This window comes from Adelges cooleyi, unplaced genomic scaffold (genome assembly GCF_023614345.1).
Source record: "Adelges cooleyi isolate 19-005CV unplaced genomic scaffold, UGA_ACOO_1.1 ACOO_flye_CR_arks_rails_tigmint_CR_PRNA_575, whole genome shotgun sequence".
In the NCBI taxonomy this organism is placed as follows: domain Eukaryota; kingdom Metazoa; phylum Arthropoda; class Insecta; order Hemiptera; family Adelgidae; genus Adelges; species Adelges cooleyi.
In genome coordinates, this window is record NW_026096269.1 from 691,911 (window position 1) to 763,320 (window position 71,410).

A 71,410-nucleotide genomic window follows, 5' to 3' on the forward strand; every position below is an offset into this window, starting at 1 on the left:
TAATTAAATACAAGTATTGTACTCAGAACTACAACTGAAACCTCAACTCATTGGTTTTGGTATTTAAATCAAGTTTTTCACGCCCTTTGATTTTCTAAAAATTATTTTCAGGCCTACTATATTAACAATTGCGACTATATCAAACAATTCTATCAGCCTATTTTATAATTTTTAATTTCAAACATGATTTTTTTTCAGAGTTTTATTTAAAATCAGGGAATTTGTAGTGTTCGATTGTAAACTTTTTACTTTACTTCGTCTTTTTAAAAGAAGAATAATTGTATTTTACCATGTTAAATGGTAAACTAATTTTACAATTTCAGACACATAAAAGGTACATTTATAATCTATACTGTAATACAAGCAAAATAATTATGGAAGTTATTATGCAAGAACACTCCGAAAAAATGTATCAATTCTATAAGTGATTCATTAATTGATTAGTATTGTACAAGTATTATTTATTACCAATTAATGTTTGTATTTTTAAGTGACCTTTTATTAATATAGCGGAGTCCTGGTGTGTAGGTAATACAGGGTGGAGCGGAGCTGACTGACGAGTTTTGGGGGGCTATCAATTACGAACATTAATTAGAGACAACCGGTTTGTTTTATTTAAATTATTAACAATTTCAGTTTCTCAAGTTAAGTTTAGAAAATTATATTACCAAGATGGCTGGCGTCATTAGCAATACATTGTTGTAAGCAATTTTTGCAAGTTTTGGTATGATCTTCGGCACGTTTCGATGGGTATGACCGGGATTTCTTCAGTGATTCTCTCTTTCAGGTCTTCTAAGGTATAGGGACAATGTTTGAAAACTTTATCCTTAAGGAAGCTTTAGAAGAAAAAAACGCACGTGCTCAAATCAGGGGAGCGAGCCGGCTAGCCCACGTCACACTTTTGAGAGACTAACCACCCAGGAAACATTTGGAAGAAAAAAAAACTAGCAAATTTCGAGCTGTGTGCTCTGAAGCTCCATTTAGTTGAAACAATACATCCCCCAAGTCATATTCTTCATCAATTTCTTCCAACCTGTGCTGCAGTTTCCAACATCAAAACATATCGCGCCGAAGTGACAGTAACAGTCCTGTTGTGCTCTTTAAAAAAATACCGGCTAATCACCCCAAATTTGGGATACAGCACACAATATTGACACTTTAGTTGAGTAGAATGGTCTTTCATGAAGTTCCCGTGGGTTATTTTCAGCCCAGTATCAAAAAATTCTGTTTATTGACAGATCCAGAGATCGATGAGTAAACTCCAAATATCGGCTACAGCAAAAGATTGCTACTAACGGCCGCCATCTTGTAGATATATATTTAAAAAGATAACTTAAATAAAATCAGCCATTTTTCAGCTGAGTCTGCAACCACGATAGAACATTTTCATGTCTCGTTGAAGTACCGAATAAATTTAGATTAGTTGTGGAATTATTATTAAAAAAAATATATATATATATTTCTATGTGCTTCTATTTTTAGGCCTTCATCAGTAACTAAGGTAACATCACAAAATTCTTTGTTTCTAAAAGAATGTATCCGTATTAATGTATTCATTTTCATTAGTAGTCATAAATTACTATAAGATTTAATTATTAAAAAACATTTTCTGAAAAGCAATATCAGAATATGCTATACAAATAATGGAATACAACTTTTTTTTTAGATTATATTACCTTAATTAATGTTTCTCAAAAATATATTTTATTGATAATTATAAGAATTAAATAAATATTAATGTTAATAATTAAAAAACCTTTTCTTTTCTTGTTTTTAGTAGTGTAAACCAAAAAAAAAAAAAAAATTAGACAAAGCTCTTGAAATACAGGGTGGGAAGGAGCCAACTGACGAGTTTTGAGGGTCTATAAATAATGATTAGTAGAACTTAGAAATAGAACTAAAAAGTTTTTCAGCCGAGTCTGCAACCACGAAAGAGCATTTTCATGTCTCGTTGAAGTACCAAATAAATTTAGATTAGTTGTGGAATTATAATTTAAAAAAAAAAATACATGGAGCTTCCAGTTACAGCATAAAGCCAAGGAGATTAAAAAATTATGTACAATCAAGTTTCTGGTTAAAATTGTAGTGTTTATTATCTGGCCAAAAGTAACTTAACATAGAGAATTAAACTATTTTGAATTTATTATTAAGTTCTAATTTGAACGCTGAACGTGCAACATATCTCTTATCTCATATCAGATAACAGCGTAACAGATTAACATTCGAAATGGATCCGAAATGGTCTTTCCGATAATTGTCTTTCGTCGTCGCTTCGTAGTTAACATAACGAATGATTTTCAAATTAGAACTAAATAATAAATTCAAAATAGTTTAATTCTCTATGTTAAGTTACTTTTGGCCATTTTAAATCTAGGTTTTTACATTTTATAGGTACATAATAATTGTACAAGTTATGTGCTTGTATTACCTGACATTTGTATATACGTGTATTCAGATTATTTTTGCAATTACTGGTCATTCGAAAAGTGGCGGTTCCAGTGTAAAGTATACGGATATTAGAAACGATAATGATCTAAAATGGAAACCGAGCGATCATATATTCTTTTTACCTCCCCGTAAAGACACAACGATGGTTGTCTCTAAAAATGGGATAATACTTGCCATTGGTGGTGTAAATGAGTCTGGCAATACATTTGTAACACTTGTAGATGAGCTTGATCTTAGTCAAAGTCAAAACAATGGGTTTCTACAAGGCCATTGAATCAACCACGAACACACTTTGCTGTTTGTACTTACAAACAGTACATATATGTCGCACGTATTAATTTGTTTGTAGTTAACATAATGAATACACATTTTTTATACTTAGGTTGGAGGCTATAATGAATCAAATACAAATCGTTTAAATTCTATCGAATACTATGATACAAATTCAAAAGTATGGACCGAAATTGAACCAATGCCCACTGCTCGATACAGGTGCAGTGCTGTCGTAGTTAGTAATAAATTATATGTTGTAAGTAAACACAATTTAACGATAAATACCATGCTTAACGACTAAATATGTTTATACTTATATTTTATTATTTGTATTACAAAATAATTGTAAAATATTTATTTAACAAGCTATTATAGTTTGTTAGCATTTGAATTAATTTTTATTGTTTTGTGTAGTTTGGTGGATATAATGATAGGTCTCTGGCAATTGTAGAGTACTATGATTTTAAAAAGAAACACTGGAAACAATTAGAAATGCCGATTTGTAATCATACCATGGGTTTGTCAAGAATAGATAACGTCATTTATCTCATTGGTGGTTCACTCGCACTTCGACAAGTTTTTAAATTCGATTTACAACATTTCAAATGGGATCAAATGCCTGACATGAACATGGATTGTAATATATACTGCTCAAGTCTGTATACATTTAATCAAGTATATAAGTCATTATTTTACTCATAATTATTTTTAAATGCAGGTGTTGTTATCATGAAAAACGACTTATTCGTGTTTGTGAATAATAGAGGAAAACTTCATTGTGAAAGATATGACAGACAAAAAAATCAATGGCAATTGGTTAACATGACAGGAACAGAGTTATCCTTAAAAAGTCATATCATTACTTTCAATGATATTACTCTTAAATCCTATGGTATTCAAATATAGTACTAATTTTTTTTAATAACACCTTTTTTGAATTCAGTTTAGTCGTAAAATTATTTACACATTTTTTTGTTGATGGTTTATTTGTATTTGTTAATACTTTGGGAGAACATTAATGTAAAAGTTATTACACAACGAAAACATCTGGTTGTTAGAACAGAAGAGACATCAAACGGGTTTGTTGTGGTATTCACTTAAATATTACTTTTTAATAATTAAATCCTCTTAGTAAAAGTTAGTCCTAAATTTATAATTTTTTTCTTTGGCCTTTAATTTCGATTACAAAGTATGTGTTATTTATGTAACGTTAGAGGTTGCAATATGTTGGAACAGGTGGAGGGGAATCCCTTGGTTAGCTTCTGCTGTGTAGTACCTCTAATTTATTATTCAGTTTTAATTATAAATTTACTAGAAGATACAAAGAAAATTATACTTGTGCAATCGTGGCCTAAAATTAAATTGTATCCGTCGACAAAAGTCTGAATTACTTGTTATATCTTAAATACATTTATTAGAACTAAAAAGATGATAAAGTCTTTATTACAGGTAATGTTTTTGTTTATTGTCTATTTGGAAAATATAAATTCGTGTATAAGCTTAAAAAATTAAATTCATGTTAATCTGTGATAGGACAAATGTTTCTAGAATGAAAATTTGAGACAAAATTATGAGAAATATGTTGAGACACTTTTTGTTTGTTAGAAAACGACTTCTTACATACATCACATACATAAGAATGTATTTCGTCGAAATCGTAGTTTTTCGTTGGCATATCAAAAAGATAATTTTTATCAAATTGTAAGACAGATTCAAAACAATTTCCATCCACATTATCTACTTCAACTTTGACTACCATTTCGTTGCTCGTTCGCCTGTCCCTAAAAACAAAAAAATATAAGTTTTAATGATCTTACAAGGAATTAAAAATATCTGCTAAGAGTAAAGTAGCATTTGTAACATGATCAAAAACGAATTTATTAACGATAAAAAAAACGTAACCTTTCCTCATTACAAAGTAAAACTTATATTAAAGATAATCTTACAAGTATACTTTCCAAAAAAATCTTTTAGAGGAGTTTTTTAAGACTATTGCTACTTTAACTATAGCGACCACACATACTCTTTTTCGTAGGATAGTACTCATTTTTGATACATTGTCCTATGCCCTTAACATAGTAGTGTTAAGTACATCAAATTCTACTCTTATTTTTTTTAATTTTAATATTACGGGCTAATACATATTTATGACTATTTACAATTTGATTTTATTATCATTTATATGTTATGGTTCGACCTAATGCATATTAATACAATATGCATATATAATATTTGGCCACTTAAGTATGAACATTATTATTTAAAATAATTAGTTTTTATAGTTGCTAATAGAAATAGAAATAATAGAATAATTTGTTAAAAAAAACAATTTATATACATGGAGATGACATATGGGTAAAATAATATACACTAGAGATTAGTCCGGTCCCGGGCTAACCCAAACCGGACCACAAAAGCCCGGACTGTTTCCCGGGTTAATCCGGTCCAGTCACTAGCTACAGTTTTTTTAATTGATCCGGTTAGGTCCGGGTTAGTCCAGTTAAATTTAAAGGGTGCGGTCCGGTCTAGTCAAAATATGGCAATGGTCTGATCCGGGCTTGACAATTTTTTTTAGTAAAATCAATAATACAAATATATTATTAAGACCAGTCCGGTTTGGTTTTGTCCTAACCCGGGTTTCTTAATACATAATGATTAATGGTCAAAGTTAGACTATTTAAAACTATGGATCATGAATAACAGAAATCCTAAAAATATATTAGTAACTCACTCTGTAAGTCTATACGTCTAAATGATTGTACACTAACCATTTGAATTGTTTATAAAATCCATATTAAACCCGTAAACTGTAGATTACTTATTAATTTATTAAGACAAATAACACTATAAAATGATAATATTAAAACAAATTGTTTTATGAATTGTTTTCAAGATAATATGAAATTTTTAAAAATCACAAGGTAGGCTCACAATTTAATAAATATCTCGAGTTGGAATCTCCTATCTGTTAGTCGCACAAGCTATCAAATGCAAGTAATTGAATTACCAATGATGTTTATCACAATGATGTCAATCGGTTCAGTAGTTTAAGTGCAATCGAGTAAAACATGGGAATGAAATTATGACACAATAAAAAACTAATTTCTTAAAAACCAATTTATAGAAAAATATTTTAATGTTTACATAAGAAAAGGATCATGGCATCTACTACACCGGATGGGTGTAAACTAGCGTTTTCATCCCTACGGCTATTGATGGCGCACCTCAGTTTATAAGTCTGAGTATAAGACCGAGTTCTCAGTTTGTCGTTAGCGGTGAAGATGACAACATTGTTGCCAATATACGCTAAGAGTATATCATTTTTACAGTCGAGGGTTTTTAATATTATTTTATTACTGTAATCTGTAGTTAATTATTAAAATAAATAAAACTGGTGTAAATTGTAATAGATGAAAATGTTAATATCGGTACCTCATCACTGTTTTACCCCACCATCAAAATATAATTCAATTTTTCTCTTAACAATGTGGTAATATTGTGTTTAATTATTGATATTGTATATATATAAATATATATATTATTCTTCCCTTCCGATACGGCGACCCGTGCCGTCTTTGATAAACAATATTGGAATTTACCCAGCCGTCAGTCGCGTCGACGTCATTCTCGGGTTACCGCGAGACCTTTTTAATTGTAATATTGGTCAATTACTTACAATAAAGTTTAACGTGTTTTTTTTTAACAACTGTGTTTAAACATTAACCTAATTTCTCTCTGCCACATTTACCCGCTTGCCTACCGCTCAGACCTACAACAATTATACATTTAAAATATTTATTATTTCTGTTGACCGTAGATTATATTTGTTAAGAAAATAAATTTACTAGTAAGCATATAAAAAATGACAACTCGATATAAATTATTATATCACAATGCTGATTTAGTAAAAAAGGAATTACATTTTTAGCATGGACATGCTTTAGCCTTAGCCCCCCCAGCCCGAAAACGACACTAACTTGCGGTACTTAAGTAGTGCGCCTACTTTAAATATATAATCACATCTTATTTCCATCGAAATAATAACGAGTCGTCGTCGTCATGCAAATAATTGGCCAGAACATATGCTGCTAACTAGCAGTCGTAACAATTGGTGTACAATATTCTTATGAATTATATAAGCCTAATGAATTGTCTAGATTGGTAACAAGATATCAAAATGTAGAAAGCTTTTAGAGGAACTATAGAACAATTGAACAGTATATCAATAATAAATTATTATTACTAATTGTAATTATTAGAAGTCTCAATTAACAAAATTATTACTTTTGTGGTGTTTTACAATTTATCAATTTTCATTTTAAATGTTTTTTTTTAAGTTCAGCAAGTCAGTTTACATTAAAATAAAGTAGAGAAATCTGTTCCCTAATATAACAGTAAACTAGTGTTTCAAAAATCCTTATTAAACCAGTAAACTCTGTACTTTATTATCAAAATAAATAAAACTGGTGTAAATTGTTATAGATGAAAATGTTAATATCGGTACTTACGTTTACAGAGCTACTTCGAGACGGCACAGCGCTGATCTAGAATGTTATTTGGTAAAAACGCACAGTGAATAATAACTTTTTTCACAAAACCTCAAGTGACGTTGTCTTATTATAAAGTATATAAATATATTATACTGCGTAACTCATAATAAACGATACACATGCATACAAACAGGACTGCACTATCACAGAATAGTCTACAACATGTGATAACAGCGGGGACTGCGGTACGCGGTGGTCGGCTGGAGGTAGAACGCAGTGAAGGTAAATATTGAAGCGCGCGGGGCTTGAACAAATATACTATCGATATTGACCCTCGGATATCCCTCTCTGCAATCCCTACTATCGATCCATTTTTTTTCATTGTTTATGGCACACACCAGTCACCAGCGGTGTTTTACAAAATCGTCAACAAACGCGGAAACACTTTATAAACCTTTGATGATACTATGTTTTAATGCTATTTGTCTCAGTATATTGTAACAATTTAGTAACGGTGTTATAAGTGTCAAACTGTCCAAGGGAAACGTCAAACGGATGAATATTGGAATTTCGAGTCGGTGATAGGTGTACGTTTTGAACAAAATACTGCCGTTCGGATTGGAACTAGTGACGAAGAGTGGTTAACTTCCAAAAGATTGAAATATTCATCGCATAACAATATGATCTCTTCGTCCCGAAAAAATCCCCAAAGAAAAGTCGCCGGGAAAAAACTCGGGTGAGAAATACTTTCAATAATTACACATTTTTATTAATTTATAAGTTGTCATAACTTCACATCACTACATTCCAGACAGAAGTTCTGGTTGAAATATTCTTGAATAATTAAATACAAAATATCTAGTTTTACCTAAATGTAACTGTAAAAGTAACACTGATATTATAAATTACCGTCCGATTTCTGGGTTACCTCTTATTGGTAAGCTTTTTGAACTCCTGGTTCTAAAGAAAATTGAAAGGCAATTTAGATCAATACTATCCGAAGATCAACACGGTTTTATACCTGGTCGATCCACGGTTACTAATATGATCGACTTCTCCACCTATGTTTTAGATGCATTTGAACTGCACCAACTAGTTGATGTTATATATACAGATTTTTTGAAAGCATTCGACACAGTGGAGCATAATACATTAATCCTTATTTTGGGTAAGCTGGGTGTGGGAAATCCATTATTATCATGGATTCAATCATACCTCAGTGACAGATTTCAATTTGTTGATTTACTTAATAATAAATCGGAACACGTTAAAGTAACATCAGGTGTACCTCAAGGTGGACACTTGTCACCGCTTTTATTTAACCTTTTTTATCAATACTATATCGAAGATTATTTCGCCTTGTAGAATACTTTTATTTGCAGATGATGCTAAAATTTTTCATAAAATAAAAACTCCAGATGACTTTATTGTACTGCAAAATTCGATAGATAAACTAGTTGATTGGTGTAAAATGTTTGGAGTTTCTTTAAACATTGATAAATGCAGGGTAATGTCATTTTTCAGAACGCATAATAAATTACATTTTGATTACTCAATTTTAAATAAATGTCTGCCTCGAGTATATCAGGTAGAAGATTTAGGATTTACATTAGTGCCTTCTTTATCTTTCAGTACTCATGTTGAGCTCATTACTTGTAAAGCACTACGTATTTTTGGTTTTATTCGTCGAAATGCGTCAAACTTTGACCAAGCTAATTGCCTCATAACGTTATACTCATCATTAGTACGGTCAATTTTAGAATTCGGATCTGTTATATGGTCTCCTTATACCCAGAAAGACATTAAAAAAATTGAAAGGGTTCAAAATCGTTTTTTATCATTCGCTGGTTATGTTTTAAACATTTCTCATCCCCCTCATAATTACACAGCAGTACAGCTGAATTCTTGAACTTATCTAGCCTTGTAGCGAGAAGAAAATTGTTAGACATTCGATTTATTAATAATTTAGTGCATGGTAAGATCGATGCTATCCGTTTACTTAATAGAGTCACATTTCATGTACCTAGGCTTGGGTACCGTAATAAACAGGTTTTCGAAATCAGCACTCGGAAAACAAACTATTTATGTAATGACCCTATCCAAAGAACCATGAATATAATTAACTCGGACCCCAGTCTCCTAGACTTTTAGTCCTAGTAAAGTATAAATTAAATCTTAGACTCGGCCCACAGAATGTTTTATTTTGTTACTATGTTTATTTTTACTTTCATTTGCATGCGTTTCACTATTTTTAACCGTATACTATTATTAATAATTGTAATTTATATAATTTAATTTTTATCTTTATTATTTACCAACATGTAAGTATTTTCTTGTAAATTGCCGTCAGACGTAAAATAAATAAAATAAATAAATAAAAGTAATTATATTGTGGGTAAAATTAGAAATTAACTTAACTAATGAATAAAAAAAAACATTTTGCGGTTTTTTACTCTTAGAGATAAAGATATCATCAACGGGACTAATGTTAAACACGAATTTGATGAAATGGAAAATCATTGCTACGAATCATTGATACAAGTTGAAGAAACGACATCTGTAGACATGCGAGCAACGAACAACTTGGCAGACGAAAAATGCGAATTGTGTTTAGAATCGTTTACATCCGGAAAGCAATTGAAACATCATATTACAACATCACATCATGATATTTTTAAGATCAATGAAATTCAAATTAAAGACGAAGTCGATACTGGTTTCGAGTAAGTCGATATTAAATCTCAAAATACCATAATAGTCTTTTCCTAACTTGTTTTGAATTTTTACTAAAATTTTATCTACTCTTCGATGGAGCTATGAGGTAGAGAACATAATTGGTTTTTTAACTGTCATACACTAGCCCACATTTTACTCTTTTGTCTTCATCAGTAATAATAATAATTAATCACTAACTTCACATCCAAACATACTTGAAATTTATGTTTAGTGTGTGAATTTAAAATTTAACATCTATATAACATTATTTTATTATCTGAACATTTTAAATAATATATAAATATTGGATAAAAACAAGATTTTACTTAAACATTTTTTTGTATTAACCAAAACTATTACTATGTAAAAAATAAATTATTTTTATAAAATATATAAAAAAATTATAACATATATTGTTTTTTACTCGTAGAGATAACGATATGATCAACGAAACTAACATTGAACAAGAGAATGATAAAATGGAAAAACATTGCTATAAATCTTTGATAAAAATCCAAGAAACTAAGGCTTTGGGCATGCTAGCAACACACAGCTTGGTGGAGGAAATATGTGACTTGTGTCTGCAGTCATTTACATCTCAAAAGCAATTGAAACATCATATAACAAAATCGCACAGTGGCATTCCTATGATTGATGAATGTGCAGTTACAACAGATGTCGAAAACGAATTCAAGTAAGGCACTGTTTAATCTCAAACCCTTTTTTGTAATAAAGTAATAGTTACATATTTAGTATGAAACGACTATGTAAATATACTTTCTTTGAAACTATAGACTTTGCCAACTAATCCTTTTATTTTGGTTTTATGTGTTTCGGTATTGTTAAAAGTCTCTTTTTGCCTGTATATGTTTTATTTATTCAAAATCAATGTTTCTTGAGTTATTCATCGATAAATAGGTGATAAGCGTTTGGTTCAGTTTACATAGGCGACATTTATTATGTCTTCGCTCACAGAGTTAAACAACTTTTTGATGTATATATTTCAGTTATTTAAAACTTTTAAAAAAATACAATTTTTACACTAACCTAAAATTTTGTATATTCAGTACATTTACTTTATTTCAAATTAGATTTACAATTGTGAAAAAAGATGTATATATTATCAAAACGTTGTAATTTATTGTTCGATAATGTTTTGTTTTAGTGACCATCGTACGAGAAATGAAGTGAACAAAAAAACTGACGGTTGTTATTTCGAATCGAGGATTGAAACAGATAACAATAAAAAATCAGCAACAAAGTATAACAATGAAGATATACCCAAACGACGGTTTTTCCAATGTCATTTATGTCAAAAAATATTTGACACCAAAAAACAAATAACTTTACATATATTAAAATCCCACCAAAGTTTAACGGATTTTACTCGTAGAGATAACGATATGATCAACGAAACTAACATTGAACAAGAGAATGATAAAATGGAAAAACATTGCTATAAATCTTTGATAAAAATCCAAGAAACTAAGGCTTTGGGCATGCTAGCAACACACAGCTTGGTGGAGGAAATATGTGACTTGTGTCTGCAGTCATTTACATCTCAAAAGCAATTGAAACATCATATAACAAAATCGCACAGTGGCATTCCTATGATTGATGAACGTGCAGTTACAACAGATGTCGAAAACGAATTCAAGTAAGGCACTGTTTAATCTCAAACCCTTTTTTGTAATAAAGTAATAGTTACATATTTAGTATGAAACGACTATGTAAATAACTTTCTTTGAAACTATAGACTTTGCCAACTAATCCTTTTATTTTGGTTTTATGTGTTTCGGTATTGTTAAAAGTCTCTTTTTGCCTGTATATGTTTTATTTATTCAAAATCAATGTTTCTTGAGTTATTCATCGATAAATAGGTGATAAGCGTTTGGTTCAGTTTACATAGGCGACATTTATTATGTCTTCGTTCACAGAGTTAAACAACTTTTTGATGTATATATTTCAGTTGTTTAAAACTTTTAAAAAAATACAATTTTTACACTAACCTAAAATGTTGTATATTCAGTACATTTACTTTATTTCAAATTAGATTTACAATTGTGAAAAAAGATATATATATTATCAAAACGTTGTAATTTATTGTTCGATAATGTTTTGTTTTAGTGACCATCGTACGAGAAATGAAGTGAACAAAAAAACTGACGGTTGTTATTTCGAATCGAGGATTGAAACAGATAACAATAAAAAATCAGCAACAAAGTATAACAATGAAGATATACCCAAACGACGGTTTTTCCAATGTCATTTATGTCAAAAAATATTTGACACCAAAAAACAAATAACTTTACATATATTAAAATCCCACCAAAGTTTAACGGATTTTACTAACACATACTCGAACATCAGCCGAGCCTATAAATGTGACGTCTGCCTTAAGCCTTTTTCTACAAGTTCTAACCTCACAATACACAAACGCGTGCACACTGGGGAAAAACCTTACAAATGTAATTTGTGCTCCAAGTTATTTACTCAAAAATCTAACCTCACACTACACAAACGAGTGCACACTGGGGAAAAGCTTTTCAAATGTAATTTGTGCTCTAAGTTATTTACTCATAATTTCAGCCTCACACGTCACAAACTAGTGCACTCTGGGGAAAAGCCTTTCAAATGTAATTTGTGCTCCAAGTTATTTACTCAAAAATCCAACCTCGCACTACACAAACGATTGCACTCTGGGGAAAAGTCCTTTAAATGTAACGTGTGCTCAATGACTTTTTCTCAATTACCCAACCTTACACGTCACAAACGAGTGCACTCCGGGGAAAAGCCCTTTAAATGTAACGTGTGCTCAAAAACTTTTTCTCATACTCCCAGCCTCACAATACACAAACGAGTGCACTCCGGGGAAAAGCCCTTTAAATGTAATGTGTGCTCAAAAACTTTTTCTGATAAATCCAACCTCATACGACACCACAAACGCGTGCACACTGGGAAAAAGAATTTAAAATTTATCTAGTGCTCTAAACCATTTACTCAAAAACCTCACCTCACAAAACACAAATAACGTGCACCATCTGTGTAATGTCTGTCAATGATTTATATAAAACCCAACAAAATATTATTCAAATGTTTTATATAAAAGTGATTTATCCCACTTTAATCTGCAGCCTTTTTTTTAGCATTTGACATGTTTTATTTATATTTGTATTATTACTATTGGATGCATTGTTGTGTTAAATGCACTTTTTTAAAAATTTTAATACATATTTTGTTAATTTGGTCAATGTTTATAATTAAAATTGGTATCGTGTTAAAGTGATATTGTCCACATTGTCATATATTTTAAAGCTAAAACTAGTCAAATTTTGATGATTTTAATTAATAAATAACTTGTTAGAGACTCGCGACATTTATTGTCTAGATTTAATTTTAATTTTTAACGTAACATTAAACATAAAATACTGACTGCAAAAGCTTGTAATTTTGGAGAGAAAAAAAATGATTTTACTTAAAAGAGTTATTAAACTTTGTATTTAGCTTTAAATAGAAATTCTGCAATTGCAACTTTTTATGCTAGGACTACAACTGTGTTAAATTTGTAATTTTTTACATTTTAGTTGTACTATCTTAAGAGGGCGCCGCACCGGTGATTTTCAGTGGTAAAAACATGTTTACGCCAATTGAAAATTACTCGCTTAATTTTGGTTTTAGAGTAAAAGCACCCATTATAAAATTAAAAGAAAACAATATTTCGGAGGACAAGACGGTGCGTTTTAAAAAAAAAAAATCATTTTGTGAAAAGTTACGTTATTTCTAAACTATGGATTGAGCTTTATATTTGGAATAATGAAAAAAACGCACCGTCTTGCCCTTGGGAATATTGTTCTCTTTTAATTTTATAATGGGTGATTTTACTCTAACCAAAATTAAGCGAGTAATTTTCATTCTGCTTAAACATGTAGAGATGAAAAAACATTTTTAAATCGCTTTCAAGGATGCTGTGATATTCCAATAAATAAATTAACTACAAAAATAGAGTCCTAGTTATTGAACTAATAATTACACATCACAGTTTAACCTTTAAATTAAGATTTTGTGAAAAATTGACCATACTTTACTCGTTAAAATCGCAATATTTCTTGACAATTTTTTTAACCTAAACATAGCTTTGTCAATGCAGTTAGCTCATTTAATGTCTTAATCAAAAGTTTATGTCTTTTTTAAATGGAATGGATTTACTTGTTGCGTTTATTGTAGTAAAAGATTTTACATGTAGCAGTAACCTATATATTATTATTTATGTTTAAAATGATAGGTATCTGAGCTCTTTTAAACCTCTCAAAAGACTATATTAATAGATATTCGGACTACGTGACCATGTTTTTTTTTATGTGTGTACAACACACATTAAAATTAGTCGAAATCCTTCAAAATGTTGAGAAGTGCAATTTATATATATATATATATATATATATATAGATCATTAAAAAAACAAACCAAACATTTTTACCCATTCATTTCCACGAAGATCCATAATTATAATTATTTGAATATTAAATATTTAAACTCAATCTAAATTATTAAGATTACACGTGTCAGAAAATCTATAAAAGTAAACAATTATTAGATAGTTAATTAAATTATCAGGAATTTTATAACCAATCACACTGTAATTACAGTATTAAGGTTAAAACTATAAAACATTTAAGCATGCTTAAAATAAATTAACTCGGTGGTCAATAGACAATTGCTTGGCAGTCTCAAATGTGTTTTAGGTGAATTTATTATTTTACAATTCGTACCTTATTATTAACAGAGTACACATAAGTTCCAGATATTACAATATACATTATAAAGAAAACGGTTAATCAATAGTATTTACATTTAATTATCATTAAATAATAATTCATTATATACAAATCACTTTTCGTTACACCTAAGTATATATTTAACTTTTAATCGTACATCCATTTATTTAGATAGAGGGGAAATGATGACCGTGTTGGCCTGTTCTTGTCATACAAATGCGATTAATACATACAATTATGTAATATGTTATTCTATAAAAAAATATATGTTATCCCCAAAAATTGTACAGATCACCAAACATGTTCCGTAAGTAAAAACAAATATCTCTATCAATATTATTTAAGCATAATTTTGCAATGGTATGATTTTCCTGGGGTCCAGGACTTTGCGACACAACGGACAAAATTTATTAGTTTGCAACCATTCGTGTATGCAATTCCAGCAGAACAAATGACCACAAACGGCCAGCGAAGTATGAGTTCTCATTTCCAAGCAAAGTGAACATTTGTTACTGTCTGACGTTGGTTCAGTTACTACATCGTCGTCTGTGGTTTCGGTATCATTACTTTTTGACAAAGAAACTAACATAAGTGTGCTGATATGAATAGCCGAGACTATGCTGAGTATTTTAAATACGTGCAAAGATTGTGAAGGACGATACCACGGAACAGCAAATATCTATGGGAAAATGTAAATATTACAATGTAATTTTATATATTTTATATGTCATTTTCATCATAATGAGATCGAAACTTACGTATCGGATGTTGAAAAAGCGTTTTGACCATGTGTAAAAAGAAGCGTTCCAATAGAACAACACTCGGTTAAAACTTTGAACGATCGGCAGTATGGATTTAACTATTTTCAAAGTGTGAATTATTTGATGTTTCGCAGTTTCGGTTATGGATTCATTGGCTTGTATATAATCGGCGATATAGTCTATGCAACGTAGTATGAGTTGATCTCCAATAATAAACATCGAAAGCATTCCAATAGTTTGCTGCGAATAATTTAACAAGAATTACAGTTTTAGTATCGCAAAGATCGCAGTAACATTTAATGCTGATATTATATTCGATTACCATAAATCCTGGAATGTGTCTGCCGGTTTTTCCAACTTGTACAATCCTGGTGTATTCCTCTCCCAATGTCTGTAATCTAGACAGAGTGGTGAGCCCATAGTAAAGCATTTGTGACGCACATAATATGGTTTTCCTGTTTTTATTAATGAAAATATGACCTGCACATTTTAAAATAAACAATACAAATAAATATATATATATATATATATTTGGAACACAAAACGAATCGTAATGTTTCGAGACTTACCTTTAAGTTTTAATAAAAATTCAGATAATTGTCTGTTGATTTTTTCACATTGTTCTTCATCTTTTTGTTCGGCTCTTAATATCTCTGCGGGTCCGCTGAAATTAAACGCTGGCATTGTGGTAAAAACGTTAGTTGTTTAGTCTGTGAGGTCAAACTAAGTGCTGTTAACTAAACACTAAAGGATTACAGATTTGAGTTGTTATAATGAAAAAAAAATATTCAAAAATCAAATTAATCAACTCTTTAAAATCGATAATTTAGCATCGTAAAACCGTTCATGAATAACTGAATTTTAGTTATTTTCACTACCGAATTCGTCGATTTAACAGAATATTTTTAAAATAGTATTATTGAGTAGCGGACTAGACTAAATTCAATCTATTCTGTGCTTATGCTTTCGTCTATCCCGTGTTCTTATCTCCCGGAGTCGTTATCAAACAGAATAGATAAAATCAGAAGAGTCACTTTAGATGTAAATAAAAAAAGTGACGACCATGTTGTAAAGATCTTTTCAGTGTTATGTGTTACATCTGTATCTCACCTTAACAAGATGGCCGCCGCGTTTTTGTGTGATAAGAATCTTTCCCATGTTAATTTTTATCAGTGTCCGGGGCCTGCCGATGGTATCACTACTAATCATTAATTTATGTTTACTAAACATTACTTATTATTTATTACGAACTTGGACGCCGTGTTGTTTGTATAGCTAGTATAGTAAAATAAACTACAATGTTTTCGACTAAATGTAAAAGTTTCAACGAAAACAAAGTCGACCTAAAAGAAAAGACCCTTGGCCAGCTCCAAGAGTTACTGGAACGACAGAGTAAAATCTTAAAAAACATGTAATGTACTTTTATATATTATTATTATTTTTTTTTATTATTAAAGCCTCGACACCTCCTGAACTATAGTTATTTTTACAATATATTAGACAATATTACAGGATTGTTTAAATTAAAGTGTACAGCATTGCTTTTTTGAGGAATTGTAGGATGTTTCTTTCGGATTGTTTGTTGGTGTGTAGAGTTGCCTGTAGCTGTTCTGGCATGTTATATTCCGTTTGGTAGTTTTTGTATTTCCTACATTTGGTGAATATGTGTTTTACTGTCACTGCATTATTACACATCTCGCATAGCTGAACTTCTTTTTTTCTTCATAAGATGATTGTGGGTTAACCGTGTGTGTCCGATTCGGAGCCTTGTTAAGACCACCGATTCTTTACGGTTTAGTTGAGAGTTGTCTGTCCAATTGTTGGTGGTAAGTTTTATCTCTCTTAGTTTGTTAACTCTTATTCTGTGCCATTCATTTAGATTGTGTTTATTAATTGCTCTTTTAATTTGTTCATGGATGTCCTGCGTTGTAGTGATTTCCAATACCTCTAGATTAATATCTGTTGCATCTACAACTATAATGTTAGAACAATAATTATTTAACTAATTACAATGTTCTTCTCCTTCGCTATCATCCCAACTGTCATTTTCCATTTGGCATCCACCACCTTTTTTTTTTTGTTTCGGTCTTCTTCTTTCTTTCTACGTTTATTTTCATTACCATTCTTACTGCTCTCTTCTCATAATATCGCCAAACCGTTTCGGTCTATTTTCTCTCATTTTGTCTGTTATGGAACCATGTTTATGCTATATCCAACGTATTTGTTCTTTATCATATCGTCTCATCATTTCACCCATCTGCCTAAGCGTTCACATCTCTGCTACATTCGTTATTTATTCTATTTTCCTATATACCGCTTGACATTCCGATCCATATAACATAGTCGGTCTCACCATACTCTTGTAGAAATTGCCTCGTCCCATAAAACACCCAACGTTTTTCTCCGACTTAACAAACTGATAACAAAATTGTGCATTTATTGAACAACAAAACCAAACTGTAACAGTATATTGTCATTAGTATTTGTAATAAAATATCTGTGTTGAAAGGTCCATTGAAAATGTTTAAAATATTTACAATTTTTGCTTTATAATTTACTTAACAAACAATTTAAACCTGCAGATTATTATATAAAAGCGTAACTAAATTAAAAATTATCTCTGTTTGACCTATGGCCATTGATTTGTGTAATATTTAAGGAAAAAAACTACCAAACAAATCTAAATAAATAAAAATAGTATATGTCTTATTTATACTTTGTTTTTAGTTTCGTTAAAGGTTTTTTTATTTACAATACATTTTTCAGCAAAATTTGTTTTTAAATTTAGATGCATATTATCATTAAATCTTATCCTAAGTAGAGTATTTTCCGCTTGTTTAGATTTGTTTGGTAAATTTTCTAATCTAAAAATCATACATATTCAGGGCCACATTAAGAGCTAATACTGCCGTGGAGTAAACAATTATTGCTGCTCCCCTTCCCCTCCAAAAAAAAATTGACAAGACAGTTTTATAGTTTAGTTTTTAAATTATAATGTTATGGTTACTTTAAAAAAAAAATAAAAAATATTGTTCTGTATTTAAATATGTTTTTTTCTACATTTTGTTTGTGCAAATTTTTGTATAAGGTCTTCTCATTTTATTTCCTTAACAAAATCTGATACGATACATAATATGGATTAATTTGATAATTTTTCATGGATTAATAATGATCTTAAATTGTGCCATTAACACTGAAAAAGACATTTACATTAATAAATTGAAAAAGGTAAAGTACTAATAATGCTTTAGATTATTTCTATATTCGGGAACGAAAAATTTTTCGACTACTTAACGACCGCATTTTAAGTAAAAAAAAGTTGTATAAATAATATTACTCCAATTTTTTTTTTGGGATAATTTTAATTTTGATGCCCCTCAAAATTTGGCGCTGGGAACATTTGCCCCTTTTGCACTAACGTTAATGTGGCCCTGTTCATATTGATTTTTTTACCAATGTATAGTACAATAATTATGATGTCACCTTTTATTTAGACGTTTTTTGGATACGTTACCCGACAAAGGTGAGAAGGTGAAGAATTTTTTAAACCTGGTAGAAATCGAAATAGAAAAACGTCGTGAACACGATAAGCTATGTGAAGATTTGGCTGTGCTGAATATTGGTAAAGACCAGCTGGACACACTCGAATGGTCTGGTAAACATGCAACGTACGACCAACAATCTAGCTGTGAGCAAATTCTCGAAGACGACACAAATGTTCTTAAGATGATCGCGTCACATTCTGGAGTTAATCAAGCCAAAATAATTATCAAGTAAGTACGCAAAGAATAATAATTTTGTTTTATAATGTTTAACTTGTTTATAAACCGAGTTTTATTATTTTTTTTTTTTTTGTTTGTTTAGAGAAGAACAACCCGTAGGAGAACCATTGATAAAACCTTCAGATTTAATGGAAGTCGAAAGCTCTACGAAAGGAAATCCAAACAAGGAAGAGTCTCAGGAATTCAAGACGATCGAACGGTTTGCTAAAAATTTATGCGGGCGCATCGATTTACATTCACCAGGAAAAACGCGTTTTGTACCTAATAAACCGATAAAAAAACCAATAGATAACAATAGAAAAATTGCACCAATAAGTCTTAGAGAATCGGTCACATTGCAGATCGTTCAAGAAAATAAAATAAAGGTGAGTTAAAAAAAAAAAAAAACAGCAAATTTCTTGTGTGTAGGGTGTATTATATTTTTATTTTTCGTTAAGGAAATAAAATCGGAACAACCGGCGAGAAGAGTCGTAGCGCCCTACAATTTCAACACGAGTAGTTGGCGCCAACCCAAAGCGGCAGACTTTGTTGATGTTCTCGAAGATGATGATGATGATGATGACGATGACATTGCCGATGCTGTTGATAACGAAGACGATAATGATTGAATGTAATTATTTTTCTACGGTAGTTTAAAAGTGTCTACATATTTTTTTGATGACAAACAAAAATTTGCCATTTCAGGCTTAACCAGCGTCAATACGATTCTTTCATGTTGAACATGCCTACAGTCAAGACTTAACTGAATCAAATGGTTTGGATAATACTACATCTTCACATCGTCTATTTTTTTCCTAATTGTAAATTATCAATAGATTTAAATTTTTATATTTATTTTAATAAAACTTCATAATATTATACTTAAACATTATACTGGTTCGGTATAAAGTAAACATTACTGGTTGAACTTGTCCATTACTATGAGCCGGAAAAGAAAATGAGTAACTTCTAAACCATTCATAGAAGTATTTGTAATGCATTTTTCTAACATATAACAATATGTACCCTGTATGGTATCTGATCTTAAGAAAGAAAATCTCGTAAAGTAAATAAAAACGCCTCAATGCATTTTACGAGAAAATATAAATACACACTCCTCCAATGGTTTTTTTTACCTATTTTATATATATTTATTATTTAGTGAAAACATTTGCTTTTGACATCCAATTGGTACTCTCTTCCGCAGTTATCCTGATTACATTACATACAGTTTCATTCTGTCGTAGAACTGGATTTGTCATTTAGTTTAATGTTGTCAACAAAATGGACGTCGAGACTAACAGCTGTGATCACAGTCTAGATAATAAAAATTGTTGAAAAATATCAAATATATTACCACTAATAATATTATACACCACTTACGAAACCAAAAAAAATAATGTATACCAACGACAGATTTTATAATTTTTTAACCAAAAAAAAAAAAAATAAATAAAGAGGTTCTTATTTAATTGTTGTCACACAGATATATTCTATTTTATCATGTTAACAATTACAAACATAAACTATACATACATAAATTATAATTAAAGTTATCTTTTACGGTTAAACTAAAAGACTAGAGTTAGTTGATGCTAATTCCAGCCGCATGCTTTCTTAATTCTTAATAATATACAAAACAGTTGCCAAACTCAACTATGTAAATTTACCACAACAGAATAATATATCATTGTACAATTTTTTTTTTTTTTAGGTTTATTAAATTTATTTTTCGAATACATCTCAATAACAAAAAAAAAAAAAATAGAAGTACGATTACCGATTAAAAAATAATTCTAATTATAGCTAACAGTTTATCAATGAAAATCTACAAAAAGCTATTGTTTTTTAATTAGTGTTTTTAGGAGGATTTTTCAGTAAAAACTGCTGCTGATGCTGTAGTTGCTGCTTTTGATCGGGCCAATTTTCGTTGATTTCATTTTCCAGTCGCTTGTACGCCTAGAAATTTAATATAATAATAATAATTATAATAAAAATAAAAACCTTTAAGACATAACGGAGTCATTAATTCTTCTTTAATAAACAAAAGTCACATATTTTGTCGTCTTTATTTCGTCACACTTGACGGTGCCTTTTTGTTCATTCAAACTATCTTTATCATAAGGAAATTCTCTCTCCGTAATTCCCTTGTGACATCCAATCAACACTACCTTTCCGAAATTGTCCCAAAAATATTGACTACCATTTCATTCTGTCATAGAGCTTAATTCTTAATTTCAGAACACAGAACCCAAATTATTTATTTAGGTTAGAGTTATTCGAGGTTAAATATATTTAATTGCCAAATTTTCTAACTTTTAAAAATTAAACTCACATATTTAACTCTGGATATCGACCAGTAAAAAAATTAGTATCCAATAAATGTTCCGCAACAGATTTGTGTACCTAAACCCAACGTTTTGTTTTGTCCGACCTACATAGCATTTATCACATTGTATTTTATAAATCTCCGATTTTTTCTCTTCCCTATTTTATCTTTGGTACTACCTTGTTGACATTTTATGTTATTACTTTTTGATGCAACTAGAGTTGTACCGTAATTTTTAAAAATGGTTGTTAACCCCCTTAAAATAAACCACACCCGATCTAATCATTTTTTCTTTGTCCCTCCTACTAAGCGTGCTGGCTGTTCTAACTTCCTTTGACTATTTATGCTTTTTAACTAATCTAAAAATCATATTTGCATCATACCCGTAATCGGTCTCAGTCCGTTGTTAACGCTGAAGATGACAGCTTTGTTTCCGTAATACGTATACGAATGTATTATTTTATGGTTGAAGGTTTTTAAATATTCTTTAATATATATGAGTTATAACTATAATTTGCTAAGTTTTTTTCTAGTATACACCTTCTCGTTTGGATTTTGAAAGTTGATAAAAACCCAAAATATAATATTAACAAAAACCTATTAAATTGCAATTGTTTTCTGACCAAAAATACCACTACCACTTTCAGTTGATCACTCTGTGCCTAGGTATAATATTATATTATTTGTATAAAGAACAATTGACCGAACACTTACGTCCTTAAGCTCCTTTTCGTGAGACGCGTTCAAGGCTTTATTCAAAGTACTGTTACGTTGTAGATTATACCATCCGTAATGCATGACACCGAATCCGACCAGAAACATGAGCACTTCTTTGTTGTCGACGACGAACCTTTTAAAACCCTTTGCTGCCATCATGTTTCACAGCTTTTTGTATGTACTCACGGGCAAGTATAAAAAAAAATTGTACTGGTACAAAATGAAAACCGCTTAATCGAACGCTATTTCAAAACGCGTTTCCACTATTGACTGTAAAAAAAAAAAACAAACAAACACGAGGGATGTCCGCCGAAAAACGATTTGGAAAATAAAAAAAAACAATCTCACAAGTTTAGAAAGACAATGTTGTAATGATGTTTGGATGATTATTCGACACTGTAATATAATTGATTTACAATACAAACGACGAAAGGCTTATACTTAGAATACGGTTTGCGTTTAATTGAATTAGTTGGGATATTTTTGCATTAAAACGTAAAATATTAGGATTTAGACGCAGATTTCACCGACTCTGGAATCGATTATCAAATATTGATCACTAATAACAATAGATAACAACATTTTCAGAATATTCCATTCTGTTATCATTACATTACAGCTATTATGTGATAACATTCAAGTAGTATACCAGGGTATTGTTTGTTATCAGCTGATCCTTGAACTTTAAGCACACAATGTTTTGATAGTAAAAATGCAAATTCCATTTTTCTTTCAATACTATGCAAATCAACGACGAAGTGTAAAAACGACTATACCATTGTTTTTTTAATCATATTATTAATTTTATTGAACTTAACACGACCTAATCTATTTATTAGATCATACTAATCGCAATAGAGCGGCTACTGTATTGTAACTATGTTGTGATTTTTAATTGCTATTGTTGTTCAATGTTCATACGGCGCATATTGTGTGTGTGTGTGTGTTGATCTAAGAACCCATCGATTGTCGTCGACATAATCAAATGAAGTAAAACAAAACTGTCAAATCAAAATTAATAAAATTCATTAATGTCGCTATCCGTGTAATCATCGTTGTTGCATTCGTATCCGACAGCATTCGTGTTCGTTATCAAAAGGTAATCATTATGTTAATTAAATATAATAATATTGCTACAATAGGTATTTGAAATAATTGTGGTTTTTTTTTTTGTCAAAAGGTAGTATTAATTTTATTTTTATTTTAATACTCATTTTTTTTTTTTTTTTATAGCTATTCGATTTTCTGTAATAAATAAAAATGTAGTTATTATTTTTAATATAAATAGTAATATGGGACGTGTACAATAAATATAACAATGACGGTAAAATTATGAATAATAAAAGAAAAAAAAAACATTGAACAAAAAGGCTCAATTGTAAAATATTGATTATAACTTAACAAAAACAACATTTGTATCAAAAATATTGCGGACACACCAATAATAATAATATTATAAAATTGTACTAAAATTAACCTTAACAAAATATCAGTAATAAATAAATTAACAAATAACTAAAATGTAAGTATTTTAAATAAATTTCCTATACCTAGAATTTTAGTTAAATTTTCACGTAGCAAAAATTGTTCGTTGACATGTTATGCCTCTGTTCATTATTATTGTTTAAATTATCGACCGGGCATGAAGTGATAAGTAACATGGCTTTAAATGCATATAATACGCGTTCGGCCGCAACCTGAACTGCATCGTCGGCCGTAGCAGCACGTCCTACAGTAACGGTTACAGGTACTGTGCTTACTTGAACTAGAACTGCATACTCTTCAGTTTGATTTTCGATTTCTGTAATATATTTCACCAAAGCCCAACAAAATTTGATTTTATTATTCTGCTTATTCTGCTCGACACTATTTTATAGAAATTATTTTTAAATACATCACCTTTTTGATTGGTATTATTCGATATTAAATCATTTACACGAACGTAAACGGCTCGAAAACCCAATTGCTGACACAATGTTTGTAGCTGATCGGCGGCATTCATATTTGTGGGTTGTTGTACGATCGACTGTTCGATTACCATATGAAATTGTTCTTGTTTGAGTTTTTGTTGATCCTCTTGTAATTTTAGGGTATTATTATTCTGAAAAGATTAAAATTTTATTAAAATTTCAGTAATAATAATATTGATGCGTATTATTACTACTCACATCGAATAATGCGTGTGACGGAGATAAATCCAGAGGAACATTCATCGATGCAGCTGCAGCAGTTGCTGCAGCGGTAAAATAAAAACGAAAACTATGCGCTGTAGTCCATTCTTGTACGACTTCATCGTCTTGTTGTTTTTCTAGTACTTCTTCCTCTGCGTGTACCTAAACATTAAAACCCATGTCATTACTGTCATTTCATTTTTATCAATATGTTTGCACAATTTTGTGGCCATTGTTTTGTATTTTACAATATTTACTATTTACGCAATAATAATCAGAGGTTTGTCCGACTGAAAGTGATAAAATTACTATCAATAAAATGCTTCAACCTATTCTGTAGTTTGTAAACGTATCAAATATCAATAAAAACCACGACAAAGACAATATTGATTTTATAAAAAAATTGGTAATTCAGAAATCATAATTATCTGTAATAATATATGAATTCTTTCATAGCAATAATTAGATGTTATTATTTTATTATACGTATTAGAATAACCTACAAAACATAGTATTTAATGTATAATTACAAGTTTTTAACACTTAATAATAGTTATTTGTTTTTTTATTTATTGAGAGTTACAGAGAAGATAATATTTAATTTTTAATTTATTAGAATTGTATTTTTCTTCTAAATATTTAATCATTTAAAGGTTTGTAAACATTTGGATTATTCTTGTATAAATATATGTTTAAAATTAAATTTAAAAAATGAAAACGTACTCAATAAATATATTGCTGTCCGTTAATTGTTATATCTAGTAAAAACATGAATTAGCATGTGTATAAATTATTTTATCTGGGGATGTTATAACTTGTTAATGAAATAAATATTATTGTATAATGTGACAAAAATTAAAATATTGTGAATACCTGGTTGGATGTTTTAGTTTTTGATTGAACTAATTTTTGTTCATTTAACTTGTCTACACCAATATCGTGTATCTGCTGGAACATAAGGCGAGCAGCATCTCTTTTAGCCGTTCTTTTTGTATGAGCAGTACCTATAATATTTAAAAGAGAGTTATTAGTTCATGAATTGAAACAACGGAGTTAAAAAAAAAAAAAATCACTATTTAATAAAAAAAATAAATATCTCATTATAATAAATTCACCTGTTGATTCCAAATGGAAAATTCGACAAGTCACCTTATATGTAATGCCTCTATTTCGACCTTGAGACTTTTTTTTTTCGCCAGAACATATTTTTTCAAAATTATAAAAAGGGGCTGCCCATCTCTGAGTCGTACACAACTCTTGTAAAGTCCCTATGGGGTTCATGTTACAGTGTGCGATTTGTACCGACTCATAGTTTGAAAGTTTCCTTTAAATATATAAAATACTAATAGTATTACCTACTTTAAAAAATATATTTATTTATATGTAAGTGTAATTTTTTATTGGTTTGCTTACATGTTCACATCAGTTAGGTCTGTTTTATTTTCTGTTTCTGCAAATTGTTGCTCCGGTTCGGCAGTCGACGAGCTTTCCGAGCAATGCTTTTTCAAAGCAACACTATCTGTTAACGTAGTGGATGTGATAATTCTATCGCTATCGGTAGAAGATCCACCGGCAAGCAGTTTTTCTAACAAACTAGACGCTGCACTTTGTTTTGCTTCTTTCTTCGACCGCCCATCACCTGTCGCTGTAATCATGAGTTTTATTAAGTTTTTTTTTTAACATTTGAACATTTTCTTAAAAATTAAGGAGGATTTTTTTTTAGTATAATAATACATAATATGAGATATTTATAATGTTCAAAAATTAATTAAACTAAATCGTTTCGTGCAAAAAAGACATCACATTATACTTTAAAAATGGAAATTGTTTTATTTTAATTCATCCGCTGTAACAAAGTTACAGTATTGTACTATTGTTATTTAATAAACTATAAAATTATATTTACAAAACTGAATGGCTGTAATTATTAAAAATTCAATTCAATTAGCTGTTTTTAAATTAAAATTCCTCATATTATGTATGTTAAAAATTGAACTATATTTGTAAAAAAAAAAAATGATTTTTTCATTACTTTTTCAATAGATAATTATGAAGTAACGCATGATTAAAATTAACGTTATCGTACCTGTTTTGTTACATGCAGTGCACAAGTATGTAAATATTGGCTTATGTGCATGTCCTGTAACAGCGACAAGTTCGTAGGTAACGGCCTTTTTGTTTTCATCAATTCTATCGCCGACACGCATGGCTAATTCGTTCAACAGCGAGATAGGCGTTTTTTTTTGCCGTTCACAAGTATTGGCCATTTGTTCGAGTTTATTAACTACGCCAGCCGTTTCTTCCGAATGGAATGGTATTTTTTCTGATCGCTCTTCACCCTTTTTGTACGAATATTCAGATGAATGTTTTGCGTGATCGGTGCTGTTTTGGCTGTTATTTCTGTAATAAAGTTTGCGATAGTGGTCATGACGACGTCTATACTGCGGTGGGTTTCCATTCGATTGCAACGTGTAATTTTTTTGGTAATGTTGCTGTGTCCATTTTGGATGCCAATTGCGATACTTTTCATAAAAACAAATCACAATACAAATATGATATTACAGTTCTAGGTCTAGGTGAAGAATAATAAAAAAAAATTAAGCTGTTATTATTACTCTTCGTCCAGATCCCTCTGCGTTTGACCCTAGAGGATTATGCTCGTCTTGATATCTATTTTTCTTGTACTGATATTTTTTGTAAGATCCGTTTACTCTTTGCTCGTTGTAATAGTAATTTTCGTAGCCAAAATTTCTATCGTACTCGTAGTCTTGACTATCGCTTGTCGACACCATCGTACCTGTTTGGACGTAAAGACGATATTAAGTTAATCGATAAATGCCTTTCAGACAAACGACTTTTTTTTTTTTTTTTTATCACACAACAAAATATGCTTACTTATTTTTGACTCCTCAATCTACGTTGAAATCACCCGAAGAGCATAGGCGAAAAAACATGTGACATGTGTGTACATTAACAAAATACAATGTGTAATATTATCTTGTTTAAATTAATATTTTCATCATTTGAATTCACCGAATATTAACGTCGACAGTAATTATATTATTCAAGGGACCGAGTTCCACCGGTGCTCTTGTCGCCTCTAGTCGTGATAATATAACACAATATATTATTATTACACACCGTAGAGGGAAATTAAAATAAACCTGTACAACCATCCCGTGCGTGGTGTATACAGGAAGGGTGCTGTGACTCGTGCCTAGTACACTAGTACCTATTTTGCAAAAATATTTCATTGATTTTCATCTCGGTTGTCCGTGGGTTGATTTTACAACACTGTAAAAAAAAAAAATATCTCCAAACCATCATAATATTGGTCGTCCCTGCGTTTTAATCGTCGTCGACAATGGCCGCGTTTGAATGAGTTGAAAAAACGATATTGGCCGAATTTCTCTAAAGTCCAATGGTCACGTCGACCACGGTGTATATCGAAACACGGCTATTTTAAAGTTCGTGCAGTTATCGAAACCGTCGCGGTGGTGTTGATCGTGGATCGTTATCGAGTCGGGTGAAAAGGGGGAATTACGAATTATTATGTCACCGATTTGTATTGTTAATATTATTATTGTAAACGTTTCCTAATATTCCGATAATAACGCACAGTTTGCGAACACCGGCGCAATACTATGTCGTCCATACTATGATTGTTGTGCATAGGTATCATTCCTAAAATGAAAATCTATTTTGAAAAACCCCACGGTGTTAACATTGTCTAATAACTTATGCGGTATCCATCATCATCCGTTCAGCAGCTGCTGCTGTACACGACGGTCCTTGCTCGTAAGTAGGTGTACAATAACAATTGAAATATAATTTTTTTTTTCCAGCTTATTGGTTTTAGAGAACGGTGTGTTTTTATGTTATTTTATTTTTTTTTTTTTGTGGACCCGCGATATCTCCTAAGCAGAGCCGGATTATAAGTAATTTGGGGGCCGTAAGCGAATAGCTATTCAGATAGGTATGCCTAATTGATTGAACCAAATAAATAATAGAACACCGATAAAATATAATATTATGATTCTTGTGTTGAAGACTGTTTCCAGTGTTGGGAGAGAAGGGTGTGTAGACTAAAAATTGCTACAAATTAAAAATATCACGTTGCATAATTTTATTTATGAATATAAATAATATTTATTATACATAACCGTGTCAAATTGAAACAACATTAATCAGTTTAAAATAATGATTAAATTATATGTGAATATACATATATACAAATTAGTTATAAAATCCATACATAATTATTTTTGTCTAGATTTTTTATTTGCAAAAGGTCTGGTAACATCTTTAAATTCTACATATTTTACAAATTCACTCTCGGTGCTAAAAAATTTAAGAATTTGCAGATTATTTTCTGATATTATTATTTATTTAACAGGCACAAGTGCCCAAAACGAAATTTACAGTTATATTTGTATTTATATTTATTTACAAAAAGTTCAGGACATTAAATATCTTAATACGTTTTTTAATCACTTTAATAGGGAAAAGGTCTTTCACCAGTACAATTGGTACACACAAGAGAAATATATAAACGCAATAAACTTTCAACATTTGGTAAACTTTCATTTATATTTAAATCAACTCTCAATTAAACACACCGAGCAAAATATTCTTATTCTTATTTTCGTTTGCTTCTAAGTCGCCGAACCGATCTCTTCGTGTAGCAAATATAGTCTATATAGAACAGAAATCGTACACAAAAGTATAATAATAAATAATATACTTTGTTGGGTCAAAAATTTAAGAAATTCACCTCTTCTTTTTCAAAAAACGTGAAAAACGACCAAAAAGTTTACAAATTTTCGACTTAAAATTATTAAAACTTATAAAAAGTTTTTTATTAAAAAAAAAAACCAAAAAAGAAAGGGGAAAAATTACACTCTGACCGTAATCAGTTTTTAGGTTGCTATGTGTGAGTGAATCAACAGTCGACAGGTTTTGAAAAAAATGTATTATTTTATTATTGGCTGACGATCAACCCTAATCGTATCCACTCTAATACTAAAAATACCATTTTAAGCACATAATTGACAATGATTTTTTATAAATCTACGGATACACATCAAAGCATTTATTTTATCACTTACAGTTTAAAAAATTCTAATAAAATCTACTAAAATTTTTTAAACACAAATCGTATAAACTAGGGATAAGACTGACATCCGAAGTATTCCAACAACCAGGTGTTTTTATTGATAAACAATATGGATTTTTGGATTTAATTATACGTTTAATTTAAGTTTAAAAATGAAAACATAAAATTGTTTATTTCGAACGATAATTTGATTATTTTATTTAGATAAAAAATTTAATCTGATTATCTGGATAATTGTCAAACCGAGAATTAATTAAATTTAGTTTGCGAAAAATTTAATGACAAATACAAATTAAAATTTTAAAAAATTGCTAGTTTTATGCTTTATATATCTAACGTACGTGTGAGGAGTCTTAAAGATGAATTATTAAATAATTGTTGTGGCTTATAAAATAACACTTAATTGAAAATATAGGAAGTTTTATAAAAAAGAAAAGTTAAGTCTAAAAGAAAGAAAAACAAATTATATAGCCCACATTCTTGAAAAAAAAAAAGAATATATACCTACTTATTTCTATAATATACTCATATTTGTTAAGTGGACTGCACCTTAAAATAAAGCATGCCCCAATTCAGTTTAATTATTTTTCTCCATAAAAATAATAGGATAAATATTCCCATCTATATAATGTGTTACAAAATTTTCAAACCGGAAACCCTCAATAAAAATGTTCCAGTGTACAAATTTATTAATTTTTTTACTTATTTCTCATCAACATCCTAATAGCGGTTCCATCCAGTTTAAACCACATTCAAAATATTTTCGAATCACACCAATGTGATTTAATTAAATGTAATTAAAAATTGTATTTAACTATTTGTTCGATCTTTGAAATATAATAAAAGTACTAACTAATTGAAAATACACGGCCAAACCATATGTTTAATTTTTTTTTTTGTAAGGTTTTTATATATTTCTAGAACATGTTTTATACAGTAACTTTTGATTTTATGAGTGTCTTAGATATTGGTGTAAGTGTTGCCAAGCTATTAATCATATAGTTATTTTTTTCCTATTAACGGGGCATTGGTCTCATGTAATACATCTTAATAATATTCATATTTTTCATACATACAACCCATATGTTATTCGTGTATAGCCTTCTAACGTTTATGGTTTAAAACTGTACTTGTATTTTTAGAAATTTTTATTCATATTGATATGATTTCTTCTTAATTTTTTATTTCGCATGTTCCCAAATAAATTATTTTTGCTAGTTTTATTTTATTATTATTTATATCACTGTACTTTATTCACAAATGGTCTTGTCTGCAAATTCATCAAAAAGTAAATAATCTTGCATGAAAGATTTTTTAGAAAATCAAATATTAGTTACTTACATTAAAAAAAAATATATAATCTAAATATCAAAAAAAGTAATTGAAATATGTGTTTTTTTGTGCTAATTTTGTACAAAATTTGTATTAGTAAAATGTTCACGTCCTCGTTTTTGAATTTTTGGGTTTTTTTAAGTCGTGGGTACTTAAAAATATTTTTTGGTCTACTCGAAAATCCGTTGAAGAACAATTCTTAACCTGAAAAAGTAGGTAATGTTACAAAATTATTCAAAATGTTATTATTTTTTTTCATTTAATACTAAATAAACTGACTTACTATAAATTGCCGAATTTTAATAAAAAAAAAAATAATAATAATTTAGCTAAACCTTAAACTAAAATGTTTTTATTTTTAGACATATCCTTATAAATATCATCATCATTGATTATCGCCATTATACATTACTCCAATACGTTGACAATGTTTAGCATATTTTTATATTTAATACTTTGTAAAATAAACTGAACAGTTTTAAACATTTTCTATTATTAAATAATTATTTAGTCTTTTTTTTTGCTAAATGTTGTTGTATGTTTTTATTGTGAGGTAAATATACAGTGTGATCAAGTTTTTCTGTTTGGAGACACTTTATTTTGTGTTGCTAGACAATAGTCAAATTTTTATCGTTTGAGCTCTATCAACTTTTAAAACTAAAATTTCAACGTATATATATATATAATATATATTATATATTATTTGTTATTTAGAATAATTTTGAATGGTCGATAACCAGTTTTGTATAATTACTTTCAACATAATTAAAGTTTAAAATTTAGGACGAAGGGAGGAGTGTGGTGGAGTATTGCTGCGCTCAGATAAAAATAATACTACACTCCACCCTTCCACCGCCTAAATTTTAAACTTAAATTATTTTAAATGTGATTATCCAAAACTGGTTATGGTCCAGTCAACATTTTCAGAAAATTATTCTCAATCTAAAAAGTTAATTATGTATATATGCGTTACCATCAAGTTTCAAAAGTCCTTAGAGCTCGGGAAAATACCAAAAAAAGGTAATCATTTAGTAGGTAATGTTATAACAACAATGTTTTCAAAAAGAACAAACGCAATTATTTTCCGAGCAAATGAATATCTTACGTTAAACGGATCGCTCTATTCAGCAACTTGTATTTGGATATAGTGTTTGGATAGTTTTAGAAAAATTATCAAAATGCTTTAATCGTTTCTTGAGTTATCTATTTTGTCAAGGTGAAAAGCGAGAGGTATAATATTTTATTTGGCGCTCCAGAAATTCACACCGCCTCGGATAATTTGTCTTAATCCCTCCTCCCCCACCAATCGGTCTCTTTGAGGCATTTGATACAGCGACATTTCTATTTAAATATACACAATATTATAATTTCGACATGCCCAAAAAACTCTATTCCGATTATTTAACGGATTTATTATGTGTTGAGTGTTATCTACACAGCGGACGGTTCGCCGCACATCACAGGTCATTCAGACGGCTCGTGTGTTGCCTGCCGCTTATGTTCATCATATTACAACAGCCACGTTTCGTTATCTAAGAAACATCTCCACCGCGAAAGTAAACATTTTACAAGTGCAGCACATTAGTGTTCTGTATATTTTGTAATTGATTGAACGTATACGAGAATTAATAATAATCTTCTCGACGTCGTGTCAAGTATGCGTTTGTCGTTAGCTTGTGCGTGGTCGCAATAAAAAAAAAAAAAAAACATTTTATGATTACTATTTATGTAAAATATCGTTTCTTTGCCAATGAAAATCCGGCGTCGAATCTAACGTTCTTATAATATATATATATATATATATATATATCGTACAGACGTAACCGTAATAATATATATTTAAAAAAAAATTAAATTTTCTTTCTACAGGAAACCGAAAACGAATTAGTCGCAGCGGCGTTCTGTTGCTATTGCGATGTCACTGTTAAGTGCACCCAACAAATCGGAAGTCCCTGCCAATGCATTGGGCGGGGAAGATGAAGTTTCCATCTTGTCTGCGGCCACCAAAAACTTATTCAATCAGACTAGAGTCGATACCGATTACGACGAAGAAGACGACGAACTGACCTCAAGACCAACACCGTCCTGTAGCCCTCCGCCCAACGCCATGTCTACCGTCAAACCGCGTGGTATGTTAAATTATTTTATAATATTAGCCAAGATAGGCCTCACTTCACTTTACACTCGTTTTATAACCACCACAATCTGTTATTTTACTTTCTTGATTTAAAAAATAATCAAAAAACTATGGTGGTAATTGAAATGGAAAAAATCTGATGTTAATAACTTTTAAGAGCTTGTTGTGGAAAAAACAAAATGCTACACTCTACTGGTGAAATGATACAGGTAGTTCGGATTTCATAACCATGCGGTTTAATGGTTTAAATTTTAAAAAGCCCGTGTGTTACATCTTATAAACGTATAATTTTCAATTTTATCTTAAACTGTCAAAAGAATGAAAAGTTTTAGAGATAGACCTACATGTCTGTAAGCCAATAGTAAAGTCCCAGCTACAGAATGTATGAATGTATGGCCGGATTTTTAGTTTGATTAATTGAAATTTAAGTTTATAATTAAACTAATAAGATCGAAAGTATTGAATCTATTTTTAATAATTTCGGTATTATAGTTGGTACCCTAATATTTTTCATTAAAATCATTATATCTAAGAAATGCAATTTTTCCCCTTTATATTTATACTTTTATAATAATTAGTTCGCCCAATATTGAAAATTTTTTTCAAAAATATAAGATATAAAATGATTAAATATTTACCTTTTTTTGGTATTTTCTAGGGCTCTATTAACTTTTGTTACTTATATGGTAAACGTATATATTTAGTTAACTTTTTACATTAAGAATAATTTACTGAAAGTGTTGACTGGTCGATAACCAGTTTTGGATAATCACTTTTAAAGTTTAAAATTTAGGACGGGAGGAAGGTTGGAGTGTAGTATTATTTTTATCTGAGCATGTTAATCCACCTTATCCTAAATTTTAAACTTAAATAACTTTCTAAGTAATTATTCAAAACTGGGTATCGACCAGTCAAAATTTTCAGTAAATTATTCTTAATTTAAAAAGGTAGTAAAGTATGCACATTGCACGTTATCGTTTCAAAATCTTAGTTTCATTGGGTTTCACACATAAAGGATGGGATCATTGAAATATGTATCAAATTTGGCCTAACCAAAAACTATAATAAAACTGTGAAAAAGAATAATTTAAAAAACTCTTTTAAGATATTGACTTGGTCATATGGAACCATTCACCCTGTGTTCTTTGTATAAAAAGTTGATGGATAAAATAAATAATAGTCGATCCCAGAGCTAAGCACATTTATTCATTAAACGATAAATATAATTAAGTTATGATCACAACATGTTTTTTTCTAATTAGTGATTACGGATTACAATAAAGTCCAAATATAAAGTACAGGGCATGTCTTTCCTTTGTGTTATATATACTTAGTTGGTGGGTAATATTTTTATAGTATGTGTGTGTGTGTGTGAGCTTTGTATTCGGCTAAAATTAGAGAACTACGACCTACACTTCTATTTTTAAAAAAAGAACAACGGTAGGTAGTGTTGTTGAATGTCATTTTTATGCCAACTTGAGTCGACTTTACTCGTCGGTGACACAAAACAGATCATTACTACTTGCCAGTTTACTTTGTAGTGTTCCGTTATCGTTGAATCTAACATAAACAAAAATAATCATAGCTACTGAAATTTATCTCCTTTTTTTTCCCCCGATTAATTTGTACTAGTAATATTATTAATATTTGAGTATTTTTTTTTTTTCAACTACTGAATCGTTACATTTTTACCCCGAATCCTTACTATGAATAGACGTGGACTAATTAACATAAATCCTTCCACCGGATCTCCATCGCCACCACCACAACCGTCGAATAGTGCATCTGCTTATCAGAAATCACATTTAAGACGGGCGTACTGTAAATCTCCAAATGCACTTGTTAACAGGGCGGAATCCGAGTCGGATTCTGATCGTGGATATTCGCTTAGGGATTTTTCAGATGATGGTAATATATTATTTTACAAGTATCTAAGTACTAAACTCCTCGTACATTATGTTACTATAACGTCTGTTTGACTAAAATCATTTACATTCATTCGTGTAAAAGTATTTTCCATAGATCACTGGTGAGGTTGAAGATTCTTTATACCTGCCACTAATATCTCTAATCTTATAATATTGTTGACAGTACTAAAATAGAAAAACATCTTCGGAGGGGCTAAAATCCAATTGTTTATAGTATAATAAGTATATATTTATGTAATTTTTTCTTATACCTCTATATTAATTTAAAAAATTATATTTTATGCAAGAATAATACTGTGAATTATGAACTAGTGTACAAGGCGATACATTGCAATTTTATAGTTTTTCTTTTTTAAAACATGTTTTTATTATAAGTATTAATATTAAAAAACTACTAAATATTTACCATTTTTAGTATTTTCCAAAGCTCTTATCAACTTTTGAAACATAATTAGAAAGTTATATATTTTATTACTTTTTTGAAAGCAGAATAATTGAAGTCCCAGTTTAAGTTTCAAAATTGATAGCGCTCTGGAAGAAATTAAGAAGATTTCAGAAAAAATTTGAATATTTTCTAATTTTAGTAAATTCTCCTCACTATCATCAAAAAAATTGTTTAAAAACTAAAAAAAAAATGCTCGTTAAATCGCACCTTTTTCAAATTTCTATTGAACTTTTAAATCGTGTCCTTTTGCGTTATTATTTTTAATCTTTATGTCAATTCACTACAACATATTTTTTTTTATATTTAATTAGGAGAGTTATTTTTTTATTAATGAAAAATAAATAAATTTGTACTGATTGTTTAAGAACACAATACTTAAATGTAAATTATTAACAAATACAATGTTTTAAGTCCACCTTACATAATATATACTTGGATGTGATCCTATATCATTAATTATATCTCTTATCCGCTACTAGTCCTGCGTGATACGTTTATTGCACTTAGGTAAATCACTTAAATTCCTTAGCTTTAGTACTTTAGTTTTACATTTAAATCAACCCGTAAAAATAAATGGTAATTTATTTAAGTGTTTCTTTATTTTATACAGCGTTATAAGTGCTGACTAAAGACGGTCGAATGATTGCGCATAAAATACATATTAATATATGTCACAAACTTGATACTGTCTAAGGATATTCAAACGTTATTTCGAGAGACCTATAATTTTTTATCTAGACCGTAGCCACTGTTAGTTAGCCTCTTTTCTTCTATTATATATATATTATATAGTTTAATTAATCAAGTGCATTGAGAAATGAGAAGTCTTGTTTGTACAGCGGCACGTACTCCTCGGTTACACGTGATCGTTAAACAAGGTGACCGAGTCTCTCGCTCTCTCTCTCTCTCTCCCATATACGATTTAGGCGAACGCGGATACCCTTGCAAAATAGGAATGCTATTCCTGTTGTGAGGCGTTATCGCGCCAAATCAGAGTAAACGCGCGCGCCTTGCTTGTCGAGAATCGGGCTGCGGTTGTATATTATTGAGCTTCTTGAATGGCAAAAAAAAAAAAACACATTTTTCCACGATAAAAATATGTTATTTATGTAACATTATAAACCGCTATTGAATATTATGCTAGTGTGTTTTATCATCTCTTTGTGTACACAGATAGTGATGACGACGACGACCCAATGGCCACATCTCCTCCGGCGATGCAACAGAGTTCAGCCATAAGCGCCGCATCTTCGACGGGAACTGCACCTCAGATCGCCTCCGACTTGGCGTCTAACGTAGGTGGCAGCGTCACGTCTTCTTATCAGCTACCACAATTTCCAATCGAACGAATCGAAAGCAAAATGGCCGCAATTAGCAATAGGTATGTGTTTTTTATAGTGTTTTTATTAAATAAATAAAAAGCCAGTATAGTGGGGACACGGATATATATATATATATTTATTTATTATTATAAACTAGATTGCTATAAGAGTTCATGTCGCCAACAGAATTTTACCATTATCCCCCATCCTTGTGGGAACTAGAACCTTATTAAATGTTTATTACTGTTATCACTGTTTATAACAACTACAAGTTAAGTTGATAACACAGAATCATATATATATATATATATATATATATTTTGTACACACAGAAATCCCACAAAAATGGCGAAGTCGACTTCAGTTCTTATCACTAGTTAGAGGGAACGGAGCATATTGAACGAGAGGGGGAAAGGTCACAAGGTTTATATGAATAATAATAATTGAAAGTGACAAAATCAGTTTCGAATAAACGCTTCGGCGAATGATAGAAGTACAAATATCGATAAAAGCATTGTACCTTATGACAATGTTTGAAAATTTGTTTTAAGTACGAGGGTGGATGCGATTAGAGTTGCTCGTCCGTCTATAATAATTTATTGCTATACTTATACTTATCCATATATATATATATATATAGCTTATCAATTATCATACATATGCTTATCCATATATCGTAATTGAAAATATAACTAAAATATTTTCAAATACCTGTTGACTGTTGAAGTCGCATAGCAATCCAAAAATTGATTACGGTCAGTGTAGTTTTCCCCTGTTTTTTTTTCGTTTTTCTTTTATAAAAAAAAAAGGTTGACTACATTTTTCTGAGAAAATTGTACATTTTATAGATCTAGCTTTAGTCTAATTTTCCGAATTCAACCCATAAAACTTCACCTAAAAGAGGAATATAAAAAAAATGTTCCACCCCTTTTAGGATAGAAAGTGCCTATGATGTTTTTTTTGGTTGGTCGACGTTTTTCTTGTAGTACTATGTCTTAAAGAATATTCCATACAGATTTTGAAATAATTCGATTAATTTAAAAAATATTTATAGTAATTTAAGTTGAAAAACATATAAATTTGTTTGTTTTTTTCGCGTTTTTGAAGGAGAAGGGGTAAACTTTTTACATGTTTGGCTTTTTTAAGTACCTTCTAAGTACGATTTCTGACAAGATAAGATAACGTGGGTACAGACAAACAAATTAAAACATTTTAAAGAACACATCAATGTTCATACAATACCTTCTCAACTCCGCATCGAAACTAAAATTGATTAATAATTGAAATTATTTCAAGTTTTGTTCAAAACCATTTCGAAAACATAAAATAGAGATACGCGCGCTCTTATCTATTGTTCTTAAAAAAATCATACACTTATGTTTACTGTGTAAACATAATAAAATATATCTTTATTTACGTTTATACTCATGCACACTTATGAAAAATCAAAACGTTTTCGGCTTCATTTGTTTAGTGTAATTTTGTCAATTTTAAAGTCGAGCTACAGTGGTGAGTGTTATTTTATTACACATTGTATTTAATTTTATTCAGAGCTCTATCAACTTTAAAAACTTAAACTGTAACATAATTATTTAATTTACTTTTAAAATTTTGAACAATTTGCTGGACATTTTTACTTGTCCGTTAACCAGTTTCGAATAATTACTTTTACAGCTAATAAAATTTAAAATTTAGGACTGCAATAATTATCCAAAACTATTTATCAACCAGTAAAAATTTACCACATATACACCATATACATTACCATTTATTTTTTAAATGGACAGAGCTTTGGAATAAAATTAGATAAATATTAAGTAATTGTATGGTATTGTAATATAACATAAGAAAAAAAATATTTTCAAAAAGAAAAACTAAAAAATTGCAAACATTTCAAGAAAAAAATAAGTGCACCTAATGAATCGTATTGTATGGTTTGTAATGAACTCGAATTTGGTCACGGGTTGAACAATTAACGTTCATTTTGTAAAGCTATTCCTGTAGTCTGTGATTAGGGTCTAAAATAGTCAATTTTAAATTTAAATTTCGATTAAAATACCGTTACCATTGTTTCAATATACTTCCATCCAGTCAATCACACCTCTATATTTATGTACCTATTCTCAAAAATAGAAGATAAATATTTTTTAATATAGTTTATGAAAAGCTGCTAAATATCTGATTAATATTAACTTCTTAAGGGTTGCTTGGTTCAACTCTAGTAATGTTTTCCCGTTCCGTCTTTAATAATATATTCTTTCGTAATATTATAGTAAATGAGATGACGGCTAACCACGTTTTTGTGCTTATTTATAAAATATGTGTCATCTTTTAATTGATCTGTACGGTGGCAAAGCGTTGCGTAATTGCCTTGTCTCGTATTGTTCTTATAAAATAAATGAACAATTTGTTATTTTGTCAGCCGGTAAATACTACAACACTTCAGAGCTAGTAGAGGCTTACATAACGTATTATCGTGAATATTAATTAATATTATTTCAATATTAATATTATTTGTGTGACTTATGTTACTGTGATAAATACCACGATGAGCTGCATAACAATAATGTGTCTTAATACCAGCTATATTTCTTGTATATTATTATCTTTCTAATAAATGTTAAATTAACTTACCTGACAAATCACTATTTGCCACACAACTTTTATTTACCCGTGACCTCGTGGCTATATTAACGATGAGAAGGTGGAATAAGTATTGACCTAGTGGCTGATAGACTAGACTAACGATACAGTAGGGTTTCTTTGTGCTTGTAATGTAATACAATTATTATTATAAATGTGACGTCATACACAAAGCCAATTATCGCTCTGGTGCGTTCGTCTTGACGATATACGCATAGGACATGATTGATTTATGCAAAAAAATCGTTTTTCTAGCTGCTTGTTTTTTAATTTTATTTATATAAGATATTCTATAAAATAATAATCACATGTTATCGTATCCGCAGAAAATATATCCTGTTTGCAAAAACCTTATTTATACTTAAAGTTTTGTGATAATCATAGTGTAAATGGTAAAATTGAAATATTGTGTAAAATTTCATCATTTCATGTATTTTCTATTTATCTCACAATCCGTTTACTTTCTTGATTTTTTACAATTATAATCAAAAAATCCTATTCTATATGTTAACAATAATATTTATTTATATAAATGTTATCGTACGTTTTGGTTTCATAATAAATCGAACAAATTTAATTGAACACTAGTGGTCTATCTTCTAATAGCTCCAGTGTAAAAGAGTGTTACACCTTTATTTGTTTTAATTATGTACATCGAACCCGACACATGTTTTTGTAAAACCAATATATGTGTGTAAATATTGTATTTTTTCACATTTATCGCTGATAAAATATGTAATACGTGTGTGTCACCACGTTCATTTCATTATTGTTTGTTACTTGTTATTTTCTGCTATCAGATTGCTTTATAATAATAATATAATCTCTGCTTTTATTTTATCATAAATGAAATAAGACAATAGTCGAAAAAAAAATGTTCCATTATATTTTAATATACTTGTTTAATACACTTCAATCTTTAGGAATTGAAATTTTGCAAATTTTTACTTTTAAAGAAACCGAATTTGACCCAAAAGTAAAATACTTTTTCCGTGAGATTCGACTTGTTGTTTGGCCAGTAAAAAATGGTTCACAAACATGATCATTTGTATATTATTATAATATTTTATATCTACCTTGAAACGATTGAAATATATTTTGCTTACAATGAATTATAGGTACGGATAGTGTATAAAATGTATGGATTTCGAAAACATATTTTATTTTGAATATCGCTCACATAAATACCATACTAGAAGATATAAGTACAAGCATTAAATATTATTCACAAAGTTGCATTCATAAGCGTTTTTAATAAAACTGATTAAACACAATCTCTACGAATTGCAGTTTCCAACGAGTGATTGACCCGATAAAATTACTGCTTGTTGTGTTTTTTTTTTTGTTGTAAATTTAAAAATTTAACATGTTTGCACTGTGTAAACGTTTTTACTGTCGGTTCATCAGGCTGTACAAACTACACGACGAGGCTTGTTGCCTAGTTGAAAGAGATTCTTCTGTTTTTGTTGTTTAGTTTTAAATAAATAATATGTTTAGCTTGGTCGTTTAGAATAGAGGATTTGATTTCCAAAATAATGTTTATCTCGGTGTGCTTTGCAAACGTGCGTGCGTTTGATTTGATTGTTTACTATAAAAATATATTATATGTTAATTTTGTTGTTGATAATAAAAATGGACTAGGTTGAAAAAATGATAAAAATCCATGTGGCATTTTAGTAAATACCTAGTGTATGCCTATTATTGAGTCGGTAGTAGTAAGTAGGTAGCCTTTGACCGCCCCTTCTTCTAACCTTGATATTTTTGTGTTACCGAGTTCATAAGTCCACGAGAAAACGTAGATAAATCAATTTAGAGTAGTACGAATAAACGGTCAAAGTAGAAATGAAACAAGTTGTGTCGTAGCGTAATAATTGAATTAATGTAATAGTACAAAACAAATATACAGAATGAATAACTGCGGTGGTGGTCTTTGATCCGCCGTCGTGACTTTTTACTACTGTCGCGCGTTTATATATTATTTACCGACGAGTTTATGACGCGGTGTCGGTGGTGGTATACTACACTAGTATATTAATAATGTACCGCTGCTGATAATAAATGTTGTTTTTGTTTCAAATGCAATCATAGTACAAACCTAATAATATTATGTTTAATAGATCCTCGTCGGCGATTGCCCGTCCGCACAAGCCGCCGGTCTTTACTCGGAATACGTTATACGTTTTTTTTTTTTTTTTTTTAATTAATTAATTAATTTTTCCAATTATTTTTAATGATTTTTTATGATTTGCTCAATCCGTCTAGTCTGGCCAAAGAGTTCGATGAAAAAAGAGCCGCGACGGCGGCCGTCCACGGGCAACAACCCACGGCACAACCGGCGACATCTTCGAACGTGGATGACAGTAATTGTTGTCAACCGGTACACGCAGATGGATCATCTTCGGATTTACCGGATTCGTCTGCCGCCCCGGATTTTGGTGGACAAACGGGCCACTGGCTACAACACGGAGACGATAGCCAAGGACAATACGATTTTGTGCCACACTTTCAGAGAGTCAGCATTAGCGGAGAGCACAACAGCGGAGTGAGTTAAACATGCAAACATATTATTACTATACAGTGTGGTGGTTTAAGGGACCTCTACCACTATAGAGATAGATACAAGAGTTATTTGGCAACATTACTAGGTTATATTGTAGAAAACGGATTTGTTTATGTGAAAAATTGTATTTCAATGTTGAAAAAAAAAGCAAATTCAATTTATTTAATTACAAGAAACCGACATATTTTAATGAAAATCGGCTTCCTACATAACATAGTAAAGTAACCAAAGAATTCGGAATCTCTTTACAAAAATGAAATTGGACCGTCCTGTATAATCGACATTTTGTCTAGTTTTTTGGTACAAAATAAACCAAAATGGATTTTAAATATAGATAAAACTATTTAAATTAAAAATCACACCTTGAAGCTTATACAAATTAACCGGTTGATTAATTGACATGGTCGAAATTTATTAAAACCACATTTTTCTTGAATATTGCATGTACAAAACTCCTTAAAAATAGACCGCATGTAATTCTCTTGAGGTAAATATTTTTAACATTTACATAATCATAGGAAGAAGGATTTATTTTGATATTTAATATTAAATTAAAAATAATTAGGAAAAAATCACGTTGGGTTCTATCATATTTATGTTTGTGTATATTAATATTACTATTTGCCTTGTATTATAGATTGTAAATTCATAAAAAAAAAGGTTATTTTTATAAAGTAGGTAGGATCTATTTTAGTACAAACATACTGTTCCTAGGAAAACATTTGAATTATTCATAACATTTTCAAGGCTTCGATCGTAGATCAATTTTTAAACTAGTGTTAGTTCATTAATAAGTTTCCCCCTGTAGAGGCCCCTTAACGCAAGACGCTGATTTTCTCAGAAAATAATTGCAATTTTGAAGTTTTTCTTTTCGAAAACATTTCTATCCCCTACCCCTATCTCCCATTCCCTATCTCCAAGCTAATTCCCACCCCAACCCCAACCACATCCCTCAACTCTAATCTCTTATCAGAAACAAAAAATAGTTTCTGGAAAACCATTTTACTGATTATTTTTCTGTCTTGAAGAACCAAATTTTATCACTACTGGCTCGTTGAAAAGAAAAATCTAGAAGAAACTTTTTTTTGCTTAACGCAAACAAAAGATTATACATTTTTTAGATACAAAATTCCCCTTCCCTCTATCTATACTAAAAATAGAAAACCCTTTCTGAGATTTTGCATAAATGTACTTCATATGACAAAGAAACCTTGATTTTACAAGTGGAGCATTTTTCTGAAAATCAAAAAACATGCAGGATTCTACATCGGCAACTTTAAAAAATTATATAAAGTGATTCTATCAACCTACGCAGAACTTAATACAGATTTGAAAAAAATCGTTTTTTTTTTCATTGCCTGTTCCTTAAGCCATTGGCAATCCGTGGCGATTTCTAGTGAAATAAATTGTTAGACAATTTCTAATGTTTGTTGTCTAAACGTCTTATGCCAGTCAGTAGTCTTAGGTTGGGACGTCTTTTGCTTATAAGAAATGGATTTATTATGTCCAAGTTTTATCATACCATCCTTTAAATAATCAATATAATAATGTGTCATGAGATACCCAAGTATAAGATAAACTTCATAATACTGCTAGTATTGTTGTCGTCGTTTTGAATTTAAGTAGTTGAAAACATAGTAAACAAAGCTCTTCAACATTTTACATTTTGTTCTAAAAAACATACTTCAAATATTAGATTAGATGTAAAGTTATTCGTTGTGACAAACACAGTCTTTATAAACATGATAGAATTCATCAAGTACACTTAATATTTTTCTTTAAAAGATTTCGCTAATTAATTTAATGTTTTTAGGTATGCGATTACTATGATTTTTATAAATGATCGAAATTACCTCTTAAATAATGCTGTATTTATAAGTTTGTTTGCAAACTTCCAACACAACTTATGACCCTTTAATGTGAGGCGTCTAGAACCTTATCGGCCCAACCCCCAAAAGTGAAATTTTACAGCACAAGCTTTCAAAGTTTTGACTTTTATTCATTTTTTTGTTTTGTTTTAATAAACGAAACAAATATGGTCACTTGAATTTTAATAAATTAATGCCTTTTCGACCATGTATAGAACTATCATAAATTTTAAGTTTTTTTGCACTGGAGATAATTATTAAAATTCCAATGACAAAATGAATTATGTGCTGCTTTCTAGCGAATAATAATTTTGAGAGTTGGGCCAGTTTGTCACTGGTAAGAAATACAATTCTGTAACATATTTTCAAATAAAACACAAATTGATATTTTGTGGGTTGGGCCGATACGGTTCCTAGACACTTCAATATTATTTCTTTGTTTAATTTTAGTCATTAAAAACCAAAATTTTTCAGTAATACATTTACCCTAAAAAACCTCACTTCCTTACTGATTATGTTGCCAAATTTGAAAAGGATTAAATTTTGAAAAAAGGCAAAACCCTATCTCATGTAGACTTTATGACCAAGACAAATCCGTTTTTAGATTTATTATACGATAATGAGGTCGGCCGGTACGATGAATAAAAAAAAGTGACGTGTTTGCCTAAAAAAACAGTCTATATCCATTTCGATTCAATTTGAAATACTTAAACGGTGTCCAAAAACATTCTTATTATGAAAAAAAATAGTATGTCGCCGTTTTCGCGTAACAATATTCAAAAATATATTTTAAATATTAAGAGATAAGACAAAAGATAAGCGATAAGAAATAATTGAAAAGAGAAAATATATCCATTTTTTTTATAGTTTTCATTTTATGTTTCTTTTTAAAATAATATATTAGAAATATATTTAAAGTAAATTTTTTTCCAGCTTCCCCCCCCCCCTCTTTTCATTCTCAGGACCACCCTTGTTGCTCTCCCTTATGACCCTTCGAACCAACTATACTTAAAATGTGAGCACGTATATTTGGTGCGAACGGCCATTAGAGAAGTAATCGGAGAAGAAATGGATTTATTAGATTTTCTCCGTTTCTAATATTGTCATATCATCAAAAACAGTGTAAGAGTTAACACTGTTCGTTTAAATATTTAATTACCAAATCTGCTGTGTGTAGGTACCTTTGGAGGATTTACACTGGGCGTCGCAACAACTCATGGAAGCGCTACACATTCGGGAACGTTACATGCGCGTGTCCCATCAATCGTTCCCTACTATCACCTCGAAGTTTTTCCACAAGAAACGACAACAGGAAAATGTATCAGCAACACAAGACGCGTCGACCGATGCGACCACCACGGGCAACTCGTCTTCGTCGCCTTCGGCAGACGGTACCGTCAATTCGGTAAACGACGCCAAGTCTGGAGTCAGACAACATCAGCCTTACCCAACTGCTCGGGTAATCAAGCACGAAGATCGCCAGTCGATTGCTGGTAAGTTTTTTTTACAGAATATATAATATAAAACTCTAAAATAACAAGTGACTTAATGATACAGTTTTTTTTTTTAAATCTGTTATCCATATAAAAGTCATCTACGCAATAATAATAATATGATTTAATAATTTTTTACTTTTTTAGTTGAATAGACAGTTTTCGCATTTTATTATTTTTTTAAGTTTTAGGTTAATTATCCAATTGTTATATATATATATATATATATATATATATATTGTGTAGATACTAGGTATCCAATACTACATATGTTTTGACAAGACCTATACACTATGTGGGCGATTGTGAATTGCACAAGGTTTTTATTGCTAAAAGATGCCAAAACTCTTAAATATATTTACTAAGCTTTTTATGTACGGCTAAACGATTGCCATAGTTTACAGCGAAAACAAAAATCAGATGCCACCCTTTTATTGTGTAAAGTGACTAGCTGGCGCGAAAAATACATTACAATTTTCAGCATTTTCTCATTTACAGACACTAGTTTACGAAAAAAAAACAAGCTACCGTTGATGAAAATCTATGGATAAACACCAAAGTTATTATCAATTGAATAAAAAGCACCAAAACCCAGTTAAGTCCTTAAATTTAAATTATTTGAATGGGGTGTTAAAAGGTTTGGGGGTGTTTGATTTTAAATAAGATCCATTTTTCGAATTGTATAAAAAACATATTTTAAATAGAATGAGTGAAAATTATTTCCAATACACTCGTATCACATTAAATATAGTGAATTCACATAAGGCAAAGGTAGTCCTACCTGCTGCGCAAAAAAGCTATAAACTAATGTTATTATTATCAGTATATATCCGACTACTCCCCCCCCCCCCGTTTGAAAATTCATAAGTTTTTAATTATATTTTGACTATTTTTTTCGTCGAAATCAACCACGAATGGGTAATACTGCTAAGCTGAAAGTCCACCACCGTCAATTACTACACTGATAAATGATAACAATATTCCTGATGCAATTTACAATCTCCCCTATTGTGTATAGTAATGATACTTGATAGTTGATTTAACGTGCTACATTAGTTTACCCAAGTTTACCTTGTGGCATTTCCTTCCCTTATAGATATTCGAGTAATACATAATTTCATAAACAATTTAGACACCCCAAACCAGTATTCCAATAGTTAGTGTGTGCAATAGTAGTAGTATGTTTTACTGACAAATGATCTTTCAAAGAGCCATTAGGGTAAATTATAGTTGTCTGCTGTCGCAATAGGATTGCGGCGAGGATCTCTCTAATACTTGTTTGTATAAAGTATCCAGCACATTCTTCTAAACTTAATACCTAAAAACAAACGCTTAATTTTTATTTTTACAAGTAACACGTTTGACTATGGAATATAAGCTGAACTTAACAGCTGTCGATGGACAATTAATAAATAAATGAGAACTTTTTTATTTATTATCAACTCGGTGTTAAAACTAAAACTAGTAAAAAAGGATGGATCTGCAGTCTGCACCCGAATTGTTAATTTGATCAAGGGTTAAGGGTTTCGGGTAGGATATACATTAGCCAAAATATTAGCTTTTCAGATGTCCATAACCGTGTTTTGGTTATGGCTTCATACTGGTGACTAGAACGAAGAACTTATTTTTCTCTGGTACATATTTTTTAATTGTTTCATACTTGTACAACCATGTGATACGAAACATATGACTTAGCAGTTATCTTACTATGACATTATCGTGCAATTTTAATTTATCTATATAATTGATAAGGACGATACTGTGCAGTGTTTAACAATTAAAAAAAGAAAGTATTAATCTTTACTTAAAGTGGTCACACTGTCGGTCGCCTTCAATTAGCTGAGTACAAGTCGTATGTTATTACAGCTCTATAATATATTTTTACTCTTTGGTTTGGGAGCCAGTCCATTTGCACCTATTTGAATGTGATATCTGTGACCTTCTCGAAACCCAATATGCTTCGTCCCCACTATGCCCTGACCTAACTGTGTAGGGTTCCTTTTTTTTTTTTTTATAAAGTGTAGCATATTAAATTGATTATCCGGTAAACGGTAATGCAATGCCGGAAAAGACCACCCACGTGGGAAAATCTTATGTATTGCCATTTCGGGTGTGTTTTCTAACGTGTGTAAAAATAATAATAGCAGAAGCAACGGTCGTTGCTAAAACAGTTGATCAGCAACGACGACGGTCTTCAACACACCGGAGACCGTCCTCGAAGTCCTCTTATAATCCGTGGGCCGACCGTCGGAGTTCAACCATGGACGACGCGTTTACGGATCAACTATTGTTTGATATTGCGTCCGGTGAATACGGTGCGTGTGATAAGCGATGATCAAATCAGTTTTCTTTAACATTATTTACGTTTGAATCTTGTAACACTAATATATACACAAATTAATATATATATTCCTAGCAATTTACAAAAACAACAAAAATGCAATCTTTCCCTTGAAGGAAAGACCAGTATTGGATAATGAGCATGTCTTATGATCAGCTGATCCTTTTTGTCTCTTATCAGCGGATCCTGTTATCACTTGTTGATTTCCCCTTGTCGCCGTCCCTCGCTCTCCTCCTCCTCAGTCATAAGACATATTTATGCCAATATTAAAAAATTCGTGGGGATTATAAAAAGCTTTAACATTTTTTTTTTTATTAATATTTTCAATACCGCCGCCGCCGTTCTATTATAGTGTACCTACTTCAGTAGTTATCAGTTATCACACTACAAATTTGCACTAACTTAACAGTTCATCATCGCGTTATTCCATTGTGGATAACCGATAGAAATGATGTTTAAAATCCTTTTGAATGTGTATCCTATAATATTATGTTACTGTTAACTAAAACGTGTATCCACCGTTGATCTCGAGAGTTAAGTTGAAATTTTAAAATATTATACAATATAGTCCGCAGTCGGCACGCTCGTTTGACTTATGAATTAAAAATAAATGTAAAATTACACGTGTCTCAACTACCTACCGCCGCTTTTTAATCGTATTGTATTTATTTTGTAGTTTTAACCGAATAACTTATATGATGTGCTGAGAACATTGTTGTATAATCGCATAGCTCTAATATTACCAATTACATTGTATTTTATAGTAGTTATTAATCGTTAATTATTATGTACATAGATATTGTTGCTTTGTTATGACGTTTTATTAACTACCGTTGTTTGTTTTGTCGACTAATATTCGAATGCTGTATATATAGTTATCATCATTATATTATTATTATTATTACTGTTGTTTTAAACAAATTTTCACAGACCATCCGGTACACCCACCGGCCAGCGTGGGCGACCCTTGGCAATGTGAATTCCCGCCGTCTCTGGGATACACAATACGTTCGCAAGACGGTGTGTTCCAATTATTCGAAGATCCCAATTCGGAAAATCCCGTTCAGGGATTTCCGTACCCGAACTTGGAGACGTTTTGTAAAGACATGACACGGCTGTGCACTATGATTTCCGACGGACCTTTGTAAGTTTCGTCGATTGTTATTTAACAAGTAAACGTTAAACAATAACAAAAGACTTTTCCTCGTTTTCGAGGAGAAACACACGAATATGTTTTATGGCACCCGCCCACTCCTGAAAACCTATCACCTCACATATTATCTCTTGTCACTCTCCTCCTCATCACACTTTCGTGTCTCTTATTATAGGCAAGGACACTGTATTATATACAGGTCAGGCTGCCAGACTAAACCCCAAAGTAGTAGATTGGCTTATTTATTGATGAATCATCAAAGGTTAGCTAGGCCGTATATTCAGGCACAGATGCAGGAGAGGGTCATGACCCCTTCCCAGAAATTAACTTTAACCTTCACGGTTTATTTAAAAACTACTAGAAAACTTTGGTTTTTGTAAAAAAAAGAATCTGACATCAAATAACACGCTAAATTGTATTATAACTTTATTATAGTTTTTTTTTCTAATAAATCTATAAACTAATTTTCCAATATCTCAATCAAAATCGGAATTTCAGCTTCCATTGAGAAAATAGTAGATACGCCAAATAAATACTTCTACAAAAGTCAATTTAACTTACTAAGGGTATTGCATGCGGGCTGTTTTTGTGACGTTTCAGACCAAAAAGCCAGACAAAATTTCGGCTACTTAAGATGGTCTGATCTCTATTCTGTAAAGATGTACAAATTCTTTGGCAACATTACTAGGTTATGTGGGAAACGGATTTCTTTTTTTTTTATGTAAAAAATTGATTTAATTTAAATAATTTTGTCTATGATTAAAAGCCGTTTTAGTTAATATAATTGTACATTTTTTGACCATGCACAGGCCGATTCAAGCCGAACAGATTTGAATTTGTTATGAAGTTTACTTGGAATCCTACGTGGTACTTTTTTGATAGCTTTTTCTTACTATAAATAAGGAACGTTTGAACATTTTATAAAGTTTCAAATTTTAAAATCAAATTTGTAAAGGGCTAAAATTCAAAATTGAAAAAAGTGCCTCGAAGGATGGTTAAGTAAACTTTATGACAAATTCAAATCTGTTTTCAAATTACTTATCGGATTACTGATTCAGCATGTGCGATGGACAAAAAATGATGTGTTTTGACTGAAAAAAACCGCTGGTATCGAATCCTCTTGATGATCTAATATGATTTTTTTTTTTTAGGATTATATATTTTTTCTTTTACTCTGAGCAACTTGACCCCTCCCCTCCAAATTGTATTTCTAGATCCGAGTCTGCGTCTATTATGATATAACTATCACGATAAGCCAATAATAACATATATAAAACATATACATTGAAAATTCAACTAGATTCGGATCATCAATAAGTAGTCTAGTTGCCTGGCCTGTATATAAGACCGTGGGCAAAGACAATGGGGCATATCTTGTTGAAACGTGCTAATTTTGAACTGACTCCTAGCCATAAAACAAATTCGTTTGTAATAAACTCTACGCCGTTTTTAGTCGGTTTATTTTACCATATTTTTTTTTACCCGTTTTCAGTATTTTTTTTCCTCTTATAATCGAATGTATGATAATTTTTTGTTTTTTTTTTTGTACAGAAAATCGTTTTGCTATCGTCGACTATCGTACTTGTCTTCGAAATTCCAATTGCACGTTCTGTTAAACGAGTTAAGAGAACTCGCTTCGCAAAAAGCTATTCCACATCGCGATTTCTATAACATTAGAAAGGTAAATAGTATTTTTATAATTAAAAAAATTAACATTTTTCATTTTAATTCTTCTTCTTCTTCTTCTTCACTGGCATTCACGACTCTATTAGATTCTTTGTCACCATCCCTACATCCCTCCATCTCTTTGGATCCTGAACTATTCCATTCCATTCTTGCACTCTCAGAGCTTTAAGATTCTCTTCTACTGCGTCTAGCCACCTCTTCCCTCGGTCTGCCTCGAGGTTTCTTCTTAGTTTCTTCTCGTAATATGGCCCACTGTATTATGTGTCCTTTTATGTAACTAGTGACTGGTGCTAAGCCCAATTCTTCCTGGAGTTCCTTGTTGAACTTTCTTTCCCATTAATTTGTCCTTGTGTCACGAACTGGTCCGAAAATTTTGTAATTTTAATGATTAAAATATTATGGTAGTTCAAGATTAATTCAATAAACGCAATAGCTTATAAATAATTGACACTTTTAAAAAAAAATCCTACTACCAAACCGATTTCTTCATAAAGTCAGTCCATAAGAAATGTGATAATTAAAAATAAGAAACATTTAATATTGAAGTTTCTAAAGCTTTATCAGCTTACTGACGATAGATATTCTTGAATTTAAAATTTTAGTTTCAAAGTTGACAGCTCTCTAGAAAATATAATAAATTGTAAGTATAATATGAAATTTTTTTAGAATTTAAAACACAAATATGTACTTAAAAAACATTACAATTTTATTTTTTTAATTTGGAATTAAAGAGTTTTTTTATTGTTCTTACTGCCTCAAAATAATTTAAATATGTGATATTCTGATAGAGAAAAATTAAGTTTATACCGTTTTAAAAGGCATAACATTCTTATGCTATAACATAAGAATATAAGTTTAAAATCTAAGTAAGCTGTCAGAATAGTGTGCTATTGTTGATTTTGATGGCTTATCGTTTTAGATGTAACGAATTCTGTTAATTTTGACTTATAAACGTTCTTAATAAACAATTGCCCAATACGTGTGCATTTTTGGGTTATTTTGGCTTTTTAAAAAAATATGAAAAAGTGTCTTTCTCTAATTAACTTTCATTTTTAATCGGCTAGCCTTGCTTGAATTATTTTTTCTATTACTATTAATTATCTTATTGTGGCGAATATATAAAATTACAGAGAGATCAATTTAACGTAAGACGCTCATTTTCTCGGATAATAATTTGGTAGTTTTTCTTATTGAAATTATATGTATTCATGTTATTTTATAATATTCTATAATTACTATGTACAAATACCTTTTTTAGTATTTTCCAGAGCTCTATCGACTTTTGAAACTTAACGGGTAACGTATATATTCAACTTACTTTTGTTCATTCAGACTTATTTGCTGAAAATGCTGACTGGTCGATAACCAGTTTTGTATAATTACATTTTAAGTTATTAAAATTAAAATTTAAGACAGGAGTAAGGGTGGAGTGTAGTATTATTTTTATCTGCTGGCATTACACTACCGCAATCCGCCTCCAAACAACCCAAAACTGGTTATTGGCCAGACAAAATGTTTTGAAAATTATTCTTATTTCGAAAACGTATTAAAACATATTTGCGTTACTTCTTGAGTTTTAAAGTTGATAGAGCTACAGAGAAAAATAAAAAGATACAATTTTGAATTTGTAAAATAACATAAACTAAAGTGTTTCCCAATAAGGAAAATTGCAATTATTTTAAGAGAAAACGAGTGTCTTAATACGATCACCCTGTATAGATGAACCCAATAAAAATATGTTCTTAAGTCACATCTAATATCTATATTATGATGGTAAAAACAGTTATTGTTTATAAATAAATACTATTTTAGGGATCGAGACCAATTTGAGGTGTCCGTCTAAACGTAAACATAACATTTCCATAGGTAAAGCGCCTTTTATACAACTCGGCTAGGGCTATTTTTAAAATTTAAAAAAACACTTAAAATAACAGTACTTTTTACTGTTGGTCATAGAAAGTATTATAAATCAAATGTATTTATCTTAAAAGGTACAACGCAAGGGTTAAAACGATTTAAGGTCGCAGGCCTATAAAATGGGCGGGCTTTCCGAGGTCTTCTCAATTGTGAGAAACATTGAATTGTACGTTTCTATTTTATATTGTATTAATTATTTGTGTTTTTTTCACAGGTCGACACTCATATACACGCTGCGTCGTGCATGAATCAAAAACATTTGCTGCGTTTCATTAAGAAAACACTAAAGAACCACGCCGATGAAGTGGTAACAGCCGGAGGGATGTCGCTTAGACAAGTTTTCGAATCGATGAAGTTGACTTCTTACGACCTGACGGTGGATATGTTGGATGTACACGCGGTAAACGGATACTTAGATTTCTTGCAATGTCAATTAGATGTCCTAATTAGTATGCAACGGCTAGCTGTTATGTGTATTATTACTATTTTTAAGTATGCAATCTTCAGTTTAAAAAAAAAAACGAATAAAAATAAAAGTCCACGGTCACCGACAATTTGTCACTAAAATGTTGGGCCTCTATGATTTTTATTACACTCATTTGAATTTATTTCTTTTTTACTATATTGATCAGATGTTACAAAAACATTTGTCACTCAACACAAATATGTGTTATGACTGTCAATCCAAAATTTACTTAACACTACTTTTCATTAGGATCAAAATCTGTCCCATCGTTAGACTTATAACGTTATGGCCGTTGTGCTTCCACATCTCTTATCCACTCATCAAACATACTTGATATAATATTGATATAATATACATTGATATGTTTTCTCCAAGAAAAGGATGAACATTTTGTTCTCATCTATTATTCAATAGAACTCATCTATCATGTAATGTAATTATATGCTATATTTTGTATTTGTGTGGATAATGTTTTATGTATATATATTTTTTTTTTAAATTAATTATTATTGTTTTTGGATTTTTTTGTACAATACAAACAGGACCGCAACACTTTCCACAGATTCGACAAGTTCAACGCAAAGTACAACCCAATTGGAGAATCCCGTCTGAGAGAGGTGTTCTTGAAAACCGACAACCACACGGGCGGAAAGTATTTTGCTCGTGTGATCAACGAAGTGGCTGCCGATTTGGAAGAGTCCAAGTATCAGAATGCCGAACTCCGTTTATCGATTTACGGCAAGAGTCGTGACGAATGGGATAAACTGGCACGATGGGCGATTTCCAATCGGGTTTATTCTGACAACATTAGATGGCTCGTTCAAATTCCACGTTTGTTGTAAGTGCAAAGTAAAAACATGCACTATAGGTACCAATGTAGTAAAGAAATTAATATTAAAACCCTTAACCCTGTATTATAAAAATAATACACTCTATGCGTATACGTATTTCTTCAGCGCTAATGAAAGGCTGATACGATCACTGTCAGTCTATCGTTAATTTTTTCACTATACATATAACCATAAGTTGCTTTAAGTTTTTTCTAAAAAGGAACTAATGTATAATTTGATTTTTTTAATAAACATAATAAGTAAACCATGCAAAAGCAGGTAAAGTGGGGTCGGGTCATATTTTGCCGGGAGAGGTCACGGGTCTACAAAAATTATTGTAACTATAAAAAACTCTTTCGTGCGAATTCGGAGATGGTTGGAGTACGAAATAAAAGCATTGTTATCACAATAATGTGCTTTAAATTGTAATTTTACTATAAGGGTGGATACGATTACGGTTGACCGCTTGTCCGTAATACTTTGTCGTCATCGTTAACCGTATATCGTAAACAACAACTTAATCAAACTGTTTTTCAGGTATCACTCTAGATGTACTTTCAATCTAATTTTCAGACCTCAAGTCATAAAACTATCTGGCACAAAGGTTTTGATGTTTATTTATTTAATAACATGATGTCTAAGCAATTTGTTTTATACAAGTTTGAAACTAATGCGACTACTTTTTAAAAAGTCATAGCGCCCCATAATGTTACGTTGACCAATTTTTACACTTTTTGGATGATTTTCTCATGTTTGGGCGGAAAGGGGTAAACTTCTTAATTTTTTTGACTAAAAATAAAAAAAATAAAATAAAATCATCATTGCAAAAACAATACCTCATCAGCTTCACATCGAAGCTAATTTTTAAATAGAGTGCCTATTTGCATTTCAACGATCAAATGATAGATTTCAACAAAGAACAACAATAATTGGTCTAATGCGCCAAGTAATATTTTTGAAAACGGCGATTAGTTTATTTTATATTAAACCTAAAATTTGTTCGTTTTTTGAAAACAAATTGAAAATGCTTATAAAATAATAGGAAAACATTGTTGCAATTTTTAGAGCTTAAACCAAAAAAACTGAAAAAAAAAGCCAAACTGTCCTTTCCTATATCGTTGAATCCAATGTCTAGGAAAATTTTTTCCCAATTATAGTGTGTTGATTGGAGATTTTGTTTTGAAAAAATCAAGTGATTGTTAAATGTTGTTAATTGTATTTTTTATTTTTTTTCAGTGATATATTCAAGTCAAACAGTATACTCGACAATTTTCAACAACTGTTGGACAACGTTTTTTTGCCATTATTCGAAGCCACCAATGACCCACAGAGTCATCCAGATTTACACAGGTGATTATCAATTCGAATCAATTATGAACAAAAAGTAAAGGGTGACAACTGAATCGATTGGTCAGAGTAAAAAAAAAATGATGGTCTCTACTCAAATTATAATATTGTTATAACGTGAGGGGCCATATTTCTTATAAGGCTTAGATAGGCTCGCGCATAATATGACTACCAAATTAAAAGTACTTCTATTACATAAGATACAAATTATAAGCAAAACTAATGCACAAATTCTAAAAAAAAATCTATGTACAGTTAAAAACTACAAGTGTTAAAAAGTGGGAAGGCCATCCATAATACTATTACTATTTGTGTGAAAATTATGGATATTATTAATATGATGTTACACGAGACCAATGCCCAGTTGTTTATGGAGGGGAAAATTACTGTTGTGTCCCAGCTATAAAAATTGGCCTTGGAAGATTATAAATATAAAAACCCCACATAGTTGTTTTAATATTATACTACTCGAGTTGCTTTGTTGCTTTTTAAAAAATCAGGTTTGTGTGGTAATTATTTTTATGGGTCAGTTTTCAAAAAAATTAAAACACATTAATTTCTCAGCTACATAGACAAACATAGTATGAGACTCTCTGACCTTTCCCACTGTTCTGCATCCCCTGCTATCCTACCCTCTCTGATCTATCCAATAGTCTTCTCCTTCTTCCTAACCATAAATCCTTTTACCTATTTAATCAGCTGTTTCTTGTCACTTATCCATTATCAGCTGTTTCTTGTCACTGTTGTTGACATGGATATGTGTTATGCATTTTTGTGCGAAGAGGGCAAGAGATAATATTTTGTCTTATGGTGGTTCAGGCTACCGTGTTGTCATAATAATTAATACTGTTGTTGTTTTTTTTTTAGATTTTTGCAACATGTGGTCGGATTCGACAGCGTGGACGACGAATCCAAACCGGAAAATCCGTTTGTCGATCGAGACGTGCCGAAGCCGGCCCAATGGAAAGACACTACCGACAACCCACCTTACGCCTACTACCAATATTACATGTATGCCAACATGACCGTTTTGAATCATCTAAGAATGTAAGTACCTATTCCAACTCTTTGTAAACATATCAATGTATGTATGTATGTATTTCTATCTATTGAACATTGTTGAGAATAATGTTTTCCCTTGTTGCTTTTTAGCAAACAAGGACTGAACACTTTCGTGCTGAGGCCTCATTGCGGAGAGGCCGGCGCCGTTCAGCATTTGGTGTGCGGTTTTATGATGGCCGAAAACATATCCCACGGATTGCTGCTGAGGAAAGTGCCGGTGCTTCAGTATTTGTACTATGTCGCCCAGATAGGCATTGCCATGTCTCCGTTGTCGAATAACTCGCTGTTTTTGAACTACCATCGGAACCCGTTGCCGGAGTATTTGGCTCGAGGCCTGGTCATCAGCCTGTCCACCGACGATCCGTTGCAGTTTCATTTCACCAAGGTGAATATTGCGTTCTGCTTCTGTCTACTTAGGCAAAAATTTACCGTGCACATTGTTAAGGTTTTGGGCTGAAGGTGGAATTACTATAGCGTCATGGCGACACCGGATAGTGAGATGAGATGAGATGAGAAGAAGAACATCGTTATTCGTTAGTTCTTTCCTTGAAGGAAAGACACTGGTACTGGAATATAAGACACATTCACGTGAAGGCCCTGTTGACCTATTTTTTTCATTTAAAACTTAACTTTCTTATCGCTTCAAGCATGTCGACAGGGACAGGAGGGAAGTATCAGCCGATAAAGGATCAAGGGAGGAGAGGGGTTTTCTTTGGCCCTATTCCTACCTTACCTTCTGTCCTGCTCCTTCCCTCTGGGTATCTAATATCTTATCTCTGATCTGTTATCTATAATCTTCAAGTACTTTTATACTTGGTACTTACTACTAGGCACTTTTCAAGAATTACCATTATTATAATTATCATTACTAAACGATAATTTATTTTAATGTTGGTTTTCGTTTTTATTTAAGGAACCCTTGATGGAAGAATACTCTATAGCGGCGCAAGTTTGGAAATTGTCGGCTTGCGACATGAGCGAGTTGGCTAGGAATTCGGTATTGATGTCGGGTTTCCCGCACAGAGTAAGCGAATAAACATACGTATAAGTTATTATTGTTGAACTTATGTGTGAAACATATTTTGTATTTAAAACTGAAAACGTTTATATATTATAATATAGTTTTGACTTTTATGTACCTATCGTTTTTTTTTTTTTTTGTCAGATTAAACAATACTGGTTGGGACCGAACTACACGAAAGAAGGAGTGGCCGGCAACGACATATCCAGAACCAACGTGCCCGACATAAGAGTGGCTTATCGAAACGAAACTCTGTTGGACGAATTAGCCGTCATATTCGGCACGAATACGACTGCCGGGAACATTACGGTGGAATCGACGTCCAACAACGTAGCTTCGGGAACATCAAACTAACCGCGTTCGTCGTACTCGGCTAGACGGACACAATTTATTCCAAATATTTAACCTTACAAATAACTACGTACCTATATATATTATTTTTTTCGACTATTATTTACTCGTCTAGTGATTATTATTATTGTATTCATTTTTTTGACTATTGTAACCGTTATCGCGTTAGTTATAATATTATTATTATTATTGTGTGCCATTGGTGGCAACAAAAAAAAAAAAAACCATAACATATTTTATCGTACCTTGTATTGAAACATTTACCCTCTTTTTTTTTAATTATTATTATTATTATAAAAAATTATTTGAATTGACAACACTTATTATATTTTATACCATATATTAGATATATTATTATATTAGAGTAAAACGCTAGTTTTTAAAACTGTAATTTGTATTATTCGGTATTGAATAAAAATAAATTATAATAATAACCGAATCAAACTTATCGTTTTAACGTTTCGACAGTCTAGAAAACAATATGGGACAGCTAAGTGATTTTTCCAATAATTGTTACACTCTCTTTGACCCTATTGTTATTGAGATAAAGGTTTTCGGCTTGGTGAATTGCTAATGTACAAGATTGAGAGACAAGTGAGGGCAAGAACTAACCCCTTGCTTTGGGCAGGGTTTTCTCTTCTTTTCAAAGCCTCCTTACGTAAAGGTTAAAGACACAAGTTTGTAGACTGTAGTATGAACAGTAGGCATAAGTGTGTAGTGTGACCCTAAGTTTGTTTATATTTTTATTTTATTATAGTTTTTTTTTCTTCTAATAAATCTAAATAATTTTTGTGACGTTTCAGACCGAAAAGCCAGACAAAATTTCCACTACTCGTGTACTATGCTTGTTTTTTTAGCATCAAGTATTTTTTTTTTTTTTACTCTGAGCGACTTGACCCTCACCCCCTACCCCAAGAATAAAATTGAATTACAATTATTTTGGTAATGTTTTCAAATTTAAAAGGACTGGTGATAATTTAAAAAAAAAAAAATGGGCAATATTTTTATTTACAGAATATTTGTTCAATACTTTTCTCATATGTTATGTATAGTTTTCTTAAGCTCATACCTAATCATAAATAAGAACGACTAAAGATAATAATATAAAATGGAACATTTTTTAATAACATTATACTTACAAATAGGCCACCTACTAAAATATCTATAAAATATAATCGTTATAGGCAATTATGTGCTCTCAAAAGTGTCAAATCTGCAAATATGTGCAATATCAAGTTTGCTGATTTGAAATCTAGTCTTTATGATTCAAATTTAAATCGTATTTTAGTGTAATTCTGATTTCACTAAAAAATAGATGCAAGACCATAAACATCCTAGTTTTAAAACTTATTTCTTCTTAGATATTGCCTATACAAAACTCCTTAAAAATAAACTGCATGCAATCCCCTTAATGATTTACTGTGATTAGTTTTTTTTAAATTTAACAGTAAGTAATTATAAACCATTTGTATGGATGGGATTTAATAAAAAAAAAAGTATTATTCTTTTACATTTTTACTAACAGGAAAATATGTAACCATCAGTATTCAGTATACACAGTGGAAAACTTAATAATAATTTTACTAAACTATGCATTTGACATAAAAATGTTTTTAAGTAGTTAGAAAATTTAAATCTCAATCTCAAACAACGTACGACGACAGTTTAACTATATAATAAAATTTGTATAATAGACTTAGTATAGTAAGTCGATAAACTAAGTATAATAATTAGCATATGTCCGTAGATGTGACAGTTTAATTGTTTGAACACAATTATTTTTAATCCGTGGTGCAAAAAGTAAATATTCAGATCATTTTTTTTTTTAGGTACCTTTTTATACGTATATAATATAAATATATCCAACATAAATATTAAACGAAATAATTTTAATTGTACTAGCTTCATTAACTTGTAAAAAAATGACTTATATTTAATAATATAGTCATTAAAAAATAATATATAAATATATTTAATCATTATACAAAAAAAAAAAACAGTAATAATATTAATTTACAGACATTTATTATTATTGCGGTAACATACAATTTAGTGTTTTTTTTTAACAATAAAAGTATAGAGCTCACACAACGTGGATACTTGTTTGGACTTTGAAAAACAATTCAGTTATTGTTCTGGTTTTAACTGCTGGACTCTTTTGGTTATACTTTTAAAAACAATTTAAACAATTTTATCTACTTCACATTAATTGCCTATTACGTCATAAAGCGAGTAAAAGTCTGTACATATAATAATATATTTTATTCATCACCGACAAACGCTTTTCTTACTGTACAAAATAAACTACAAGTTATATCAATCTAGACAGTACTTTAATTACAAACGTATGTCTTTGTTTGATTTTAAAAAGCTTCTAATAAAATTAACAATGGAAAAAAAAACAACAAGTCGTGTATTACAAGCGAGGAAAAATAGTATGAAAGGAGCTAATATTGATTATTCAAAAGTATCAAAAACCCAACTTCATTCGTAGCAAATGCCGATGTCAACGCAACAGTAGTTTGTTTCCTCAACACATTATATAAACGGTATATTATGGTTGATTGAAGGTACTTCAATAGAGTTACTTTCCTTTCCAGTACAATAATTTAGGCCAGGAATTATATTAAGGGCAACTTCAATGTTATTATATATTTGCATACCTTCTAATAACAAAGCCGACGATAAATATCGTTTTATATTTTCTCAAGAGATTACTCGATACGGATAACATTTCCCTTTTTTTTTTTTCTGTTAAATTTACAATCGACGACAAATATTTTCTCAAGGAAAACTGTTCAGTCGCGATTCTTCTTGTGGAAAAAATATTACGAAGCAGTTAACAGGTTTATGCGGTTTTGATCGTAAATAAAATAAAGTAATTTTGTTGAAATTTCACTAACAAACACCCGAGTTAAGTTATTAACGCGTTAATACACAACACATTTTTATTTATTTATTTATTTTTTTTTTACAATATAGAAGGTAAATATAATAAGTGTATATAATAGTTAATTAATAAATAATTAGAAAATAGTAATAATTTAAAAAAAAAAAAACAAAGAAAAATTAATAATTAGAAACGCCCCGAGATAAATTGAGAAATGGTCTTTGTTTTTTTTTTTTTTTTTTTTACTATTATTAAATAGGTTTTTGTCTCATCGAGAACGTTAAGTTGGACACCAAGAACCACGTGGTTATGGGTTGAATGACTACGGCCAAAATTAAAAAATACAGCGTTCTTTTGCGCTTGTACTCGATCATCACCACCGGATTATTAGTGTCCGACACCGAAGAATTCAACTGGCAACGCATTGAGAATAACTGAAAGAAAAAAAAAAACAATGTATACACTTAACGGCTTTAACGATTTATTAATTGTTAACGTTGTTATAAGATATGATGTCAGTTTAAAAGGGGGAAAAAAATGTACTATTATTTTATAATCTAAAATCAACATAATTGTTGTTTTAAAAATAAAAGGCTGTTAATACAATATTGTAAGTTGGGAAAATATTTACATTTTTTAGAAACTCGACCCGAATGCGTTTTTAATTTTTTGATGCTCGTCCAATCCCATCATCAGCGGGCAGGCAAGTTGATCATTCGCTTTGAGAGTTATGAATTTATTTTCACTTTAATAATTTGGTATGAAATACTTGTACTAGTTAAGCATATGTATAGTAAGCAAACATTGACAAAATAAAAATATGGACATTTAGAAATAGGCTCAACGTTGTTAAGCTACACAAATATTTCTATCGGCTTACGACTATTGCTTCTAACTATTCCGGTTACTTCCACGGGAGAGCGGAGAGATCATTTTAAGAAACTAAAATAGATAAAAACCTATTGGAGAAGTTTTATGTCTCAAAAAAACGACACTAGCAACTGTTTTTAAGTAAAAAAAATCATTTTAATATAAATTAAAATAGATTATAATTTTTTATCTATATTAAAATTTGTATTGTGAATTTTAAATAGCAATAATAGGTTAGAACATAATATTTGTTTTATCTAAATTAATAATAATAATATAGTATACAATCTATACTCAATGATATTATTTAACCAACTACCTATTATATTTTATACATTAATATAAAAAAATTACTATCAACACATTTGATTAAATATATATGAGAAAATATTTAGTGTTAATTAAGAAGGTAAACTATGGTTAGACAATTTCATGTGGTTCATAAATTATTTAACGTTAGGAGGAAATATTATCATAATATTATTGTGTGTAATTAATGTATTTAGTAAAATTATTTTCCGAAGATGGTCCTTCTCACGAATAAGATCTACGGCTAAGCAAATAATAGTTTCATTATAGATACGACGGCAACAAATTACTAGACAGACGATCAATTTTTTATTATTTTAGGTGACTTTTAGTTATTATAACCTGTTTTTTTTTTGTTAGTGCATTTTTGAAGGATTTTGGGGTCATCAAGTTCCGGACCCTACTTGGTAATATGTTTTTTTTAGATAATAATAGTATCTTCTTACCAGAAAATACATAAAAGCCACGCTCGAATACAGGAGAGAAATGTAAAATGCAGTTTCTCCAAACATCAATCCGAAAGGAACACACACGACGATCCTAAAACAAATAGAATACATTATTACCTACTATCGTTGATTAGTATTGTATTATTGTCTTATCGTCGTCGGGTTGCACGACAAAACTCTGTTGGATCGACAAACCGATACCTAACCTGACGACGGGTAAAATAAAGCAGGTTATTTTTAAAAGTGTTATTTTCTATTAAACCATCAAATTTAATTCACTTGTATTTCCTTACCTTAGAAAGTGTTTGAAAGCTTTGTCACTACTTGTAAAACATTAACAATTTTGCTTCAAAACAAAAGTAATTGTCATATAAAAAAAATAGAAAATATTTTCGGCTTACAAATGGCCTAGTCTTAAAGTTACGTTAATTTGTTAATAGTATGCCGGCAACAAATATGTAAAGAAAATGTATTTAACTGTAATTGACTAACTCTCACATTGCCCGACTGTGCAAACTATTTTGCAACCCGACAAGAATGTGTTGAAAAAGTATTATATCAATTTAAATTACCCAAAATATTTGTATCCCGAATAGGAAGTGAGGTCCAGGGTCCTTAGGGAACTTTGTATGTTTATAACGTACAACGTCAACATTTCCATCGTGACCACAAACATTTCCCAGGCGAGCGCGCGTGATGCGTGCACGCTCAACATTTCCGGACTGAACTGATTGTGTTTGCCCAGTATAAGTCCCAGCAACAGTAAGTACCTGTACGTGCAGAAACCCGTTGTAGTTAGTTAGTTTTAACACGAATAGTCAAAAAGCCAAACAATGTGTAATTTTGACGCATATGTCTTACGTAATAAACGAAACGGTCGGTATGTAAAGATCTGGGGCGTTAATATCAGTCTTGGGACCGACACGCTGATGTCCGCCGTTATGTTCTCCCGTGGTTTCCAAAACAATTGACCAATCCTGTATTGACAAGAATACAATGTATAGTTTAGTTTAAAACGTACGGTTAGTGAATCACACGGGCAATTTGGAATGCATTATAATACCTACCAACGTTGTTTTCTTTATTGTTATATATTGTTTAGCGTTTTGGAACATTTTATATTGAATATTTTTTGGTTTTAAAACAATGAATTAAGTTTAGCAATTAAAAGGTTTATCGTTTAGAATGGTCAAACAAGACATAGGCCAGCAGACACGGCAATGAAATTTTATCTTGGACTAAAGTGATGGCAAGTAAGTAAGATTTCAATAAGTATTGGTTTAAGTCATTTCAACTTAGTTAGACTGAATTGTAAATGATAAAATATACAAAACGTACCGTACGTGCAAATGGAAATATCAACAGAGTCAACTTGCTGATTACATATCGAGTGTCGACGGCGAAATATCGCTTTATTTGTGCGCCGAACCCGCTGGTATACTTGCCCACTTGGTCGTCAACGACCTGACCCAATATTTTTTGTCCATATTTAACGGTGGCGCCGGCCAGCAACGGATTGCCGCCGAACGCGTCGACAAAGTTACTCGTAGGAATGAACATGTTCGACGGCACTTGCTGTGGTGAAACCTGCAGACCCGGGCCTTAAGAGACGAGTCAATGTGTGTTAGTACAATGTGTTACATTGAAACTACAATTATTATTACTGTTATTACACGTACTAGGGGGGTAATTTGGTCGCTGTTGTACACCGTCCATCATTGGCGAGGGTCCGGAATACGCGAAATTTTGTTGACCGTAGCCGTGTTGTGGCGCGGACGGATTCGGCGTGAAATCGTTGTAATAAAACTGTTGCTGAGGCGCAAACTGTTGGGGCTCATACTGGGGAGACTGTTGATTGTGGTAATAAGGTTGTGGAGTCGGTGTTGGCGGCATCGCCGCCATCGGAGGGCTCTTCGTGTCCAATCCCGGGGTTTCCATGGGTCGCCTCGTCAGACGCCTATTGCCGCTGCTCAAATCTGGATATGACAAAATCAAAATTGAAAACCATTTTATAATAATAATATCGCGCGTTTGATCGACGCTAAGCTGTATGTCTGTGTACGTACTTAAGCGATTGTCGTTAAAACTCATAGTGTGTGTGTGTGAAGTTGAAAAATAGGTTTAAAATATTATTTTCTTTTTTTTGACTGTCATAAAAATATAACAATACAACTCCGAACTAAATTAAATTAAAATCATTCTAAACACAACGACGTTACACAGCATACACGGTCGTGGCCAAATAGTGTGATAAATTGTTATCAACATTTTGTTAGGAAAAAAAAAAAAACGCCTCCTCGGCTGGTCAATTCGTACGTCACACACCGTAGTCCGCGGCCGGTACGTATACGGCAACGGTTGCGACGGCAAAACGGCCGCAACGAACACGGGCTTGCGTCCAAAATGGTGTTGCCGAAAAATTACGGGCCGTGGTCTGTCTGTGTGTCTATGTACCTCCGCCGAACACCGTTTACCGACTTGGTAACCGCGGTAACCGTGGTTCACCGCATAAACACGGATTCGTATAATCCGTAGTATAGCATAGGATTAGATAACATGTTATCTAATCTGTGATAACGTTATAATAACAACTTTGTCAACAGTAAACAGTTAAATTTTTTTATTGGCTTTATTGGGCTTTCTGTCTTTATAGTGTCAATTAGGTGTTATTCTCTTTTAGCTTCATTGCGTAGCTGATGATCAGCCATATGATTTACAATGATGTGTTTTTAACACGGCAGTGTATGTTCTGTATTATAGTACACAGAAGGTCCTGAAAATATATCGTATTTAACTATATGAATAAAAGTTAAATATTATCATCATTAGGTAGCGCATGTTTCATTTTATAATTATTTAAATTCATTTTTATCCCAGAAAAAATATTTTACGTAGTCATCACAAGTTTGGTAAATATTTGGTTGTCACCTGACAATCGACACATTCTGTATGCAATCGTTACGACTAGAAAAATAATAAATCCAATGTGAAAAATTCACCAATAACAGCTGATGCAAATTGTATATATACATATATTGGAGTTTTATTGTAGGCCATTTGACTTTTTGATCCAATTATTTCCATTTCTAATATTTGGCGGAAAAATAATTACTATTATTATAATACAATTTTTTTTTTTTAACTATTAGTAATATATCTTGTCTCACACAATATACACTATTCGATTGTATTCATAAATTGTTTAAAAAAAATTGTTGATAATTTGACTACACTATACCAATAGTCGAATGGTCAACAAACGATTCATAATCAGTTTACTTTTTAAATGTTTGATTACCAAGTATAAAAGTTAAACGCGTTGTCTAATAGTAATGTTGGTGATCTGAGTCAATGCTTTTGCCAATAGCATTTTCTAAAATATCTCGATTGTCCGAAGTGAACTGCCAAGATCTGGAGCAACAGAAATTTCCGTCTTTTTATATTACACTTAAGACCTACGTCGTACTAAAACCTCTCCCCTGATTGATATACCTTAATATTATGACACATTACTTGTAGCAGAATTTTGTATAATATGTAAAAGAACTGGCTGGTGGATGCTTTATGTAACTAAATTCATAATCCATTCAGAGAATACGACGTGTCCCTTTAACGTTCACAACTTAATCCATATTGTGTAAAAGACTGTAAAAATAGTTACCAGAACACATAATTGGCAGTATTAATGTATAAAACAGTTTTTATTCAAATATTACACATCTATATTATATTATATAATTTATTCTTTGTTACAATTCGATAAAAATCAATATTTAATTGGTTCTAATATAAAAATAATCTTTTAAACGCGTAAAAATGATAAAAATTCACAATAATTATTTAATTAAAAAGTGAAAGACAAGGAATGAGAAGCCTAAGCCGCTTATGTTTATAATATATCTATATATGAATACGGTTAAGTCTGATGAATTATTATAAATGACAATACAAATTTAAAAAAAAAAAAAACAATTTCATTATTTGATCACGAGCGATGCGTGAAAAGATAGTTTCGACATCAAGTTGTTATTATGATGACAATAGTACGATGAATTGTTTCTCTTTTTTTTATCGCGACCATAGTGTTTGGCTGGATCAGCCGCCGTGCCACCGTCGCCCCCGTTAGGCTTTTGAGTGTCGGTCGGGAAAAAATTCCATATCCTGAGAGATTCGTCGGTACTCGTGAAAGCTTAAAAAAGACAAAAATAAAATATTATTGAGTGAAATATTAAAATATTTACAAATCCATTATCTTATATATTAAATATATAAAAAAAAAACCACTACAATTACCAACTCGACAACCGTTTGGACTCCAAGCCGTGAACAAACCTTTACCCGAGTTGCTACCGCTTAACATGTCGACAATACACGTCAGACTATGCATGACGACGACTCCGTGTTCTACGATGACGACGCTGTTATTTTGATTGGAATTTTTGCCTAATAAAATAAATATAATAATAATATTATGCTATGTATATATTTTTTAAATAAAAGTTAGATGGAATAAAATATTAACAATAAAATAGTAAAATTTTAATGTGGACAAGTTTTATTAAATATATATTCAATTCAAAGGCTAGGTTTTTTTTCCTTGAACTTCTCCTTATTGGTGAGGCGTATTTAATTATTGGTTCAAGTGAAAAATTAAGTTTTTTTATTGACTAATGTTTGTTTCACCTATTTGTTGATATTCTAAGTAAAGGTCATAAAAAAATAATTATGTGTTATAATACTTTTGTCATAAATAAAAAAAGACAATAGTACAAAGTATTTTTGATCACTGATAATAAATCAAAAACTTGAAATAATTACATTTTTACATAAAAGTGCTACTTGCCAACCTAACCTAGCCTCTATTTTTTTTTTAATCTTAAATAATTAGGATAATTGTTTTTTTACCATCCAAAAGAACACACTTGTCACAAGAATAAAAAAAAAAAAACAATTTTTTTTGTTTTTATATTTAACCACATAAATTTATAAACTAACATTAATGACTTACGGTAAACTGTGGAAGCCGACACTAACAGCTCTCCCGTGAAACGACTAAAAGTCATGCAATGGGTGTCGACGGATAAAATTTGTATTGTCGGACACGGTTGACTGGTGGTCTGTTCCACTCGTTTTAGCACTTGACCGCGACAAGCATTGGCTAATACAAGCCACGACGGCAAAGGCCTGGTCAATAAATCGTAACTTTTCACGGGCGTAACCGCGTAACATACTAGAGAAAATTTCCACGGATGCCAAGCTAGAGCCTGGAACAAAAAAAAAAAACAAATGTACTTATTTATTTAAATACAATAGGTAGTAGAATTTTGTTTTAATAAATGTCCAGTAATTATTAACAATCGTTTGCATACTTTTATCACCCAGCCTCCTTGTTCTCTATCTTTACTGTTGTAGGTGTCCGTTAACACTTCGGTTAAAGTCAACTTTGACTTGTTGTCGGTAAACGAGTCAAGACCAATCACGGCATCGTCGGCGTTTTGTCCACAGTGATCTACCGTTGTTTTTCCGATACGCCACAATTTCAATTTGCATCGTAGTTGCGAATGAAATGCAACGGCCAGATATCGGCTTTCCGAATCTTGTGACAAATGCATACAGCTTATCATCGTTTGAAGTTTGCTGTTGGTGTGTATGACGCGTACAACGTTCAGTTGATGTAATTTGCTAATATAACGATAAAACGTAATTGTTGCTCTCGTACAGCCCCTGAGCAGAAAAAAATTACAAATATTTTTGTACACACAATGGAATACAAATTTTATTGAAACAAAACACATGTGTTGAACTATTGATCAAGTAGGCAAACATCCGTTTACCTATCTGTAAGTAAATCGACGCTGAAACAACTACCTAACTCAACTTGGGTATATATTTTGCGTACTCACGTTACCAAAATTTGTCCATCGGCCAACCAATCCATTGCAACCGTACTACAGTCGTTAGTAAAATCAGACGATTTGTGTACACATCCGCATGCCACGGATGTGACACATTCGAGTTGCACAAAGCTGGCTTCCTCGTTTAATAGCCAGATCTGAAAAGACAGAAACACAATATTACAGTAGTAGGTAGTAGTTTTAAGTTGTTTTAATAATATCGTTTGTACCTTAATAGAATTAGTTTGTTTCTTTGATATGGCCGACGAATCATTTTGTTCCGCGTGTTCAATAGTGTCCGTTAAATCGATTCTTTCATTTACAACAGCAGCAGTGCTAGTTTGCAGTGTATTATTATCATCAACATTGGTACCGTCTACACTGTACATATGTTCATCGGCTTCATCTACTACAGTGTTTATGTCGGCGTTTGGGATGCTGCGAGTAAACGAACTACTGGCGGCGCTCAAGTCTAAATCAAAACTGTCCAAGTCCTGATGGCTGCAGACGGCATACGCCAATTTCGTACCTCGTCTATCCCATTTTAAACAAGTAATACGAGTTACGTTGTCGATTTCGGGGCTAGTGATGATTTTGTGTTGAATGCTTTGAGTTTGCGACGACCACAGGTAAATTGACGATTGAATTGCGGCCGTTAAATAACCTGTCGAGCTCCAGTCTATTACTTTTGTCACTGTACAAAAACAAAAATTGGGAGGGGGGGGGAGTTACTCGTTATGTTAAATTTGTGTGAAATTAATTTACATACTCCAATCGTCCGATAAGTTCGGCATGTCCAACATTTGATTTCTAGCATCGTTGTTGGTGTTTAAATGATGTCTTTTGACTTTTCTATAGTTAACCATACGAAGAGGCCATGTCATACCTTCTTGAGAATCGTAGTTATAATGTTTGGCCTCGTCATGTTTTCTCGATAAACCGTACAATAGATGTCCGCCGTTAGCCAGCGAAATTATAGACTGTAGTTGTAAAAATGCTCGACGCTGCTGTTCGCGTTGACGTTGATACTCATAAGGCTGTAATTCATAAACCAACAGAACACAAAAAAAATTATTAATATATGTGTATTAACTACTATAATAGGTACAATATTTCTAAATAAATGTAACGTACACCAACTCAATAAATTGGCTTTCTTTAATTTCATCGACTACACTATTGTCGGTAACAACAGTTTATAGTTTTTAAAAAAAAAATATTATCAATATGAATTTTTTTTTTTAACCTACTTAATTTTAATAAGTTATACAATCAATAGTGGAAAATTAGGGAGCGGTTTGGTGGATGTTCAAATTAATTAACAAATCTTTTGAGTATGGGTGTACTTAAAATAAATTTAAAGTTTAGGAGAACTGACCTCTGTCTGAATAACCAAGTCTTACCATACAATTTTAGGTATATAAAGACCAAATTAATAAGTTTTAAACATTGACAAACCGTATCGTAAGAAAAATCTTCATAAGCACAGGACGCCCACTCTTGATCGAGATAATAACTTGTCGAATGTGCCAAGCAGTATTGTCTGTCCGGTACGTAACGATCTTTACCTTGATCAAAACGGAACATTATACGAGTATGTTTTTATGATAAAATCGTGCGTCTTAAGTTTTATTGAAGTAATTTTTTTCTTTCTTTTTAAATAGGCAAATTGCCAATTTTTCTTACAAACGTGTACCGAAAACCAAGTGAGTCAGTACGGAAACTATAATTACGAGCAAAAATATACTATGAAAACGTTTACATAAATACATATTATTGTACAATGGTGTAATCGCCTCGAGTTTGGGAAAGTACAATTTACAACGGGTCAAAAAAAAAAAAAATATATCCAATTAAACTGCGCACACGTTAATAGTCATTGACATGTTAAACATGTATTGACGATAATTATTTGAATGTGTATCACATTATTATATTTATACCTACTTGTCATGCACAACAATAGACTTACTCGACAAAACGACAGACCTGAAACACATTTTGGAGACGGCGTTGTTTACATGTTGATAAGTCTAAGATGGATAAGACGTGTGTGTCAGGTACGTCATAGGATACAAAGATATACCTATATGTAGGTATATTTATATTTTAATTATTATTATTGAGATTAATTCGGAATTCAAATGAAAACAACATGATAAAACTTTCATCATAAAAAAACGCATAGGTACGTTCAGAACTTACGTTATCAATGTTGACAACATGGCTGCCAACGTTTTCCCGGCAAAAGTACACGGCCGCCCGAGAACGACGGCAGCCATTTTTAATGTTATCACAAGTTCGCCAACATACCTATGTTTTATGCCATGCTTTTAATATTAACAAATAATATTATTATCTTGGCATTAACTGTGAAAATTCAAATTTTTTTATTAGAACTGTGTCTGTACTCGTCACCTTTGGAGCTTTATTTTAATTTTCGACGCAGAGCAGCGAAAGTATTGGTTTTACTATGATGTGTGTTTTTTTGTGTCTGTAAACTTGTTGTCAAACTTTTTGTTTTAAATTTCCAGTCTGTGATAATTATTTGTACCTACATCCGAAGCTGTAATGCAGGTTCGTGTAAACCTTAACCGTTCCTATTTATTTTAGATTTGTGTGTACTGTTGAATTGTTGTTGATGGTTATGATTTGTACACGGTTAGGGTTGTAAGCTGCAGCTGGCCAGTTAGTAGTTTTATTGTGATAACCGTGAGTGCATATAAGTTGAATAATATTAGTAATAATAATTAGTAAATTATACCCTATTGAATTTAGAGTCTGTTTTGGTCTCGATTGACTCGAATTTTTATTTTGTCTTTCCTTCCAAATTTTGATTCAATGATGCACGCTAAGAGTTAACAAAAGGACTACTCACAATAATATAATTATCTACACAACAATTTAAAGGTTATATTAAACTGTTATATAATATATAAAATATATATTGCATTTTTTTAAGGATAGTGACACACAATGAATTCTAACCGAGTTCCGAGCAAACGTCGTGCGCTTCATCGATACAACAATGTCGACAGATGATTTCAGAATTTACCCGATCCAAGTTTAATAAATCATTTCTAGATTTCCCCAAAACACTCGTGTAGAAATTGTATTTAAATTTAAGAGGATTGTATGTAAAATATTGTTGTTGGAAAAAAATCAAGGATTTTGTATACAGGCATCGCCTGTATCGAGCGCCACTACAGCCTACGCGGCCTGTGTAATTGTACTGACATTATCCTAATAACGATTCACCATAGGGTTTGCTTTTATTACACATTATGTTGTACAATTTACATAATATTATGTTTTATTAGTTAGTTTTTTTATAATTAATTTGTTTGATAATAGCCAGCTTTATATAATGGTACTTGGCTGTTGTCTTGTAGAGTCTAGAGAATAGCCACATGGGATGTGTATAAGGACATAATATTGATTGAATAGTTCTAAAATAAAAGAAAAACTAAAAATTTAGAAACTAGAAAATATCAATATTATATTATGATCAAAATATTGTAGCACTACTCAATACATTTT

At 31.0% G+C, this 71,410-nt stretch overlaps 7 protein-coding genes across 13 annotated transcripts; 3 read left to right on the forward strand and 4 right to left on the reverse strand.

Annotated features, from left to right (window-relative positions):
• Positions 1-7,704: 7,704 nt before the first annotated feature.
• Positions 7,705-12,966, forward strand: LOC126843886 (zinc finger protein 765-like). The gene is made up of 5 exons (XM_050581681.1): positions 7,705-7,947; positions 9,671-9,934; positions 10,357-10,620; positions 11,092-11,583; positions 12,054-12,966. Exons 1-5 carry the CDS (start codon positions 7,892-7,894, stop codon positions 12,907-12,909), a joined length of 1,932 nt encoding a protein of 643 aa, XP_050437638.1. The 5' UTR covers positions 7,705-7,891; the 3' UTR covers positions 12,910-12,966.
• Positions 12,967-14,658: 1,692 nt separating this feature from the next.
• Positions 14,659-16,464, reverse strand: LOC126843912 (peroxisome biogenesis factor 10-like). Its single transcript, XM_050581719.1, has 4 exons — positions 16,032-16,464; positions 15,785-15,942; positions 15,460-15,702; positions 14,659-15,380 (listed from the first exon to the last, which is right to left on the reverse strand). Exons 1-4 carry the CDS (start codon positions 16,144-16,146, stop codon positions 15,042-15,044), a joined length of 855 nt encoding a protein of 284 aa, XP_050437676.1. The 5' UTR covers positions 16,147-16,464; the 3' UTR covers positions 14,659-15,041.
• A 209-nt stretch (positions 16,465-16,673) lies between these two features.
• LOC126843913 (uncharacterized) lies at positions 16,674-20,110 on the forward strand. Its single transcript, XM_050581720.1, has 5 exons — positions 16,674-16,873; positions 18,957-19,235; positions 19,327-19,609; positions 19,682-19,854; positions 19,929-20,110. The coding sequence occupies exons 1-4, from the start codon at positions 16,761-16,763 to the stop codon at positions 19,850-19,852; spliced, it is 846 nt and encodes a 281-aa protein (XP_050437677.1). The 5' UTR covers positions 16,674-16,760; the 3' UTR covers positions 19,853-19,854; positions 19,929-20,110.
• Positions 20,111-23,006: 2,896 nt separating this feature from the next.
• Positions 23,007-57,743, forward strand: LOC126843890 (AMP deaminase 2-like). Of its 6 annotated transcripts, none has more exons than XM_050581686.1 (15): positions 23,007-23,368; positions 32,758-33,017; positions 36,572-36,779; positions 41,626-41,905; positions 44,969-45,284; positions 47,429-47,599; positions 48,556-48,769; positions 50,330-50,459; positions 52,596-52,781; positions 53,390-53,685; positions 54,914-55,027; positions 55,892-56,071; positions 56,177-56,471; positions 57,000-57,110; positions 57,252-57,743. In XM_050581686.1, exons 2-15 carry the CDS (start codon positions 32,804-32,806, stop codon positions 57,459-57,461), a joined length of 2,925 nt encoding a protein of 974 aa, XP_050437643.1. In that variant the 5' UTR covers positions 23,007-23,368; positions 32,758-32,803; the 3' UTR covers positions 57,462-57,743. The 6 variants fall into 6 exon arrangements, with proteins under 6 accessions (XP_050437643.1, XP_050437648.1, XP_050437645.1 ...); XM_050581688.1 differs by lacking the exon at positions 23,007-23,368 and adding an exon at positions 28,073-28,242; XM_050581687.1 differs by lacking the exon at positions 23,007-23,368 and adding an exon at positions 28,073-28,238.
• Positions 23,817-27,645, reverse strand: LOC126843892 (RISC-loading complex subunit tarbp2-like). The gene is made up of 9 exons (XM_050581692.1): positions 27,336-27,645; positions 27,056-27,237; positions 26,527-26,962; positions 25,854-26,085; positions 25,556-25,764; positions 25,314-25,444; positions 24,438-24,602; positions 24,169-24,370; positions 23,817-24,070 (listed from the first exon to the last, which is right to left on the reverse strand). The coding sequence occupies exons 2-9, from the start codon at positions 27,230-27,232 to the stop codon at positions 23,832-23,834; spliced, it is 1,791 nt and encodes a 596-aa protein (XP_050437649.1). The 5' UTR covers positions 27,233-27,237; positions 27,336-27,645; the 3' UTR covers positions 23,817-23,831.
• Positions 57,744-60,513: 2,770 nt separating the features above from the next.
• On the reverse strand, positions 60,514-64,229 carry LOC126843894 (protein YIF1A-like). The gene is made up of 7 exons (XM_050581695.1): positions 64,043-64,229; positions 63,656-63,952; positions 63,315-63,577; positions 62,838-62,953; positions 62,549-62,746; positions 61,974-62,067; positions 60,514-60,782 (listed from the first exon to the last, which is right to left on the reverse strand). The coding sequence occupies exons 1-7, from the start codon at positions 64,065-64,067 to the stop codon at positions 60,600-60,602; spliced, it is 1,176 nt and encodes a 391-aa protein (XP_050437652.1). The 5' UTR covers positions 64,068-64,229; the 3' UTR covers positions 60,514-60,599.
• Positions 64,230-65,872: 1,643 nt separating this feature from the next.
• LOC126843898 (uncharacterized) lies at positions 65,873-70,010 on the reverse strand. 2 transcript variants are annotated; one of them, XM_050581701.1, is made up of 9 exons: positions 69,843-70,010; positions 69,329-69,438; positions 68,640-68,907; positions 68,101-68,564; positions 67,880-68,028; positions 67,346-67,700; positions 66,985-67,240; positions 66,270-66,419; positions 65,873-66,165 (listed from the first exon to the last, which is right to left on the reverse strand). In XM_050581701.1, the coding sequence occupies exons 1-9, from the start codon at positions 69,868-69,870 to the stop codon at positions 65,954-65,956; spliced, it is 1,992 nt and encodes a 663-aa protein (XP_050437658.1). In that variant the 5' UTR covers positions 69,871-70,010; the 3' UTR covers positions 65,873-65,953. The 2 variants fall into 2 exon arrangements, with proteins under 2 accessions (XP_050437658.1, XP_050437659.1); XM_050581702.1 differs by having other exon boundaries at positions 69,818-70,010.
• Positions 70,011-71,410: the final 1,400 nt, after the last annotated feature.

What these genes read in the sequence shown, in the direction of transcription:
- LOC126843898 (XM_050581701.1), bottom strand. Translation starts at nt 69,870, where the DNA reads ATGTGTTTCAGGTCTGTCGTTTTGTCGA. An exon ending in AAGATTTTTCTTACGATACG is followed by an intron (nt 68,908 to 69,328) that starts GTTTGTCAATGT and finishes TATGAATTACAG; the next exon opens with CCTTATGAGTATCAACGTCA. An exon ending in TCCAAACGGTTGTCGAGTTG is followed by an intron (nt 66,166 to 66,269) that starts GTAATTGTAGTG and finishes GTCTTTTTTAAG; the next exon opens with CTTTCACGAGTACCGACGAA.
- LOC126843912 (XM_050581719.1), bottom strand. Translation starts at nt 16,146, where the DNA reads ATGCCAGCGTTTAATTTCAGCGGACCCGCAGAGATATTAAGAGCCGAA. An exon ending in GACACATTCCAGGATTTATG is followed by an intron (nt 15,703 to 15,784) that starts GTAATCGAATAT and finishes AATTATTCGCAG; the next exon opens with CAAACTATTGGAATGCTTTC. An exon ending in GCTTTTTCAACATCCGATAC is followed by an intron (nt 15,381 to 15,459) that starts GTAAGTTTCGAT and finishes ATTTTCCCATAG; the next exon opens with ATATTTGCTGTTCCGTGGTA.
- LOC126843892 (XM_050581692.1), bottom strand. Translation starts at nt 27,232, where the DNA reads ATGGTGTCGACAAGCGATAGTCAAGACTACGAGTACGATAGAAATTTT. An exon ending in GACCTAACTGATGTGAACAT is followed by an intron (nt 25,765 to 25,853) that starts GTAAGCAAACCA and finishes ATATATTTAAAG; the next exon opens with GAAACTTTCAAACTATGAGT. An exon ending in CGTCACACGCATTATTCGAT is followed by an intron (nt 24,371 to 24,437) that starts GTGAGTAGTAAT and finishes TAATCTTTTCAG; the next exon opens with AATAATAATACCCTAAAATT.
- LOC126843913 (XM_050581720.1), top strand. Translation starts at nt 16,761, where the DNA reads ATGTTTTCGACTAAATGTAAAAGTTTCAACGAAAACAAAGTCGACCTA. An exon ending in CAAGCCAAAATAATTATCAA is followed by an intron (nt 19,236 to 19,326) that starts GTAAGTACGCAA and finishes TTGTTTGTTTAG; the next exon opens with AGAAGAACAACCCGTAGGAG. An exon ending in TTCAAGAAAATAAAATAAAG is followed by an intron (nt 19,610 to 19,681) that starts GTGAGTTAAAAA and finishes TTTTTCGTTAAG; the next exon opens with GAAATAAAATCGGAACAACC.
- LOC126843894 (XM_050581695.1), bottom strand. Translation starts at nt 64,067, where the DNA reads ATGAGTTTTAACGACAATCGCTTAA. An exon ending in TTTTAACGACAATCGCTTAA is followed by an intron (nt 63,953 to 64,042) that starts GTACGTACACAG and finishes TGTCATATCCAG; the next exon opens with ATTTGAGCAGCGGCAATAGG. An exon ending in CCGACCGTTTCGTTTATTAC is followed by an intron (nt 62,747 to 62,837) that starts GTAAGACATATG and finishes CTGCACGTACAG; the next exon opens with GTACTTACTGTTGCTGGGAC.
- LOC126843886 (XM_050581681.1), top strand. Translation starts at nt 7,892, where the DNA reads ATGATCTCTTCGTCCCGAAAAAATCCCCAAAGAAAAGTCGCCGGGAAA. An exon ending in GTCGCCGGGAAAAAACTCGG is followed by an intron (nt 7,948 to 9,670) that starts GTGAGAAATACT and finishes TTTTACTCTTAG; the next exon opens with AGATAAAGATATCATCAACG. An exon ending in GATGTCGAAAACGAATTCAA is followed by an intron (nt 11,584 to 12,053) that starts GTAAGGCACTGT and finishes GTTTTGTTTTAG; the next exon opens with TGACCATCGTACGAGAAATG.
- LOC126843890 (XM_050581686.1), top strand. Translation starts at nt 32,804, where the DNA reads ATGTCACTGTTAAGTGCACCCAACAAATCGGAAGTCCCTGCCAATGCA. An exon ending in ATGATTTCCGACGGACCTTT is followed by an intron (nt 48,770 to 50,329) that starts GTAAGTTTCGTC and finishes TTTTTTGTACAG; the next exon opens with AAAATCGTTTTGCTATCGTC. An exon ending in TGTCGGGTTTCCCGCACAGA is followed by an intron (nt 57,111 to 57,251) that starts GTAAGCGAATAA and finishes TTTTTTTGTCAG; the next exon opens with ATTAAACAATACTGGTTGGG.